At 45.9% G+C, this 71,859-nt stretch overlaps 2 protein-coding genes across 2 annotated transcripts; both read right to left on the reverse strand.

Moving 5' to 3' along the window:
• Positions 1-6,748: 6,748 nt before the first annotated feature.
• LOC147098439 (histone H2A type 2-C-like) lies at positions 6,749-7,194 on the reverse strand. Its single transcript, XM_085970117.1, has one exon. It carries the CDS (start codon positions 7,165-7,167, stop codon positions 6,778-6,780), a length of 390 nt encoding a protein of 129 aa, XP_085826243.1. The 5' UTR covers positions 7,168-7,194; the 3' UTR covers positions 6,749-6,777.
• Positions 7,195-34,603: 27,409 nt separating this feature from the next.
• LOC147098440 (histone H2A type 2-C-like) lies at positions 34,604-35,080 on the reverse strand. Its single transcript, XM_085970066.1, has one exon. The coding sequence runs from the start codon at positions 35,047-35,049 to the stop codon at positions 34,660-34,662; it is 390 nt and encodes a 129-aa protein (XP_085826192.1). The 5' UTR covers positions 35,050-35,080; the 3' UTR covers positions 34,604-34,659.
• Positions 35,081-71,859: the final 36,779 nt, after the last annotated feature.

A 71,859-nucleotide genomic window follows, 5' to 3' on the forward strand; every position in this document is an offset into this window, starting at 1 on the left:
TGAATGTGGTTTTGACCTGTCCCTGACAACTTCTGATATGCGAGTGTGGTTTTGTCCTGTACCTGCCAGATTTTGAAATGTGAGGGAGGATTTGTCCTGTAAATATCAGTTTCTGATATATGATTGGGGTTTTGTTCTGTATCTGACAGTTTCTGATATGTGGGTGAGATTTAGTAATGTAGCTGCCATTATCTTGTATGTGAGTGGGATTTTGTACTGTACCTGTCCATTTCTGATATGGGAGTGGGGTTTTTTTCCTGTACCAGTCAGTTTCTGGTATGTGCATGGGTTTTTGTCCAGTACCTGTCAGTTTCTGGTATGTGAGTGAATTTTCCACTGTACCTGTCAGTTTCTGGTATGTGAGGGGGATTTTGTCCTGTACCTGTCAGTTTCTGGTATGTGAGTGAATTTTCCACTGTACCTGTCAGTTTTTGTTATGTGAGGGGGATTTTGTCCTGTACCTGTCAGTTTTTGTTATGTGAGGGGGATTTTGTCCTGTACCAGTCAGTTTCTGGTATGTGAGTGAGGTTTTGTCCTGTGTCTGTCAGTTTCTGGTATGTGAGTGGAATTTTGTCCTGTACCCATCAGCTTCTCATTGGGTGTTATCTGTACCTGTCAGTTTCTGTCTGCACCTGTCTGTATCTGCTATGTGAGCTTCAGTTTCTGTCTATCTGTCTGTGTCTGGTATGGGAGTGTGGATTTTACTCAGTAACTGTCTATCTCTGGTAGTTAAGTGTGGGTCTTCATCTGTATCTGTCAGTCAATCTCAGTTGCAGTAAGTGATTGTGATTCAATCTCAATCTGTCATTCTGTGAGTGATAATGTACTTACTGTGTGTGAGAAGGAGCTGCCTGCACTGATCCTCCTGTTCCATGTGGAGGAAAGATCACATTTATTCTGGCTCAGTGAAGTATTTTGCTCCGAGAATTATAATATGAGAACAGAATTAGTTATACAATATGGACAGTTGTGGGTAGAATATAAAAATAAATTAATAATTAGTGTGTTTGTTTATGATAACAAAGTAAAGTATCTGGGGAGAGGAAACTGCGATACAAATTGTGTCGTGGTCTGATCTCACTGCAATACAGTGGGACTCCGATTCTCCGCAGCAGGTGTGTAGAATGGTTCTATAGTAAGTTATCAGCATCCAGACACAAACCAACCCCAGCATTTGACCATGAATGGGACGACCCTATTGCCACAGTCCAGGTTTATATCTCCCAGTCCCATTGGATTACCTATCAAATTCCGCAAGGCTTCCTGGAATATAACCACAGGTACCTGGTCTGTACAAGCAATTGTTTTCAGTCTATGGACAGAAAACAGCGAGTTGTGGTAAATGGCTGTTATTCAGAGAGAAGGATGGTAGACAGTAGTGTTCACCAACTGTCAGTGCTGCAACCACTGCATTCTTTATTATATTTATAAATGACCTGGAAATTGGAATACAAAGTAGAATATCTAAATTTGCAATTCACACCTTATGTGGGGGTGTGCAATAGAGTGAGGATGATACCAATCGACTGCAACAGGACATAGAAAGATTGGCAGAATGGACAGACAAGTAGCAGATGCAATTTAAACAGAGAAGTGTGAGGTGATGCATTTTGGCAGAGGAAACAGGGAGAGGCAATATACACGTATTGGCACAATTGTAAAGAATGTGCAGGGACAGAGGGACCTGGGAGTTAATGGGCATAGGTCCCTGAAGGTGGCAGGACATATTGAGATAGTGGTTAGCAAAGGATATGGGATCTTGGGTTTCATAAATAGAGGTATTGAGTACAAATGTAGAGAAGTTATGCTGAATCATTATAAAGCTCTGGTTAGGCCACAACTGCAGAATTGCATCCAGTTCTGGTCACCACACTTTAGGAAGGATGTGAAGGCCTTTGAGAGGGTGCAGAGGAGATTTATCAAAAAGTTCTGCGGATTGGGGATCTTAGCTACAAGCAAAGGTTGGAGATGCTGGATTTCTTTCATTAGAGCAAAGGAGGTTGAGGGGTGATTTGATAGAGGTGTACAGGATTATGACAGGTTTGGATCGGCTAGACGGGGAAAGGCTGTTCCCACTAGTTGATGGTACCAGGACTAGGGGACACAGATTTGAGGTTTTGGGCAAGAGATGGGGCGGGGGCGGTGGTGTGAGGAAAAACATTTTTACGCAGCGAGTGTTGAGGACCTGGAACTCGCTGCCGATGGAAGTGGTGGAAGCGGACACACTCAATGTTTTCAAGGGGAGACTGGATAGGCACTTGAGGGAAATAAACTTGCAGGGCTACGGGGATAGAGCAGGGGAATGGGACTGACTGGATTGCTCTGCAGAGAGATGGCACAGACTCAATGGGCCGAATGGCTTCCTTCTGTGCCGTTATGACTCTATGATTATGGCTCTATCATTCCATTGAAACCGAGTTGAGGGCCTGTGTAATTAACAGAATGTCTCAGAGCACGGATCCTGATGTACCTGATGTAGCGACTATGTATCTGCCAATCACCAGCAACAGGGTTCTGGAGAACTCAATGCACCGAAACAAAATAACTGATTTTTGAAATGTGTTCTTTCACACTTCTCACCTGCTGCCTGCAATAGATGCACTTTGTGAAACTCCTCACATCCTCACTCTCAGGCTCCGATCCACTGTTCAATAACAACAGACACGGTGAAATTCGAACTGAATCAGGAACATTCACTGCTGATTTGGAGAAAGCAGCAATGATTTGAAAGTGCGAGGTGATTTACTTTCTATGTTACCTTACACTGTACACACACAGCCTGAGAATGGCCTCTCCCTTCCCCCACTCACTCCATGTTAAGGAACTAGTTCCTGTTCCAATCTGTCTCTTACAGACAATCCCCGGCTTCCAACTCTCCGACACCTCCTCCTACCTCCACCTGGACCATGACCCTACTGCCGAACATCAAACCACTGTCACTGACCTCATCTCCTCTGGAGATCTTCCCCCCGCTGCCACCAACCTCATAGTTCCCCAACCCCGCACAGCCCGCTTCTACCTCCTTCCCAAGATCCACAAACAGGACTGCCCTGGTAGACACATCATTTCAGCCTGTTCTTGCCCCACGGAACTTATCTCTTCCTATCTCGACTCTATCTTTTCTCCCCTTGTCCAGTCTCTTCCCACCTACATTCACGACTCTTCGGACGCCCTCTGCCACTTTAACAGTTTCCAGTTTCCTGGCCCCAACCGCTTCCTTTTCACCATGGACATACAATCCCTCTACACCTCCATCCCCCACCAGGATGGCCGGAGGGCGCTCCACTTCTTCCTTGAACAGAGGCCCCTCCAGTCCCCATCCACCACCACCCTCCTCCGCCTGGCTGAACTTGTTCTCACATTGAACAACTTCTCCTTTAACTCCACACATTTCCTCCAAATCAAAGGTGTTGCCATGGGTACCCGCATGGGTCCTAGCTATGCCTGCCTTTTCGTGGGATATGTCAAACAATCTTTGTTCCAGTCCGACTCAGCTCCCCTCCCTTAGCTCTTTTTCCGATACATTGATGACTGTATCGGTGCCGTTTTCTGCTCTCGCCCCAAACTAGACAATTCATTCACTTTGCCTCCAATTTCCACCCTTCCTCACCTTCACATGGTCCATTTCTGACTCTTCCCTTCCCTTCCTCGACTTCTCCGTCTCCATCTCTGGGGATAGGTTATCGACCAATATTCACTACAAGCCCACTGACTCCCACAGCTACCTGGGCTACACTTCCTCCCACCCCGCCTCCTGTAAGGACTCCATTCCATTCTCCCAGTTTCTCCATCTCTGCCGTATCTGCTCCGACGATGCCACCTTCCACACCAGTGCTTCCGACATGTCTTCCTTTTTCCGCAGATGATACTAAGATGGGAGGGAAAGTAGTGAGTGAGGAGGACATAAAAAACCTGCAAGGGGACATCGACAGGCTAAGTAAGTGGGCAGAGATTTGGCAGATGGAATACAATACTGGAAAGTGTGAGGTTATGCACTTCGGCAGGAAAAATCGTAGAGCAAGTTATTATCTTAATGGCAAGAAACTGGAAAGTACTGAAGTACAAAGGGATTTGGGGGTCCTGGTGCACGAAACTCAAAAGGTTAGTATGCAGGTGCAGCAAGTGATTAAGAAGGCCAATGGAATGTTGGCTTTCATTGCTAGGGGGATAGAATATAAAAATAGGGAGGTATTGCTTCAGTTGTACAAGGTATTGGTGAGACCGCACCTGGAATACTGCGTACAGTTTTGGTGTCCATACTTAAGAAAGGACATACTTGCTCTCGAGTCAGTACAAAGAAGGTTCACTCGGTTAATCCCGGGGATGAGGGGATGGACATATGAGGAGAGGTTGAGTAGATTGGGACTCTACTCATTGGAGTTCAGAAGAATGAGAGGCGATCTTATTGAAACATATAAGATTGTGAAGGGGTTGGATCGGGTGGATGCGGGGAAGATGTTCCCGATGATGGGTGAAACTAGAAGTGGGGGCATAGTCTTAGAATAAGGGGCTGCTCTTTCAAAACTGAGATGAGGAGGGACTACTTCACTCAGAGGGTGGTAGGTCCATGGAATATGCTGCCCCAAAAAGCTGTAGAAGCTACATCATTACATAAATTTAAAACAGAAATAGACAGTTTCCTAGAAGTAAAGGGAATTAAGGGTTACGGGGAGCGGGCAGGAATTTGGACATGAGTCTAGGTTCAGATCGGTCATGGCCCTGTGGGTAGCGGAGCGGGCCCAGGGGCCGTGTAGCCTGATCCTGCTCCTATTTCGTGTGTCTAATTCTGTTAGATTCAGGAGATGGTTCTGTGATAGTGGATTGGCTGTTAGGATCAGATCAGCCATGATCTTATTGAATGGCGGAGCAGGCTCGAGGGGCCAATTGGCCTACTCCTGCTCCTATTTCTTATCTTATGATCTTATCAGCATCCAGACACAACCCAAACCCAGCACTGGACCATGAATGGGACATCCGATTGGCACACTCCAGCTTTATATCTCTCACTCCCACGGGAGCAGGTGTACAATGGTGGATCGCTTCCTGGAATAATTCCATAGGTAGCTGGGCTGCACATCTATTTTTTCCAGTATATTGAAAACGAGTTGAGGGCCTGAATAGTTAACAGAGTGTCTCAGAGCCTGGATGCTGATGTATCTGAGGGAGCCACAATGTATCTCTCGATCACCAGCAACACGGTTCTGGAGAACTCAAAAGCAAATAACCGATTTTTGAAATGTGTTCTTTCACACTTCTCACCTGCTGCCTGCAATCGATGGACGTTGTGAATCTCCGCACATCCTCACTGTCAGGCTGTGTTTCCTTGTTCACTGAACAATAACAAAAGACACGGTGAGATTGGAACTGAATCAGGAACATTCACTGCTGATTTGGAGAAAGCAGCAATGATTTGAAAGTGCGAGGTGATTTACTTTCTATGTTACCTTACACTGTACACACACACAGCCCGAGAATGGCCTCTCCCTTCCCCCACTCACTCCATGTTCCGGAACTAGTTCCTGTTCCAATCTGTCTCTTACAGACAATCCCCGGCTTCCGATGAACTTGCCCCGACTCAAAGCCCATCTGTGGACACAGTCCCAATGCGATGTGTTGCTGTGAGGAGGCTGCTGTTTGCTCCCTTACTCGGGCCCGTGATATCTCCGCTCCCTGATGTGTTCAGCGATCATCAGCCGAGCCCAGAGGAAACGGCCCCCGCTGGCAGAGCTGGGGAGCTCGCATGGGCCCTTCCTGTCGCTTTAAACACTGTGCGGGGAGAGGGGGAGCAGCAGGCAAATATTTCAATGCTGAAGCCTGAAAGCTGGAGGCGGAGTTGAAGCTCAGAGGACGCTGTCTCTGCTCTGCCTGTCACTCTGATTCTGTCTCCTCCCAGCCTCCCCGGGCAGCACCTGACTCACGGCGGTCTGGATGTGTGGACACAATCCGCACTCTCCAAACTATTAGACGTCTTTGTCATCTACTGGCTGAAAGCGAGCAATGATTCAGCAGAAACCATTTTGATTTCGACAGATACCTCAGCACTGTGTTTATGTTCCGCTTAAAACCATTGCCAAGTAGTTTATTGGTCAAGCTGAAAACTCCAAACAACCATTAAAAGCAGATGCCCGCACTCACCCGATTTTAGTGTGAACATTGTGGTTGATCATTGAGTGTGGGATAGACACTTCCTCTGTCACTCTGGTACTATGTGGCAAGGTGAGATTCACTGCTGAATATGGGACAGATACTGTATCTGTCACTCTCTTGCATAGTGTGTTCGTGCGGGATTGACAAATGTGCATATGATAGACAACGCATCTGTCACTCTCTGCATTGTCAATGGCAAATTGGCTGTTGAAAAACGACAGATACTGTATCTGACACTGTCTAGTACAATGTGACTTTTTAAATTGTCTGGTGAGGCTAAACTAGATACTTTATCTGTCACTCTCTGGTACTGTCTCATTGTGGGATTGACAGGTGAGTATAGGAAATGCACTACCACTCACTCACAAGTGAGGGAATATTCGTTCATACAGGATACCAATTGTATGTTACTCTGTATCTGTGTGGCAGCGTTTGATTGTCAGGTGAGTGGGGGGTAGATAACTTAATGGGCGAATCTGTGAATTTCAAAGCAGAATTAAAGATTTAACATGTTAATTTAGATCTGAGGTAATTGTGACCCATAGAACAGAACAGTAACCAGCCCTTTCAAAGATAATGTGGGTGGCTCTGAAAAGAGCCTTTGGGTTATTAGATTGAATCTTGTGCGCTTTACTTGCTCTTGGAGCTGGCGGTGCTGGTTTTCTTGGGCAGCAGCACCGCCTGGATATTAGGCAGCACCCCGCCCTGAGCGATGGTCACCTTTCCCAACAACTTGTTGAGCTCCTCGTCGTTGCGGATGGCCAGCTGCAGGTGTCTGGGGATGATGCGGGTCTTCTTGTTGTCGCGGGCCGCGTTGCCGGCCAGCTCCAGGATTTCAGCGGTCAGATACTCGAGCACAGCAGCCATGTACACCGGGGCTCCGGCACCCACACGCTGAGCGTAGTTGCCCTTTCGCAGGTGCCTGTGAACACGGCCCACAGGGAACTGCAGTCCGGCCCGGGATGAGCGAGACTTGGCTTTGGCCCGAGTTTTACCGCTGGTTTTTCCTCTTCCAGACATTTCCACAATCAATACGGTAATAGAAAGAATGAAAATCTCCTCCCACATCTGCCCTTCTTATACCTTCTGGAGGAATGCAGATAGCGAACTTCTGATTGGTCGCTCTGTGATGAATTTCATTGGTGCTTTGCGGTGACCAATCATAGTCTGCTTTTCCCGCCAATGAAAAGTGAGTGGAAATAACTGTTCTCAACAGTCAGACCGCCAACGATTTTTTAATTTCAAAAAGCCCGCCAATATTTTCCTAACGAGCGAATTAAGTTAATAAATTCACCATTAGCCAAATAATTCCGAAAATTTTTTTTCTTCCTTTTGTCTTATTCCATCTCTCCCTTGCAAATTCCAGGCTGCTACAATCAGGATTAATTCCGCGTTCAATTTGAAACTGCAACGGGCGGGAATCAATTTCCATTGACTTTGAAACGGGACACATTCCAGCTCAATCTTTGTAAAAGCGAGGTTTCACAGATTATCGATCGATCATTTGCACAGGCACTGCGGCGGGAGTGAAACCAGATCTGGGAGTCCTGCTGTAAGAAGGGAAGAGGGACAGAGGGTTTAAACTGTCCCCCGTTCTGGTCTCTAAGAAACCCCATTCTGGGTTTTTGCAATGCAGTAATTCTCGGGTTAATACAAGGATTGACCACAAATGGCATTGAAAAAAATGAAAATGTGTTTGCAGAGATTGAGGTGACTGAAATCCGAGTCTCATCTCGAAAACAAGCCTTTAATTCGTCGGAAGACGCTGCAAGTGAACGGGTCTAAGATCAAAGGGAAAGAGCGATCAGGGACCGTGTTTGTAGTTCTTATCAGCCGAGCACATAGGAAACGGCCTCCGCTGGCCGAGCTGGGGGAGCGGTGCTCGCAGGGGCCCTTCCCGTCCGTTTCAAAAGTCTGGGGGAGGGGAGGCGTAGCTTGAATTGTAGCGCATGCTCAGACTTCTTTCTTATAACACTTAAATCAGCAAAAATCTGATTGTTTCACAAATCGCTTTTATCATTCATTAAATGGGCCACATGGAGACGCTGTTAATTATCATCCGAATTACTGATAAACCGAGTGTGTGACCCGGACACTGGAGTGGGAGTTCCTGAACAGGTTCACACATTCCGTCAGTTGAGATTTTATTTTCACCCACAGGGTGGTGGGGGTCTGGAACTGTTTTGCCTGAAAGGGTGGGAGAGGCAGAAACCCTCATCGCATTTTAAAAAGTACTTGGATATGACCATAAGTGCCGTAAACTGCAAGGCTACGGACCAAGAGCTGTAAAGTGGGATTTGGCTGGATAGATTGTTTATGGCCGACACAGACACGATGGGCCGAATGGCCTCCTTCTGTGCCGTAACTTTCTATACTATACATCGTAGAGACAGAGAGCTAGAGTAGACACACTCACATACCAAACCCTAAGAAATACGCAATATCTGTCACATCCCAGAAAGTGACAGATAACGAGTAAAATCAACACCCACATAAATCCCAGGCCAGAAACTGACAGGTGCAGAAGTGCCGCCACCGACAAGTCTACGGCCGGCAGAGACGAATCGCCTCCTTCTGTGCCGTAAATATCTACGATTCTATGAGTAAAGGGCATTAGGCCCATCGAGCTTATATGCTGATTTAAATCACCTCCACAGCTAAATTTGATTTGTTACATAGATCTACAGCGATCACAATGTAAATCCACAATCTATCTCCGCTCCCAGGTCACTCCTCTGTGAGGTGGTGGGTGGCTCTTAAAAGAGCCTTTGTGTTGTGTTTGGTGTAAAGTGTCGAGATGTTCAGCCGCCGAATCCATAGAGAGTGCGGCCCTGCCGTTTCAGAGCGTAAACCACATCCATTGCCGTGACCGTCTTGCGCTTGGCGTGCTCAGTGTAGGTGACAGCATCCCTGATCACATTCTCCAGGAAAACCTTCAGCACCCCGCGGGTCTCCTCATAGATCAGACCCGAGATCCGCTTGACACCGCCACGACGAGCCAGGCGGCGGATAGCTGGTTTGGTGATGCCCTGGATGTTGTCACGGAGCACTTTACGGTGGCGCTTGGCTCCGCCTTTGCCTAGTCCTTTGCCTCCTTTACCTCGCCCAGTCATGATGATTCTTCACTCGCTGAAATCTTCACTTAATGAAAATTATTACCGTACAACTTTATTTATGCAGCCTGAGCGGACCTGGCTGAGAAAGGCAGACTGTACGTGAGGCGGAAGGGCGGGGTGAAAGAGAGAGAGGAGAGAGCGGGAAGAAAGAAGACAGATTCAGAGTGAGAGAGAGAAAGGACTCTGAGCTTCCAGCAACCTCTCCACGTTGACGTTACAATCCCCTGTAAAATCTTCACAAAAACTAAATACACTTTCAGAGAAATCCTGATAATCAAGGATTTCTAGAAAAGCAATAAACGGAATATATAATTAAAAATCAATTAAGTGGGCACGCTGCACTTCAAATCGATTACTGAATCATAGAATCGTTACATCACAGTAGGAGGCAATTCGGCCCATCGAGCCCGTGCCGGCTCTCTGCAAGAACACTTCAGCTAATCCCACTCCCCCGCACCCCTGCATTTTTTTCCCTACCGGTACTTATCCAATTCGCTGTTGAACGCTACGATTGAGTCTGCCTCCACCTCCCTCTCAGTCAGTTCATGCCAGACCCTGACCACTCGCTTTCCATAAAAGCAGTAGGCGGACAATATAATTTAAATTCATTAAAGGAGGCACTCTGCACTTCAGATCTATTACAAAATCATTACAGCACATTGACGGCCATTCGGCCTTCCTCAAATCCGTGTCTCATTCCAAAAGCAAGCTTTTAATTCTTCGGCACGTTCTGGAAAGAGTTATACAGTCTGAGTGCAAAGGGAAATAGCGACCACGGATCGTGTTTGTAGTTTGTTGGACAGGGAATTCAACAGAGACGCTAAGGTCGATCCGGTCAGTGAAACGGTTTATGAGAATACAAAATTCAATCTAAAGCTGAAAATTCAAACGTTGTCAAACACACTTGTTCAGGAAGTAATTACAGTAAATTGTGTCTAAATGGAGATGCGTTTGTGTAGCTCTTTCAGAGAGATTATGGGTGGCTCTTAAAAGAGCCGTTGTGTTTTGGGTTTGTTCTTTCAGGACAGCGTGCAATTTTACTTGGAGCTGGTGTATTTGGTCACCGCCTTTGTCCCTTCCGACATGGCGTGCTTGGCCAGCTCCCCGGGCAGCAGCAGGCGCACCGCGGTCTGGATCTCCCGGGAGCTGATGGTGTGCCGCTTGTTGTAATGGGCCAGGCGGGAAACCTCACCCGCGATGCGCTCGAAAATATCGTTCACAAACGAGTTCATGATGCCCATGGCCTTGGAGGAGATACCGGTGTCGGGGTGAACCTGCTTCATCACTTTGTAGATGTAGATGTAGTAACTCTCCTTAATAACAACAGAAGATGCTGGAAAAACTCAGGTCAGGCAACATCCGTGGAGAGAAATTTGAGTTGACGTTTCGGGTTTGACCCTTCTTCCTTCCTCGACCTTCTGCGCTTCTTGCCACCCTTCGCTGCCGGTTTAGTGAAGGTTTTCTTGGCGCCCTTCTTGGCCATTGTTTTCTTTCATCAACCATTCCCAAACTCGATTTCAAACACAAAATAACATAATCCCACTCCGGGCCCGGCTTAAATAGGCTGCCCCCACCGCCCTATGCTAATGAGGGATGGGTGAAGGACATGGTTGTGATTGGCTGCTGAAGAGTGATGTTTGTTTTCCATTTGTCCGATCGCAGCCCTGCCTTCGATCTAGTTCCTTTTCTCTCCAGTTTTGAAGAAGGGTCAAACCCGAAACGTCAACTCAAATTTCTCTCCACGGATGTTGCCTGACTTGCTGAGTTTTTCCAGCATTTTCTGTTGTTATTTCGGATTTCCAACATCTGCAGTATTTTGCTATCGTACTTTTGTTTTCCATTGTTCTGCATCTCTCTGATTGGCTGCTTTATGTATCCAATCAGATTGAATCTCTGTCACAAGCACGCCCCCTGCAGTCAGAAAGGTCATTGCAAGCGCAGAGGAATCATCATCTTCCCATTCTTCATTTCCCAGATCATTAAAGAGGCCCCAAGCACTTCTGCTGCACGGGTCTGCAATTTAAATGTCCAACCTGTGCTCTATATTCAAGCCTTGCGGGGTGGTCTGCGCCACTTTAGTTCAGTAATGCCAGTCCCTAGTACTGTGTGTGTGTGTGTGTGAATAGTTCTGTCTCAGTCTCTGGTTATTTATGTACCTGTTGGAATCATTCTCAATCTCAGTCTCTGTTACATGTGTCAGTGTGGGATTCCATCTGTATCCGTCAGACTCTGGTACCGTGTGTCAGTGTTGGGATTCATTCGGAATCTTTCATTCTCTGGTAGTGTACGTGTGTGTGATATTAATTCAGTATCTGTCTGTCACTGGGATGTGTGAGTCTGAGATTCATTCTGTAACTGTTAGTCTCTGGTACTGTATGTTAGTGTCAGATTAGTTCTGAATCAGTCCGCCTCTCGCACTATATTTCAGCAAAGGATTCTGCATGAATATGCTACACACTCGGTTTATGAAAGTGGAATTCGTACTGCACCAATCAGTCTCTGGTACTTGATGTTAGTTTGAGATTCTTTCCATCTCTGCTAGTATCTGGTACTGTATGTGAGTGTGGGACTGAATCTATCTGTAAATCAACTATACTGCATGTGACTGTGTACTCATTCTGTATCTGCCAAGCCCTCTGATTCTCTGTGTTACTATAAGATTCATTCTCTGTCTATCAGTCTCTGTTCTGTATGTGCGTGTTAGAGTAATTATATATCACTGGGACGGTGTGCGAGTATGAAATTCATTCTGCATCTGTCAGTCTCTGGTGCTGATTGTGAGTGTCGGAGTTATTCTGTATCTGTCAGTCTCTGGTGCTGTACATTAGTTTTGAATTAGCTCTGAATCAGTCTGTCTCTCGTACTGTATTTCAGCAAAGGTTTCTGCATGAATATGCTACTCACTCGGTTTATGAAAGTAGGATTTGTACTGCATCTATCAGTCTCTGGTACTTGATGTTAGTTTGAGATTCTTTCCATCTCTGCTAGTATCTGGTACTGTATGTGAGTGTGGGAATGAACCTCTCTGCAAATTAATTGTACTGCCTGTGATTGTGTACTCATTCTGTATCTGCCAGGCCCTCTGATGCTCTGTGTTACTGTGAGACTCCATCTCTGTCTGTCAGTCTCTGCTCTATATGTCAATGTTAGTGTAGTTATATATCTGTCAATCTCTGGTACTGTATGTGAGAGTGCGATTCATTCTGCACCAATCATTATTTAATTTGGGGTTAACTTTGTCTCTTTCATTTGCTGGTACTGTGTACGAGTGTGTATTAATCCTGGGTCTGTCACCGTCTGATACGCTGTGTCAGTGTGAGATTAATTCTCTTTCTCTGACAATCTCTAATAATGTATGTGAGACTGAGATTTATTCTATATCTGTTAGTTCCTGCTATGGCATGTGAGTTTAGGATTTATTCTGTACCTTTCAGTCTCTGATACTGTATGTGTGAGTTAGATTAATGTTGTCTCTGTCACTATTTGGTACTGTTTCAGAGTGTGAGATTCATTCTGTGTATCTGTCATCTCTGATACTGCATGTGTCAGTTTAATTCTGTCTCTCACTATCTTGTAATGTAAGTGAGTGTGAGATTAATTCTGTGTATCTGACCATCTCTGATACAGTATGTGAGCATGAGATTTATCTGTACCTGTCAGTCTCTGATAATCTGTGTCAGTGTGGATTGATTCTGAATTAGTCAGTGTCAAATACTCTATGTGACAGTGAGGTACATTCTGTGTCTGTCAGTCTCTGGTATTATGTTTGAGAGTGAGATTCATTCTGTATCATTCAGTCTTTAATACTCTGTATCAGATTGGGATTCATTTTGTCCCTATCATTTTCTGGTACTGTATATGAGTGTGGGATTCATTATGTGCCTGTCTGTCTCTGATTCTCTGAGTTAGTGTGTGATTCATTTTCTCTTTGTCAGTCTATGATTCTGTATGTGAGAGTTAGATTAATTCAGTATCTGTCAGTCTCTGGTGTTGTATGAAAGTGTGGGATTCATTCTGTATATGTCAGTCCCTGATACTGCGTGCGAGAGTTAAATAAATTCTGTATCTGTCAGTCTCTGGTACTGTGTGTGAGTGTGGGAGTCATACTGCTGGGCTCAGCACTAGGTCCCTTGCTTTTTGTGGTATATATCAACGATCCTGTCTTGAATATAGGGGGTATGATTAAGAAGTATGCAGTTGATACTAAAATCGGCTGTGTGGTTGATACTGAAGAAGGAAGCTGTAGACTGCAGGAAGACATCAATAAATTGGTCAGGTGGGCAGAACCGTGGCAAATGGAATTCAATCCGGAGAAGTGTGAGGTAATGCATTTGGGGAGGGGTAAAAAGGAAAGGGAATACACATTAAATGGTAGGACACTGAGCAGTGTAGAGAAACAAAGGGACCTTGGAATGCATGTCTGCAGATCCCTGAAGGTAGCAGGCCAAGTATATAAGGTGGTTAAGAAGGCATAAGAAATGGTTGCCTTTATTAGCCGTGGCATAGAACACAAGAGCAGGGGGGTTATGCTTCAACTGTATAAAACACTAGTTAGGCCTCAGCTAGAGTACTGCGTGCAATTCTGGTCACCACATTACAGGAAAGATGTGATTGCACTAGAGAGGGTGCAGAGCAGATGTACAAGGATCTTGCCAGGAGTAGAGAATCTTAGCTGTGTGGATAGACTGGATAGGCTTGGTCTGTTTTCCTTGGAACAGAGGACGTTGAGGGGAGTCCTTATTGAGGTGTGTAAAATTATGAGGTACATAGATAAAGTGGGTAGAAAGGACCTATTTCCCTTAGCAGTGGGGTCAAAAACCAGGCGCACAGATTTCAAGTATTTAGGGGAAGGTTTAGACGGGATTTGAGGGGAAATTTCTTCACCCAGAGGGTTATTGTGGTCTGGAACTCACTGCCTGAAAGGGTGGTAGAGGCAGGAACCCTAACCACATTTAAAAAGTACTTGGATGTGCAATTGGGATACTCTAACCTGCAGGGCTACGGACCAAAAGCTGGGAAGTGGGATTAGGCGGGATAGCTCTTTGTTGGCCAGCGCGGACACAATGGGCCAAAATGGCCTCCTTCCGTGCTGTAAATTTCTATGATTCTATGTATGTGTCATTCTCTGATACTGTATGTATGAGTGGGATTTATGTTATATATGTTAGTCTCTTGTGGTCTGTCTTGGAATTAGATTAATTCTGTGTCTTTCAGTCTCTAGTACTTTGTGTGAGAGTGAGAATAATTCTGTATATGTGTCTCTGAAACTCTTGTCATTGTGTGATTGATTCTGTATTTGTCAGTGTCTGGTACTGTATGTGACAGTGAGGCGCATTCTCTGTTAGCCTCTGGATTTTGTGTGAGAGTGAGATTCATTCTGTAGCAATCAGTCTTTAATAATCGGTGTCAGTGAGGGATTCATTGTGTCTCTATCACTTTCTGGTTCTGCATGTGTGTGTGGGATTCATTCTGATTCTGTCATCCTCCGATACTTTGTGTCAGTGTTTGAAACAACCTATACCTGTCAGTCCCTGGTACGTAAATGTGGGTTTTACCCTGTGCCTGTCAGTTTCTACTTTGTGAATTTTAGATTTTACTCTACAAGTCAGTCTCTGACATGTGAGTGTGGGTTTTATTCTGCATCTTTCAATTTCCGTTCTGTGAGAATGTATTTTACTCTGTTTCTGTCAGTCTTTGGTTTGTGAATGTGGGTTTTAGTCTGTCTGTCTGTCTATGATATTTGAATGCATTTTTTATTCTCTATCTATCAGTGTCTGAAATGTTATTCTGGGTTTTCTGCTATAACTGGCTGTTTCTGATTTGTGATTGTGAGTTTTACTGCATCAATCAGTCTCTGGTTTGTGAATGTGGGTTCAAATCTATACCCATCGATATCTGGTATGCTAGTACTGGTTTTATTCAGTACCAGTCAGTTTCTGATACATGAGTGTGGGTTTTCCTTTCTACCTGTCAATTTCCACCCTGGAAGAAAGGGTTCACTCTGAATCTGAAAGTCTCTGGTATGTGAGTGTGAGTTTCACTCTGTATCTGACAGTCTCTGGTATGTGAGTGTGAGTTTCCCCCTGTACCTGTCACTCTCTGGGATGTGAGTGTGAGTTTCACTCTGTATCTGTCAGTCTCTTTTAAATGTGCATTGAATTTAGCTAAAGCTGTCAACCTGGTATATGAATGTGGGATTTCTCCTAGCAATATCCGTCTCTAGGATGTGTGTGTGGATTATCCTCTAACTCGGTTTCCAGTATATTGATGTACTGTTTTGTCTGTCAGTTTCTGGTGTGATTCTGTAATTTACTATGTAGCTGTCTGTCTCTGCTTTGAGAATGTCTGCTTTATTATGTTGCTGTCAGTTTTTGCTACTGTTTGTGAGTGTGGGATTGATTCTGTATCTGTTAGACTGGTAATATATGTGAGTTTGAGAATTATTATGTAATTGACAGTCTATTGTACTGTACTATTCTTGCTCTGTGTGTATGTTGGATTGCATTCATTCTACACCTGTGTAAGCTAATGCTAGTTTGTGATCATAAGTGGCTGTCTCAGGATTTGGTTCAGTCCATTATCTCCGATTCTCTGGTCTTGTATGGTAGTTGTTGGGTTTGATAGTCCAAGTACTGCCAGCAGCGAGCATTGACTCCATATCAGTGTCTATCTGTTCGTGTGTGTGAGTAAGGTAGTGAAAATGGATCTGCCAATCATTGCAATGTGTTTGGGCTTTGAAATAACATCTTATTCTGCTGCTGCAAGTGACATAGAAACACAGAAGATAGGAGCAGGATTAGGCCATTCAGCCCCTCGAGCCTGCTCCGCCATTCAATGTGATCATGGCTGATCATCCAAATTCAGTACCCTGTCCCTGCTTTCTCCCCATATCCCTTGATCCCCTTAGCCTTAAGAAATATATCTAACTCCTTCTTGAATATATTTAATGAATTTGCCTCAACTGTCTTCTGTGGTAGTGAATTCCACAGGTTCACCACTCTCTGGGTGAAGAAGTTCCTCCTCAACTCAGTCCTAAATGGCTTACCCCTGGTTCTGGACGCCCCTGCCATCGGGAACATCCTTCCTGCATCTATTCTGTCTAGTCCTGTTAGAATTTTATAAGTTTCAATGAGATCCCCTCTCATTCATCTAAATTCTAGCGAATATAAGCCTAATCGACCCAATCTCTCCTCATACGTCATTCCTGCCAACCCAGGTATCAGTCTGGTGAATCTTCACTGCACTCCCTCCATGGCAAGAACATCCTTCCTCAGATAAGGCCATCCTTCCTCAGATAAGGACAACATTCCTTAGGTAACGACTGTGAGATTCATAATATAACTCTGGAAATTCGGATCAAAGTGGGACTGTTCCTGCTGCCTGTGATAATAGGACTGAGGCCAGTTCTGTGTCTCTGCGCTCTGTGAGTGATAATGTACTTACTCTGTGTGAGAAGGAGCTGCCTGCACTGTTCCTTGCAGTGGAGGAAAGATCCTATTCATGCGGGCGCATTGAAGTATTTTGCTATGAGAATAATAATACGAGATTAATATTAGTTATAAGATAACGACAGGTTCCAGGAGAATATAAAAATAGAGTTATAATTAATGTGTTTGTTTGCAATAAGGTAAATTATCTGGCGAGGGGAAACCGCGATACAAACAGTGCCATTGTCTGCCCTCACTGCAGCACAACGGCACTCAGATTCTCCACACCAGGTGTGTAGGACGGTTCTACAGTAAGTTATCAGCATCCAGACACAACCCAAACCCAGCACTGGACCAGGAATTGGACCACCCCATTGCACAGTCCAGGGTTTCATTCCCCATTCCAATGGGGCTACCTATAAAATTCAGAATGGCTTCCTGGAATATAACCACAGGTACCTGGGCTGTACAAAGAATTGTTTTCAGTCTATTGAAACCGAGTTGAGGGCCTGTGCAGTTAACAGAATCTCTCAGTGCCCGGATCCTGATGTATCTGAGAGAGCTGCAATGTATCTCTCGATCACCAGCAGCACTGTTCTGGAGAACTCAAAGCATCGAAAGTAATAACCGATTTTTGAAATGTGATCTTTCTCCTGCTGCCTGCAATAGATGCACTTTGTGAAACTGCTCACATCCTCACTGTCAGGCTGTGTTTCCACTGTTCACTGTCCTAGAACAACAGACACGGTGAGATTGGAACTGAATCAGGAATATTCACTGCTTATTTGAGGAAAGAAAGCAGCAATGATTTGAATGAGCGAGGTGATTTGCTTTCTATGTTACCTTACTCTGTGCACACACAGCCCGAGAATGGCCTCTCCCTTCCCCCACTCACTCCATGTTCCGGAACTGCTTCATGCTGCACTCTGCCTCCTTCAAAGAGCCAACGACGGCCGCTCCACTTACCCCGACTCAAAGCCCATCTGCGGACACAGTCCCAATGCGATGTGCTGCTGTGAGGAGGCTGCTGTTTGCTCCCTTACTCGGGCCCGTGATATCTCCGCTCCCTGATGTGTTCAGCGATTATCAGCCGAGCACAGAGGAAACGGCCCCCGCTGGCAGAGCTGGGGGAGGGGAGCTCGCATGGGCCTTTCCTGTCGGTTTAAACACTGTGCGGGGAGAGGGGGAGGAGCAGGCAAGTGTTTCAATGCTGAAGCCTGAAAGCTGGGGGCGGAGCTGAAGCTCAGAGGACGTTGTCTCTGCTCTGCCTGTCACTCTGATCCTGTCTCCTCACAGCCTCTCTCACACTCTGCTTTTCCGGGTTGGCTTCATAAATACATCAGGACGGCGAGAGTTTATCATTCAGTTTATAATCCTGTGAGGAATCGTCATGTCTGGAACAGGTAAAGGAGGCAAAGGACTGGGAAAAGGCGGAGCCAAGCGCCACCGTAAAGTGCTTCGTGACAACATCCAGGGCACAAAACAAAGGCTCCTCTTAGAACCCCACACCGCCTCACAGAGAGAGCAGCGCCCCAGGACCGGGAGCGGGGATATATTGGGGTGAGGAGTAGCTTCAGAATTATAAGGATTATGGGGTTACAAGTGACTCTTTGGGCCGGACCCTGTATTCTCCCCTCACAGTGAAAAGCTCTTTTAGTCTTCCTGGGTGTCCATGCGCTCAGTGTTCTGTTTCCATTCAGCTTTTATATATCAGACAGATGGTGTGACGGGGAACCAGAGCTTTCCACCTCACAATAGGTTAAACCGAGCTGCTGTGACAAGAGGCCAACTTGTGAGATTATTCTCCTTCTGAAGTTTGCTTCCTGCACAGATACTGTCGGGGATTGTGGAATTCAAGGGTTTAAGTGAAGTCATTGGATGGACTGTAATGTCTCCAGTTCTAACTCTCGGAGCCCGCTGCAACCTGAGGCTACTTCGGATTGGTCGCTTGATTGGAATCTCATTACCTTAACAAAACTAACTATTGGCCTCAATGGAAGAATTTATAAATTAATCTTGAAACAATCCGCTAAATTCAAAAAAATAAATACTTTTTTTTATAATTAATAAATTCGACAGAGACAGATTTTAAAATGCGGCAGTTTCCCTATTTGTCTGATAATGTCATCACCAGATTGATAGGACGTTAGCCGGAATGAATAAACTGACAATCAGTGTATTAAACAGGCGGCTCCTTCAGAGAGGATGTGGGTAGCTCTTAAACGAGCCGTTGTGGGTTTTTTTGTCAGTAAATTGTGGAGTTTTACTTGGAGCTGGCGTTCTTGGCCACCCCGGGCTTTGCCAGCTCCCCGGACAGCACCAGACTCACGGCGGTCTGGATGTGTGGACACAATCCGCACTCTCCAAACTATTAGAGGTTGGTGCCATCTCCTGGCCGACAGCGAGTGCTGCAACAAGAGACAATGATTCAGCAGAAACCATTTTGATTTCGACAGACACCTCAGTACCCTGTTTATGTTCCGCTTAAAACCATTGCCAAGTAGTTTATTGGTCCAGCTGAAAACTCCAAACAACCATTAAATGCTGGAAAAGCTCAGCAGGCCAGGCAGCATCCGTGCAAACATAGAAGATAGGAGCAGGATTAGGCCATTCGGCCCTTCGAGCCTGCTCCGCCATTCAACGAGATCATGGCTGATCATCCAAATTCAGTACCCTGTCCCTGCCTTCTCCCCATATCCCTTGATCCCTTTAGCATCAAGAAATATATCCAACTCTTTCTTGAATATATTTAATGAACTGGCCTCCACTGCCCTCTGTGGTAGAGAATTCCACAGGTTCACCACTCTCTGGGTGAAGAAATTCCTCCTCATTTCAGTCCTAAATGGCTTACCCCTTATCCTTAGACTATGACCCCTGGTTCTGGACTCCCCGGCCATCAGAAACATCCTTTCTGCATCTAGTCTGTCCAGACCTGACAGAATTTTATAGGTTTCGATGAGATCCCCTCTCAATCTTCTAAACTCCAGTGAGTATAAGCCCAATTGACACAATCTCTCCTCGTACGTCATTCCTGCCATCCCAGGTATCAGCCTGGTGAATCTTCACTGCACTCCCTCCATGGCAAGAACGTCCTTCCTCAGGTAAGGTGACCAAAACTGCACACAATACTCAAGGTGCGGTCTCACCAAGGCCCTGTACAACTGCAGCAAGACATCCTTGTTCTTGTACTCGAACCCTCTTGCTACGAAGGCCAACATACCATTTGCCTTCTTAACCGCCTGCTGCACCTGCATGCTTACCTTCAGCGACTGGTGCACAAGAACACCCAGGTCTCTTTGCACTTCCCCTTCTCCCAATCTATTGCCATTCAAATAATAATCTGCCTTCCTGATTTTGCCACCAAAGTGGATAACCTCACATTATAGTGCATTTGCCATGTTTCTGCCCAATCACCCAACCTGTCCAAATCGTACTGGAGTTTCATGACATCCTCCTCACAGCATACCCTCCCACCCAGCTTTGTGTCGTCTGCAAATTTGGAGATATTACATCCAATTCCCTCGAGAGAAATTAGAGTCAACGTTTCGGGTCAAAACCCTTTATCAAGACTAAAGAGGTACAGGGAATTAAATAGATTAAGATGCCGGGCTGGGAGACAACAAAAGAGAAGAGACATTAAGAGGTATTCAAAACGAGATGAGATGGTGATAGGACTAGTGGAGACAAAAGACAGCTCTAGATTAGGTGTGAAATGCGCTGGCAGAATGGGAGACAGCTGCCATCCGCAGTATTTTGCTATCGAACCATTAAATGCAGATGGACGCGCTCACCCGATTCTAGTGTGAACAGTGTGGTTGATCATTGAGTGTGGGATAGACACTTCCTCTGTCAATCTGGTACTATGTGCCAATGTGGGATTCACTGCTGAATATGGGATAGATACTGTACCTGTCATTCTCTGGTACTGTGCGTCAGTGTGGGATTGACAAAAGTGCCTATGATAGACAACGCCTCTCTCACCCTCTGTATTGTCAGTGGCAGATTGGCTGTTGAAAAACGATACTGTATCTGACACTATCTAGTAGTGTGACATTTTTAAATTGTCTGCTGAGGCTACACTAGATACTTTATCTGTCACTTTCTGGTACTGTCAGTATGGGATTGACAGGTGAGTATAGGAAAAGCACTACCACTCACTCACTGGTACTGCATGTGAGTGAGGGAGTATTCGTTCATACAGGATAGCAATTGTATCTGTCACTATGTGGAAGCACTTGATTGTCAGGTGAGTGTTGGATAGATAACTTAATGGGCAAAACTGTGGCAAATGAATTTCAAAGTAGATTTTAAGATTTAACATGTTAAATCAGTCTGGTATAATTGTGACCCATAGAACAGAACAGTAACCAACCCTTTCAAAGATAATGTGGGTGGCTCTGAAAAGAGCCTTTGGGTTATTAGATTGAATCTTGTGCGCTTTACTTGCTCTTGGAGCTGGCAGTGCTGGTTTTCTTGGGCAGCAGCACCGCCTGGATATTAGGCAGCACCCCGCCCTGAGCGATGGTCACCTTTCCCAGCAACTTGTTGAGCTCCTCGTCGTTGCGGATGGCCAGCTGCAGGTGTCTGGGGATGATGCGGGTCTTCTTGTTGTCCCGGGCCGCGTTGCCGGCCAGCTCCAGAATTTCAGCGGTCAGATACTCGAGCACAGCAGCCATGTAGACCGGGGCTCCGGCACCCACACGCTGAGCGTAGTTGCCCTTTCGCAGGTGCCTGTGAACACGGCCCACAGGAAACTGCAGTCCGGCCCGGGATGAGCGAGACTTGGCTTTGGCCCTAGCTTTACCGCTGGTTTTTCCTCTTCCAGACATTTCCACAATGAACACAGTCAGAGAAAGAATGAAAACCTCCTCCCACATCTGCCCATCTTATACCTTCTGGAGGAATGCAGACAGCGTACTAGTGATTGGTCGCTCTGTGGTGAATTTCATTGGTGTTTTCCGGTGACCAATCACAGTCTGTTTTTCCCACCAATGAAAAGAGGTCGGAAATAACTGCCTCAACAGTCAGACCGCCAACGATTTTTTAAATCTCAAAAGCCCCGCCAATAATTTTTAAATTGAGGATTATGTTAATAAATTCACCATTAGCCAAAGATTTCCAAGCACGTTTTATTCCCGTTTGTCTTATTCCATATTTCCCTTGCACATTCCGGGCTGTGACAATCAGCCTGTTCAATTTCAGAATGTAACTGGCGGGAATCAATCCCCACTGGTTCTGTAAGCGGACAGATTCCAGCTCAATCTTTGTAAAAGTGAGGTTTCAATAATTGTCGATGGATCCTTTGCACAGGCGGGAGTGAAAACAAAACCGGGAGCCCTGTGAAAAGAGAAGAGGGACAGTGTTCAGTCTGCCCCCTGTTCCGGTCTCTGTTAGAACTCCCATTCTGGGCTGTTACACTGCAAGAAGTCTCGGGTTAATAAACCCCCAACAGTTATTTTTAAAACCGGAAAATGCCTTGAGAGAGAACGATGTGACTGGAATCTGAGTCTTACCCGTAGAACAAGCTCTTAATTCGTCGGCAGGCGCTGTAAATGAACGGGTCTGAGAACAAAGGGAAACAAAGAAACATAGAAGATAGGAGCAGGGGGTAGGCCATTCGGCCCCTCGAGCCTGTTCTGCCATTTAATGAGATCATGGCTGATCATCCAAATTCAGTACCCTGTCCCTGCTTTCTCCCCATATCCCTTGATCCCTTTAACCTTAAGAAATATATCTAACTCCTTCTTGATTATATTAAATGAATTGGCCTCAACTGCCTCCTGTGGTAGAGAATTCCACAGGTTCACCACTCTCTGGGTGAAGAAATTCCTCCTCATCTCAGTCCTAAATGGCTTACCCCTTATCCTTAGATTGTGACCCCTGGTTCTAGACTCCCCCACCATCAGGAACATCCTTCCTGCATCTAGTCTGTCTAGTCCTGTTAGAATTTTATAAGTTCCAATGAGATGCCCTCTCATTCTTCTAAACTCTAGCGAGTATAAACCTAATCGACCCAATCTCTCTTTATAAGTCATTCCTGCCATCCCAGGTATCAATCTGCTGAATCTCCACTGCACTCTCTCCATGGCAAGAACATCCTTCCTCAGATAAGGCGACCAAAACTGCACACAATACTCAAGGTGTGGTCTCACCAAGGCTCCGTACAACTGCAGCAAGACATCCTTGCTCATGTACTCGAATCTTCTCGCTATGGGGCGGGGCCAGGGAGGAGCATTAGTGGTTCCCCCTAGTGGAACATTCCAGACATTACAAGTGCAAGTACAAATATCAGAACACAGTTATTTCATCACACTCCTCTACACGAATCCTCTCGCTATGAAGGCCAACATACCATTTGCCTTCTTAACCGCCTGCTGCACCTGCATGCTTACCTTCAGCGACTGGTGCACAATGACCCCCAGGTCACGTTGCACTTCCCCTTCTCCCAATCTATTGCCATTCAGATAATAATCTGCCTTCCTGTTTTTGATACCAAAATGGATAACCTCGCATTTATCCACATTATACTGCATTTGCCATGCATCTGCCCAATCACCCAACCTGTCCAAATCATACTGGAGTTTCACTGCATCCTCCTCACAGCACACGCACCCACCCAGCTTTGTATCATCTGCAAACTTGGAGATATTACATCTAGTTCCCTCGTCTAGATCATTTATATATATTGTGAATAGCTGGGGTCCTAGTACCGATCCCTGCAGTACCCCACTAGTCACTGCCTGCCACTCGGAAAAGGACTCGTTTATTCCAACTCTTTGCTTCCTGTCTGCAAACCAGTTCTCTATCCAAGACAGTACCTTACCCCCAATCCCATGTCACAGAAATCACAGAATCACAGAAACCCCACAGTGCAGATAGAGGCCATTTCGGCCCATCGAGCCTGCACCGACACATATCCCACCCGATCCCCGTAACCCCTACACCAACACATATCCCACCCTATCCCCGTAACCCCACGTATTTAATCCCCCTAACACTAAGGGTCAATTTATCATAGCCAATCAACCTAACCCGCACATCTTTGGACTGTGGGAGGAAACCGGAGCACCCGGAGGAAACCCACGCAAACACGGGGAGAATGTGCAAACTCCACACAGACAGTCACCCGAGGCCGGATTCGAACCCGGGTCCCTGGCGCTGTGAGGGCTTTAACTATGCACGCTAATCTCTTATGTGGGATCTTATCGAAAGCCTTCTGAAAGTCCAAATACACCACATCCACTGGTTCTCATTTATCTATTCTAGCAGTTACATCCTCAAGAAATTCCAGTAGATTAGTCAAGCACGATTTACCTTTTGTAAATCCATGTTGACTTTGTCCGATCCTGTCACTGTTTTCCATGTGCTCTGCTATTACATCTTTTATAATGGATTCTAGCATTTCCCCACTACCGATGTCAGGCTTAACGGTCTGTAATTCCCCCTTTTCTCTCTACCACCTTTTTTAAATAGTGGGGTTACATTAGCTATCTTCCAATCCATGGGAACTGTTCCAGATCCTATAGAATTTTGGAAGATGTGCAGCAATGCATCTACTATAAACTGCGATAGGGTGACCTAAACTGTGTTAACAGGAGCCTGGTTGCGATGCCTCGAATCGAACTTCAATGAACTCGCGAGGGAGGTCAGCGAGCCACACCACGATACAATCATCGCCCTAATTTTAAAATGTTAGACGCTGTATTTACATATCATTCGCCATAGGTCTTTGGAGCTTTAGTCAGGACGTGTAAAACACTTTGCAATCATCGTAGACTGAACGGAAACAAGATGTTCAGGTTATTTCTCTCCAGTTTAAAATAGTTACTGAGGAATGGTTTTCCTGTTGCACCACTGGCTGGCGGCCAGGAGATGGCACCAAACTCCAATAGTTTGGAGAGTGCGGATTGTGTCCACACATCCAGACCGCCGTGAGCCTGGTGCTGCCCGGGAGCTGGCCAAGCACGGGGTGTCGGAAGGTAAAATAGCAAATAAATTTCACAACGCACTGTAAAAGCACAAAACAAAGCAACGGCTCTTTTCAGAGGAAGTCGCAGCATTAATATAGTCGAATTATTCATTCGGGATATCGCCCTTTTATAGAATCACAGAACGATTCCGCACATTAGCAGGCCGAGAGGAGACTTGATTGATGTGTATATGAAGGGCCTACATAGAGTGGACAGGAAAGACCTATTTCCCTTAGCAGAGAGATCAATCACCAGGGGGTAAAGATTTAAAAGAATTGGTAGAAGAAGTAGAGGAGAGTTGAGCAGAACTTTTTTCACCCATAGGTTGTTGGGGGTCTGGAACGTTCTGCCTGAAAGTGAGGTAGAGGCAGAAACCCTCATCATATTTAAAAACTATATGTTACGCCCTTGAAGTGTCATAAACTGAAAAGCTAAGGACCAAGATCTGGAAAGTGGGATTCGGCAGCATAGATATTTTTTGTGCTGAATCCTTCTGTAACGTAAATGTCTACGATTCTGTGAATAAAGATCATTCAGCCCATCGTGCCTATGTTGATTTAAAACATCCACACACCAGAATATAGAACTTGGAGTAAAATATAGATCTACACCGATCACAATGTAAATCAACTGTCTACCCTCGCTCCCAGGTCACTGCTCTCTCTGTGAGGTGGTGGGTGGCTCTTAAAAGAGCCTTTGTGTTGTGTTTGGTGGAAAGGGTCGAGTTGTTCAGCCGCCGAATCCATAGAGAGTGCAGCCCTGCCGTTTCAGAGCGTACACCACATCCATGGCATTGACCGTCTTGCGCTTGGCGTGCTCAGTGTAGGTGATCGCTATCCCTGATCACATTCTCCAGGAAAACCTTCAGCACCCCGCGGGTATGTGTGTGGGGCTTTGTCCTGTACCTGTCATTCTCTGGTATGTTCGTGGTGTTTTTTTCCTGCACCTGTCAGTTTCTGATATATGATTGGGTTTTCTTCCTGGACCTGTCAGTTTCTGATATGTCAGTGGGGTTTTGTCCTCTACCTGTCAGTTTCTGTTATGTGAGTGTGGATGTGCATTTGCCTGTCAGTTTCTGTTATGTGAGTGCGGTTTTGTCCTGTACCTGTCAGTTTCTGATATGTGAGTGGGGTTTTGTACTATAGCTGTCAGTTTCTGATCTGTGAGTGCGGTTTTGTCCTGTACCTGTCAGTTTCTGGCATATGAGTTGGGATTTCTCATGTACCTATCAGTCTCTGGTATGTGAATGGGGTTATATCCTGTACCTGTCAGTTTCTGGTATTTGAGAGGGCTTTTGTCCTGTACCTCTCAGTTTCTGATATGTGAGTGGGTCTTTGTCCAGTAAATGTCAGTATCTGATATATGAGTCGGGTTTTGTCCTCTCCCTGTCTGTTTCTGGTTTGTGAGTGGGGTTTTGTCCAGTACCTGTCAGTTTCTTTATGTTTGTGTTTTTTTTTCCTGTAGCTGTCAGTTTCTGGTACCTGAATGGGGTTTTGTTCTGTACCTATCAGTTCTTTGTAAGTGAATGGGGCTTTATCCTGTACCTGGCAGTTTCTTTGTGTTAGTGTTCATTTTTCCTATAGCAGTCAGATTCTGATAGGTGAGTGGGATTTTGTCCTTTACTTGTCAGTTTCTGATCTGTGATTTGGGTTTTGTCCTGTACCTGTCTGTTTCTGGTATGTTAGTGGGCTTTTGTCCTGTACCTGTCAGCTTCTGTCATGTGAGTGGTGTTTTGTACAATAGCTGTCATTTTCTGATCTGTGAGTGGGGTTTTGTCCTGTACCTGTCAGTTTCTGTTATGTGAGTGTGGATATGCATTTGCCTGTCAGTTTCAGTTATGTGAATTAGGTTTTTTCCTGTTCCTGTCAGTTTCTGGTATATGAATTGGGTTATATCCTGTACCTATCAGTCTCTGGTATGTGAGTGGGGTTATATCCTGTACCTGTCAGTTTTGGTCATGCGAGTGGGGTTATCTCCTGTACCTCTCAGTTTCTGACATATGAGTCGGTCTTTGTCCTGTAAATGTCAGCATCTGATATGTGAGTCAGGTTTTGTCCTGTACCTGTCTTTCTGGTTTGAGAGTGGGGTTTTGTACTGTGCCAGTCAGTTTCAGGTCTGTGAGTGGGTTTTGTGCTGTATCTCTCAGTTTCTGATATGTGAGTGTGGTTGTTGTCCTGTACCTGTCAGCTTCTGGTACATGAGTGGGGTTTTGTACTGTACCTGTCAGCTTCTGGTACGTGAGTGGGGTTTTGTCCTGTACCTGTCAGTTTCTGGTATGTGAGTGGGTTTTGTCCTGTACCTGTCAGTTTCTGGTATGTGAGTGGGTTTTGTCCTGTACCTGTCAGTTTCTGGTACGTGAGTGGGGTTTTGTCCTGTACCTGTCAGTTTCTGGTATGTGAGTGGGTTTTGTCCTGTACCTGTCAGCTTCTGGTATGTGAGTGGGTTTTGTCCTGTACCTGTCAGTTTCTGGTATGTGAGTGGGTTTTGTCCTGTACCTGTCAGTTTCTGGTATGTGAGTGGGTTTTGTCCTGTACCTGTCAGTTTCTGGTATGTGAGTGGGGTTTTGTCCTGTACCTGTCAGTTTCTGGTACGTGAGTGGGGTTTTGTCCTGTACCTGTCAGTTTCTGGTATGTGAGTGGGTTTTGTCCTGTACCTGTCAGCTTCTGATATGTGAGTGGGTTTTGTTCTGTACCTGTCAGTTTCTGGTACGTGAGTGGGGTTTTGTCCTGTACCTGTCAGTTTCTGGTATGTGAGTGGGTTTTGTCCTGTACCTGTCAGTTTCTGGTATGTGAGTGGGGTTTTGTCCTGTACCTGTCAGCTTCTGGTATGTGAGTGGGGTTTTGTCCTGTACCTGTCAGTTTCTGGTATGTGAGTGGGTTTTGTTCTGTACCTGTCAGTTTCTGGTATGTGAGTGGGGTTTTGTCCTGTACCTGTCAGTTTCTGGTATGTGAGTGGGTTTTGTTCTGTACCTGTCAGTTTCTGGTATGTGAGTGGGTTTTGTCCTGTACCTGTCAGTTTCTGGTATGTGAGTGGGGTTTTGTCCTGTACCTGTCAGCTTCTGGTATGTGAGTGGGGTTTTGTCCTGTACCTGTCAGTTTCTGGTATGTGAGTGGGTTTTGTCCTGTACCTGTCAGTTTCTGGTATGTGAGTGGGTTTTGTCCTGTACCTGTCAGTTTCTGGTATGTGAGTGGGGTTTTGTCCTGTACCTGTCAGTTTCTGGTATGTGAGTGAGGTTTTGTCCTGTACCTGTCAGTTTCTGGTACGTGAGTGGGGTTTTGTCCTGTACCTGTCAGTTTCTGGTATGTGAGTGGGTTTTGTCCTGTACCTGTCAGTTTCTGGTATGTGAGTGGGTTTTGTCCTGTACCTGTCAGTTTCTGGTACGTGAGTGGGGTTTTGTCCTGTACCTGTCAGTTTCTGGTATGTGAGTGGGTTTTGTCCTGTACCTGTCAGCTTCTGGTATGTGAGTGGGGTTTTGTCCTGTACCTGTCAGTTTCTGGTATGTGAGTGGGTTTTGTCCTGTACCTGTCAGCTTCTGGTACGTGAGTGGGGTTTTGTCCTGTATATGGCAGTTTCTTTATGTTATTGTTCTTTTTTCCTGTACCTGTCAATTTCTGATATGGGATTGGGGTTTTTTTCCTGTACCAGTCAGTTTCTGGTATGTGCATGGGTTTTTGTCCAGTACCTGTCAGTTTCTGGTATGTGAGTGAATTTTCCACTGTACCTGTCAGTTTTTGTTATGTGAGCGGGATTTTGTCCTGTACCTGTCAGTTTTTGTTATGTGAGGGGGATTTTGTCCTGTACCCATCAGCTTCTCATTGGGTGTTATCTGTACCTGTCAGTTTCTGTCTGTACCTGTCTGTATCTGCTATGTGAGCTTCAGTTTCTGTCTATCTGTCTGTGTCTAGTATGGGAGTGTGGATTTTACTCAGTAACTGTCCATCTCTGGTAGTTGAGTGTGGGTCTTCATCTGTATCTGTCAGTCAATCTCAGTTACAGTAAGTGATTGTGATTCAATCTCAATCTGTCATTCTGTGAGTGATAATGTACTTACTGTGTGTGAGAAGGAGCTGCCTGCACTGATCCTCCTGTTCCATGTGGAGGAAAGATCACATTTATTCTGGCTCAGTGAAGTATTTTGCTCCGAGAATTATAATATGAGAACAGAATTAGTTATACAATATGGACAGTTGTGGGTAGAATATAAAAATAAATTAATAATTAATGTGTTTGTTTATGATAACAAAGTAAAGTATCTGGGGAGAGGAAACTGCGATACAAATTGTGTCGTGGTCTGATCTCACTGCAATACAGTGGGACTCCGATTCTCCACAGCAGGTGTGTAGAATGGTTCTATAGTAAGTTATCAGCATCCAGACACAAACCAACCCCAGCATTTGACCATGAATGGGACGACCCTATTGCCACAGTCCAGGTTTATATCTCCCAGTCCCATTGGATTACCTATCAAATTCCGCAAGGCTTCCTGGAATATAACCACAGGTACCTGGTCTGTACAAGCAATTGTTTTCAGTCTATGGACAGAAAACAGCGAGTTGTGGTAAATGGCTGTTATTCAGAGAGAAGGATGGTAGACAGTAGTGTTCACCAACTGTCAGTGCTGCGGCCACTGCATTCTTTATATTTATAAATGACCTGGAAATTGGAATACAAAGTAGAATTTCTAAATTTGCAATTCACACCTCATGTGGGGGTGTGCCATAGAGTGAGGATGATACCAATCGACTGCAACAGGACATAGAAAGATTGGCAGAATTGACAGACAAGTGGCAGATGGAATTTAAACAGAGAAGAGTGAGGTGATGCATTTTGGCAGAGGAAACAGGGAGAGGCAATATACAAGTATTGGCACAATTGTAAAGAATGTGCAGGGACAGAGGGACCTGGGAGTTAATGGGCATAGGTCCCTGAAGGTGGCAGGACATATTGAGATAGTGGTTAGCAAAGGATATGGGATCTTGGGTTTCATAAATAGAGGTAATGAGTACAAATGTAGAGAAGTTATGCTGAATCATTATAAAGCGCTGGTTAGGCCACAACTGGAGAATTGCGTCCAGTTCTGGTCACCACACTTTAGGAAGGATGTGAAGCCCTTGAGAGGGTGCAGAGGAGATTTATCAAAAAGTTCTGTGGGTTGGGGATCTTAGCTACAAGCAAAGGTTGGAGATGCTGGATTTCTTTCATTAGAGCAAAGGAGGTTGAGGGGTGATTTGATAGAGGTGTACAAGATTATAACAGGTTTGGATCGGCTAGACGGGGAAAGGCTGTTCCCACTAGTTGATGGTACCAGGACTAGGGGACACAGATTTGAGGTTTTGGGCAAGAGATGGGGCGGGGGCGGGGGTGTGAGGAAAAACATTTTTACGCAGCGAGTGTTGAGGACCTGGAACTCGCTGCTGACGGAAGTGGTGGAAGCGGAGACACTCAATGTTTTCAAGGGGAGACTGGATAGGCACTTGAGGGAAATAAACTTGCAGGGCTACGGGGATAGAGCGGCGGAATGGGACTGACTGGATTGCTCTGCAGAGAGATGGCACAGACTCGATGGGCCGAATGGCTTCCTTCTGTGCCGTTATGAATCTATGATTATGGCTCTATCATTCCATTGAAACCGAGTTGAGGGCCTTTGTAATTAACAGAATGTCTCAGAGCACGGATCCTGATGTACCTGAAGGAGCTACTATGTATCTCCCAATCACCAGCAACACGGTTCTGGAGAACTCAACGCACCGAAACAAAATAACCGATTTTTGAAATGTGTTATTTCACACTTCTCACCTGCTGCCTGCAATAGATGCACTTTGTGAAATTCCTCACATCCTCACTCTCAGGCTCCGATCCACTGTTCAATAACAACAGACACGGTGAAATTCGAACTGAATCAGGAACATTCACTGCTGATTTGGAGAAAGCAGCAATGATTTGAAAGTGCGAGGTGATTTACTTTCTATGTTACCTTATACTGTACACACACAGCCCGAGAATGGCCTCTCCCTTCCCCCACTCACTCCATGTTAAGGAACTAGTTCCTGTTCCAATCTGTCTCTTACAGACAATTCCCGGCTTCCAACTCTCCGACACCTCCTCCTACCTCCACGTGGACCATGACCCTACTGCCGAACATCAAACCACTGTCACTGACCTCATCTCCTCTGGAGATCTTCCCCCCGCTGCCACCAACCTCATAGTTCCCCAACCCCGCACAGCCCGCTTCTACCTCCTCCCCAAGATCCACAAACAGGACTGCCCTGGTAGACACATCATTTCAGCCTGTTCTTGCCCCACGGAACTTATCTCTTCCTATCTCGACTCTATCTTTTCTCCCCTTGTCCAGTCTCTTCCCACCTACATTCACGACTCTTCGGACGCCCTCTGCCACTTTAACAGTTTCCAGTTTCCTGGCCCCAACCGCTTCCTTTTCACCATGGACGTCCAATCCCTCTACACCTCCATCCCCCACCAGGATGGCCGGAGGGCGCTCCACTTCTTCCTTGAACAGAGGCCCCTCCAGTCCCCATCCACCACCACCCTCCTCCGCCTGGCTGAACTTGTTCTCACATTGAACAACTTCTCCTTTAACTCCACACATTTCCTCCAAATCAAAGGTGTTGCCATGGGTACCCGCATGGGTCCTAGCTATGCCTGCCTTTTCGTGGGATATGTCAAACAATCTTTGTTCCAGTCCGACTCAGCTCCCCTCCCTTAGCTCTTTTTCCGATACATTGATGACTGTATCGGTGCCGTTTTCTGCTCTCGCCCCAAACTAGACAATTTCATTCACTTTGCCTCCAATTTCCACCCTTCCTCACCTTCACATGGTCCATCTCTGACTCTTCCCTTCCCTTCCTCGACTTCTCCGTCTCCATCTCTGGGGATAGGTTATCGACCAATATTCACTACAAGCCCACTGACTCCCACAGCTACCTGGGCTACACTTCCTCCCACCCCGCCTCCTGTAAGGACTCCATTCCATTCTCCCAGTTTCTCCATCTCTGCCGTATCTGCTCCGACGATGCCACCTTCCACACCAGTGCTTCCGACATGTCTTCCTTTTTCCGCAGATGATACTAAGATGGGAGGGAAAGTAGTGAGTGAGGAGGACATAAAAAACCTGCAAGGGGACATCGACAGGCTAAGTAAGTGGGCAGAGATTTGGCAGATGGAATACAATACTGGAAAGTGTGAGGTTATGCACTTCGGCAGGAATAATCGTAGAGCAAGTTATTATCTTAATGGCAAGAAACTGGAAAGTACTGTAGTACAAAGGGATCTGGGGGTCCTGGTGCACGAAACTCAAAAGGTTAGTATGCAGGTGCAGCAAGTGATTAAGAAGGCCAATGGAATGTTGGCTTTCATTGCTAGGGGGATAGAATATAAAAATAGGGAGGTATTGCTTCAGTTGTACAAGGTATTGGTGAGACTGCACCTGGAATACTGCGTACAGTTTTGGTGTCCATACTTAAGAAAGGACATACTTGCTCTCGAGTCAGTACAAAGAAGGTTCACTCGGTTAATCCCGGGGATGAGGGGATGGACATATGAGGAGAGGTTGAGTAGATTGGGACTCTACTCATTGGAGTTCAGAAGAATGAGAGGCGATCTTATTGAAACATATAAGATTGTGAAGGGGTTGGATCGGGTGGATGCGGGGAAGATGTTCCCGATGATGGGTGAAACTAGAACTAGGGGGCATAGTCTTAGAATAAGGGGCTGCTCTTTCAAAACTGAGATGAGGAGGGACTACTTCACTCAGAGGGTGGTAGGTCCATGGAATATGCTGCCCCAAAAAGCTGTAGAAGCTACATCATTACATAAATTTAAAACAGAAATAGACAGTTTCCTAGAAGTAAAGGGAATTAAGGGTTACGGGGAGCGGGCAGGAATTTGGACATGAGTCTAGGTTCGGATCGGTCATGGCCCTGTGGGTAGCGGAGCGGGCCCAGGGGCCGTGTAACCTGATCCTGCTCCTATTTCGTGTGTCTAATTCTGTTAGATTCAGGAGATGGTTCTGTGATAGTGGATTGGCTGTTAGGATCAGATCAGCCATGATCTTATTGAATGGCGGAGCAGGCTCGAGGGGCCAATTGGCCTACTCCTGCTCCTATTTCTTATCTTATGATCTTATCAGCATCCAGACACAACCCAAACCCAGCACTGGACCATGAATGGGACATCCGATTGGCACACTCCAGCTTTATATCTCCCACTCCCACGGGAGCAGGTGTACAATGGTGGATCGCTTCCTGGAATAATTCCATAGGTAGCTGGGCTGCACATCTATTTTTTCCAGTATATTGAAAACGAGTTGAGGGCCTGAATAGTTAACAGAGTGTCTCAGAGCCTGGATGCTGATGTATCTGAGGGAGCCACAATGTATCTCTCGATCACCAGCAACACGGTTCTGGAGAACTCAAAAGCAAATAACCGATTTTTGAAATGTGTTCTTTCACACTTCTCACCTGCTGCCTGCAATCGATGCACGTTGTGAATCTCCGCACATCCTCACTGTCAGGCTGTGTTTCCTTGTTCACTGAACAATAACAACAGACACGGTGAGATTGGTACTGAATCAGGAACATTCACTGCTGATTTGGAGAAAGCAGCAATGATTTGAAAGTGCGAGGTGATTTACTTTCTATGTTACCTTACACTGTACACACACAGCCCGAGAATGGCCTCTCCCTTCCCCCACTCACTCCATGTTCCGGAACTAGTTCCTGTTCCAATCTGTCTCTTACAGACAATCCCCGGCTTCCGATGAACTTGCCCCGACTCAAAGCCCATCTGTGGACACAGTCCCAATGCGATGTGTTGCTGTGAGGAGGCTGCTGTTTGCTCCCTTACTCGGGCCCGTGATATCTCCGCTCCCTGATGTGTTCAGCGATCATCAGCCGAGCCCAGAGGAAACGGCCCCCGCTGGCAGAGCTGGGGGAGGGGAGCTCGCATGGGCCCTTCCTGTCGCTTTAAACACTGTGCGGGGAGAGGGGGAGGAGCAGGCAAATATTTCAATGCTGAAGCCTGAAAGCTGGAGGCGGAGTTGAAGCTCAGAGGACGCTGTCTCTGCTCTGCCTGTCACTCTGATTCTGTCTCCTCCCAGCCTCCCCGGGCAGCACCTGACTCACGGCGGTCTGGATGTGTGGACACAATCCGCACTCTCCAAACTATTAGACGTCTTTGTCATCTACTGGCTGAAAGCGAGCAATGATTCAGCAGAAACCATTTTGATTTCGACAGATACCTCAGCACTGTGTTTATGTTCCGCTTAAAACCATTGCCAAGTAGTTTATTGGTCAAGCTGAAAACTCCAAACAACCATTAAAAGCAGATGCCCGCACTCACCCGATTTTAGTGTGAACATTGTGGTTGATCATTGAGTGTGGGATAGACACTTCCTCTGTCACTCTGGTACTATGTGGCAAGGTGAGATTCACTGCTGAATATGGGACAGATACTGTATCTGTCACTCTCTTGCACAGTGTGTTCGTGCGGGATTGACAAATGTGCATATGATAGACAACGCATCTGTCACTCTTTGCATTGTCAATGGCAAATTGGCTGTTGAAAAACGACAGGTACTGTATCTGACACTGTCTAGTACAATATGACTTTTTAAATTGTCTGGTGAGGCTAAACTAGATACTTTATCTGTCACTCTCTGGTACTGTCTCATTGTGGGATTGACAGGTGAGTATAGGAAATGCACTACCACTCACTCACAAGTGACAGAATATTCGTTCATACAGGATACCAATTGTATGTTACTCTGTATCTGTGTGGCAGCATTTGATTGTCAAGTGAGTGGGGGGTAGATAACTTAATGGGCGAATCTGTGAATTTCAAAGCAGAATTAAAGATTTAACATGTTAATTTAGATCTGAGGTAATTGTGACCCATAGAACAGAACAGTAACCAGCCCTTTCAAAGATAATGTGGGTGGCTCTGAAAAGAGCCTTTGGGTTATTTGATTGAATCTTGTTCGGTTTACTTGCTCTTGGAGCTGGCGGTGCTGGTTTTCTTGGGCAGCAGCACCGCCTGGATATTAGGCAGCACCCCGCCCTGAGCGATGGTCACCTTTCCCAGCAACTTGTTGAGCTCCTCGTCGTTGCGGATGGCCAGCTGCAGGTGTCTGGGGATGATGCGGGTCTTCTTGTTGTCGCGGGCAGCGTTGCCGGCCAGCTCCAGGATTTCAGCGGTCAGATACTCGAGCACAGCAGCCATGTACACCGGGGCTCCGGCACCCACACGCTGAGCGTAGTTGCCCTTTCGCAGGTGCCTGTGAACACGGCCCACAGGGAACTGCAGTCCGGCCCGGGATGAGCGAGACTTGGCTTTGGCCCGAGTTTTACCGCTGGTTTTTCCTCTTCCAGACATTTCCACAATCAATACGGTAATAGAAAGAATGAAAATCTCCTCCCACATCTGCCCTTCTTATACCTTCTGGAGGAATGCAGATAGCGAACTTCTGATTGGTCAGTCTGTGATGAATTTCATTGGTGCTTTGCGGTGACCAATCATAGTCTGCTTTTCCCGCCAATGAAAAGTGAGTGGAAATAACTGTTCTCAACAGTCAGACCGCCAACGATTTTTTAATTTCAAAAAGCCCGCCAATATTTTCCTAACGAGCGAATTAAGTTAATAAATTCACCATTAGCCAAATAATTCCGAAAATTTTTTTTCTTCCTTTTGTCTTATTCCATCTCTCCCTTGCAAATTCCAGGCTGTTACAATCAGGATTAATTCCGCGTTCAATTTGAAACTGCAACGGGCGGGAATCAATTTCCATTGACTTTGAAACGGGACACATTCCAGCTCAATCTTTGTAAAAGCGAGGTTTCACAGATTATCGATCGATCATTTGCACAGGCACTGCGGCGGGAGTGAAACCAGATCTGGGAGTCCTGCTGTAAGAAGGGAAGAGGGACAGAGGGTTTAAACTGTCCCCCGTTCTGGTCTCTAAGAAACCCCATTCTGGGTTTTTGCAATGCAGTAATTCTCGGGTTAATACAAGGATTGACCACAAATGGCATTGAAAAAAATGAAAATGTGTTTGCAGAGATTGAGGTGACTGAAATCCGAGTCTCATCTCGAAAACAAGCCTTTAATTCGTCGGAAGACGCTGCAAGTGAACGGGTCTAAGATCAAAGGGAAAGAGCGATCAGGGACCGTGTTTGTAGTTCTTATCAGCCGAGCACATAGGAAACGGCCTCCGCTGGCCGAGCTGGGGGAGCGGTGCTCGCAGGGGCCCTTCCCGTCCGTTTCAAAAGTCTGGGGGAGGGGGAGGCGTAGCTTGAATTGTAGCGCATGCTCAGACTTCTTTCTTATAACACTTAAATCGGCAAAAATCTGATTGTTTCACAAATCGCTTTTATCGTTCATTAAATGGGCCACATGGAGACGCTGTTAATTATCATCCGAATTACTGATAAACCGAGTGTGTGACCCGGACACTGGAGTGGGAGTTCCTGAACAGGTTCACACATTCCGTCAGTTGAGATTTTATTTTCACCCACAGGGTGGTGGGGGTCTGGAACTGTTTTGCCTGAAAGGGTGGGAGAGGCAGAAACCCTCATCGCATTTTAAAAAGTACTTGGATATGACCATAAGTGCCGTAAACTGCAAGGCTACGGACCAAGAGCTGCAAAGTGGGTTTTGGCTGGATAGATTGTTTATGGCCGACACAGACACGATGGGCCGAATGGCCTCCTTCTGTGCCGTAACTTTCTATACTATACATCGTAGAGACAGAGAGCTAGAGTAGACACACTCACATACCAAACCCTAAGAAATACGCAATATCTGTCACATCCCAGAAAGTGACAGATAACGAGTAAAATCAACACCCACATAAATCCCAGGCCAGAAACTGACAGGTGCAGAAGTGCCGCCACCGACAAGTCTACGGCCGGCAGAGACGAATCGCCTCCTTCTGTGCCGTAAATGTCTACGATTCTATGAGTAAAGGGCATTAGGCCCATCGAGCTTATATGCTGATATAAATCACCTCCACAGCTAAATTTGATTTGTTACATAGATCTACAGCGATCACAATGTAAATCCACAATCTATCTCCGCTCCCAGGTCACTCCTCTGTGAGGTGGTGGGTGGCTCTTAAAAGAGCCTTTGTGTTGTGTTTGGTGTAGAGTCGAGATGTTCAGCCGCCGAATCCATAGAGAGTGCGGCCCTGCCGTTTCAGAGCGTAAACCACATCCATTGCCGTGACCGTCTTGCGCTTGGCGTGCTCAGTGTAGGTGACAGCATCCCTGATCACATTTTCCAGGAAAACCTTCAGCACCCCGCGGGTCTCCTCGTAGATCAGACCCGAGATCCGCTTGACACCGCCACGACGAGCCAGGCGGCGGATAGCTGGTTTGGTGATGCCCTGGATGTTGTCACGGAGCACTTTACGGTGGCGCTTGGCTCCGCCTTTGCCTAGTCCTTTGCCTCCTTTACCTCGCCCAGTCATGATGATTCTTCACTCGCTGAAATCTTCACTTAATGAAAATTATTACCGTACAACTTTATTTATGCAGCCTGAGCGGACCTGGCTGAGAAAGGCAGACTGTACGTGAGGCGGAAGGGCGGGGTGAAAGAGAGAGAGGAGAGAGCGGGAAGGATAAAGACAGATTCAGAGTGAGAGAGAGAAAGGACTCTGAGCTTCCAGCAACCTCTCCACGTTGACGTTACAATCCCCTGTAAAATCTTCACAAAAACTAAATACACTTTCAGAGAAATCCTGATAATCAAGGATTTCTAGAAAAGCAATAAACGGAATATATAATTAAAAATCAATTAAGTGGGCACGCTGCACTTCAAATCGATTACTGAATCATAGAATCGTTACATCACAGTAGGAGGCAATTCGGCCCATCGAGCCCGTGCCGGCTCTCTGCAAGAACACTTCAGCTAATCCCACTCCCCCGCACCCCTGCATTTTTTTCCCTACCGGTACTTATCCAATTCGCTGTTGAACGCTACGATTGAGTCTGCCTCCACCTCCCTCTCAGTCAGTTCATGCCAGACCCTGACCACTCGCTTTCCATAAAAGCAGTAGGCGGACAATATAATTTAAATTCATTAAAGGAGGCACTCTGCACTTCAGATCTATTACAAAATCATTACAGCACATTGACGGCCATTCGGCCTTCCTCAAATCCGTGTCTCATTCCAAAAGCAAGCTTTTAATTCTTCGGCACGTTCTGGAAAGAGTTATACAGTCTGAGTGCAAAGGGAAATAGCGACCACGGATCGTGTTTGTAGTTTGTTGGACAGGGAATTCAACAGAGACGCTAAGGTCGATCCGGTCAGTGAAACGGTTTATGAGAATACAAAATTCAATCTAAAGCTGAAAATTCAAACGTTGTCAAACACACTTGTTCAGGAAGTAATTACAGTAAATTGTGTCTAAATGGAGATGCGTTTGTGTAGCTCTTTCAGAGAGATTGTGGGTGGCTCTTAAAAGAGCCGTTGTGTTTTGGGTTTATTCTTTCAGGACAGCGTGCAATTTTACTTGGAGCTGGTGTATTTGGTCACCGCCTTTGTCCCTTCCGACACGGCGTGCTTGGCCAGCTCCCCGGGCAGCAGCAGGCGCACCGCGGTCTGGATCTCCCGGGAACTGATGGTGTGCCGCTTGTTGTAATGGGCCAGGCGGGAAACCTCACCCGCGATGCGCTCGAAAATATTCATGATGCCCATGGCCTTGGAGGAGATACCGGTGTCGGGGTGAACCTGCTTCATCACTTTGTAGATGTAGATGTAGTAACTCTCCTTAATAACAACAGAAGATGCTGGAAAAACTCAGCAGGTCAGGCAACATCCGTGGAGAGAAATTTGAGTTGATGTTTCGGGTTTGACCCTTCTTCCTTCCTCGACCTTCTGCGCTTCTTGCAACCCTTCGCTGCCGGTTTAGTGACGGTTTTCTTGGCGCCCTCGATTTCAGACACAAAATAACAGAGGCCCGACCAGTCCCCATCCACCACGACCCTCCTCCGCCTGGCTGAACTTGTTCTCACATTGAACAACTTCTCCTTTAACTCCACTCATTTCCTCCAAATCAAAGGTGTTGCCATGGGTACCCACATGGGTCCTAGCTATGCCTGCCTTTTCGTGGGCTATGTGGAACAATCTTTGTTCCAGTCCTACTCGGGTCCCCTCCCTCACCTCTTTTTCCGGTACATTGATGACTGTATCGGTGCCGTTTCCTGCTCTCGCCCCGAACTTGACAATTTCATTCACTTTGCCTCCAATTTCCACCCTTCCCTCACCTTCACATGGTCCATCTCTGACTCTTCCCTTCCCTTCCTCGACTTCTCCGTCTCCATCTCTGGGGATAGGTTATCGACCAATATTTACTACAAGCCCACTGACTCCCACAGCTACCTGGACTACACTTCCTCCCACCCCGCTTCCTGTAAGGACTCTATTCCATTCTCCCAGTTTCTCCGCCTCCGCCGTATCTGCTCCGACGATGCCACCTTCCACACCAGTGCTTCAGACATGTCTTCCTTTTTCCGCAACCGAGGATTCCCCTCTACCGTGGTTGACACTGCCCTCGACCGTGTCAGTTCTATCTCCCGCACCTCTGCCCTCACCCCTGCCCCTCCCTCCCGGAACCACGATAGGGTTCCCCTTGTCCTCACCTTTCACCCCACCAGCCTCCACATTCAACGGATCATCCTCCGGCATTTCCGCTACCTCCAAAGTGATCCCACCACCAAACGTATCTTCCCCTCCCCTTTCAGCATTCTGCAGGGACCGCTCTCTCCGAGACACCCTAGTCCACTCCTCTATCACCCCAAACAGCCCTTCCCCTTCGCCTGGCACCTTCCCGTGCAAGCGGAGGAGATGTAACACCTGCCCCTATACCTCCCCCCTCCCCACTGTCCAGGGCCCCAAACACCCCTTCCAGGTGAAACAGCGATTTACTTGTACTTCTCGCAATCTAGTATACTGTATTCGCTGCTCACGATGCGGTCTCCTCTACATTGGGGAGACCAAACGCAGATTGGGTGACCGCTTTGCGGAACACCTCCGTTCAGTCCGTAAGGGTGACCCCGAGCTTCCGGTCGCCTGTCATTTCCATTCACCGCTCCATTCCCACTCGGACCTCACCGTCCTTGGCCTCTTGTACTGTTCCACGGAAGCTCAACGTAAACTCGAGGAACAGCACCTCATCTTCCGATTAGGCAGTCTGCAGCCTTCCGGTCTCAATATCGAGTTCAACAATTTCAGATCATAACCTCGGCCCCTATTTCATTTTCACTTATATTTTTCCACTCCTTTCCTTTCCCCCCCCCCCTTTCCTTTTGTTTCTCTCTCACACCTGGCAGCTATCTTTTGCCCTGCCAGTACACTTTACACCTAATCACAGCCTATTACCATCTCGTCTAGCTTCTAATCTCTTTTACTTCTTTTGGTTCTTTTATTCTTTTGTCCGATCGCAGCCCTGCCTTCGATCTAGTTCCTTTTCTCTCCAGTTTTGAAGAAGGGTCAAACCCGAAACGTCGGCTCAAATTTCTCTCCACGGATGTTGCCTGACTTGCTGAGTTTTTCCAGCATTTTCTGTTGTTATTTTACAAAATAACATAATCCCACTCCGGGCCCGGCTTAAATAGGCTGCCCCCACCGCCCTATGCTAATGAGGGATGGGTGAAGGACATGGTTGTGATTGGCTGCTGAAGAGTGATGTTTGTTTTCCATTGTTCTGCATCTCTCTGATTGGCTGCTTTATGTATCCAATCAGATTGAATCTCTGTCACAAGCACGCCCCCTGCAGTCAGAAAGGTCATTGCAAGCGCAGAGGAATCATCATCTTCCCATTCTCCATTTCCCAGATCATTAAAGAGGCCCCAAGCACTTCTGCTGCACGGGTCTGCAATTTAAATGTCCAACCTGTGCTCTATATTCAAGCCTTGCGGGGTGGTCTGCGCCACTTTAGTTCAGTAATGCCAGTCCCTAGTACTGTGTGTGTGTGTGTGTGAATAGTTCTGTCTCAGTCTCTGGTTATTTATGTAACTGTTGGAATCATTCTCAATCTCAGTCTCTGTTACATGTGTCAGTGTGGGATTCCATCTGTATCCGTCAGACTCTGGTACCGTGTGTCAGTGTTGGGATTCATTCTGAATCTTTCATTCTCTGGTAGTGTACGTGTGTGTGATATTAATTCAGTATCTGTCTGTCACTGGGATGTGTGAGTCTGAGATTCATTCTGTAACTGTTAGTCTCTGGTACTGTATGTTAGTGTCAGATTAGTTCTGAATCAGTCCGCCTCTCGCACTATATTTCAGCAAAGGATTCTGCATGAATATGCTATACACTCGGTTTATGAAAGTGGAATTCGTACTGCACCAATCAGTCTCTGGTACTTCATGTTAGTTTGAGATTCTTTCCATCTCTGCTAGTATCTGGTACTGTATGTGAGTGTGGGACTGAATCTATCTGTAAATCAACTATACTGCATGTGACTGTGTACTCATTCTGTATCTGCCAAGCCCTCTGATTCTCTGTGTTACTATAAGATTCATTCTCTGTCTATCAGTCTCTGTTCTGTATGTGCGTGTTAGAGTAATTATATATCACTGGGACGGTGTGCGAGTATGAAATTCATTCTGCATCTGTCAGTCTCTGGTGCTGATTGTGAGTGTCGGAGTTATTCTGTATCTGTCAGTCTCTGGTGCTGTACATTAGTTTTGAATTAGCTCTGAATCAGTCTGTCTCTCGTACTGTATTTCAGCAAAGGTTTCTGCATGAATATGCTACTCACTCGGTTTATGAAAGTAGGATTTGTACTGCATCTATCAGTCTCTGGTACTTGATGTTAGTTTGAGATTCTTTCCATCTCTGCTAGTATCTGGTACTGTATGTGAGTGTGGGAATGAACCTCTCTGCAAATTAATTGTACTGCCTGTGATTGTGTACTCATTCTGTATCTGCCAGGCCCTCTGATGCTCTGTGTTACTGTGAGACTCCATCTCTGTCTGTCAGTCTCTGCTCTATATGTCAATGTTAGTGTAGTTATATATCTGTCAATCTCTGGTACTGTATGTGAGAGTGAGATTCATTCTGCACCAATCATTATTTAATTTGGGCTTAACTTTGTCTCTTTCATTTGCTGGTACTGTGTACGAGTGTGTATTAATCCTGGGTCTGTCACCGTCTGATACGCTGTGTCAGTGTGAGATTAATTCTCTTTCTCTGACAATCTCTAATAATGTATGTGAGACTGAGATTTATTCTATATCTGTTAGTTCCTGCTATGGCATGTGAGTTTAGGATTTATTCTGTACCTTTCAGTCTCTGATACTGTATGTGTGAGTTAGATTAATGTTGTCTCTGTCACTATTTGGTACTGTTTCAGAGTGTGAGATTCATTCTGTGTATCTGTCATCTCTGATACTGCATGTGTCAGTTTAATTCTGTCTCTCACTATCTTGTAATGTAAGTGAGTGTGAGATTAATTCTGTGTATCTGACCATCTCTGATACAGTATGTGAGCATGAGATTTATCTGTACCTGTCAGTCTCTGATAATCTGTGTCAGTGTGGATTGATTCTGAATTAGTCAGTGTCAAATACTCTATGTGACAGTGAGGTACATTCTGTGTCTGTCAGTCTCTGGTATTATGTTTGAGAGTGAGATTCATTCTGTATCATTCAGTCTTTAATACTCTGTATCAGATTGGGATTCATTTTGTCCCTATCATTTTCTGGTACTGTATATGAGTGTGGGATTCATTATGTGCCTGTCTGTCTCTGATTCTCTGAGTTAGTGTGTGATTCATTTTCTCTTTGTCAGTCTATGATTCTGTATGTGAGAGTTAGATTAATTCAGTATCTGTCAGTCTCTGGTGTTGTATGAAAGTGTGGGATTCATTCTGTATATGTCAGTCCCTGATACTGTGTGTGGTAAACCACTGTAGTTCACTGTGTTCACTGTTGTTGTTGTTGTCGTTCACTCTTGTTTCACTGTTGTGCCTGACTATGCCTCAGCTGACTCCGCCCCTGGGCTACCGAGTATAAGAGCGGCCGCATGGCAGCTCCTGGCATTCGGTCGTCCACTAGAGGCATAGTCCTGATCTGTCTGAAGTGCAATTCAGTAGTTAATAAAAGCCTGTTGTTCTGAACTCTGCCTAGCCTTTTATTAGAATTGATAGCGCATCAATTTTATTAACTACTGAAAAAAAAACGATGCTGCAGATTCTTAAGATCAAGTGCCTGGAACTCGACCCGCAAGAACCGGACTCGACTGCTAAGTTCTCGCACTGGCTGCACTGTTTTGAGTCCTTTCTGACTGCATCCGGCGAGACCGTCGCCGCCGATGCCGACAAGCTCAGGGTGCTGAACTCTAAAGTAAACCACCGAGCTTTTGCCCTTATCCGGGACGCTACGAGCTACCAGGGGGCTATCGACATCTTGAAGGAGCAATACGCACGCCCGGTCAACTATGTTTACGCAAGACATCTCCTGGGGTCTCGCAAACAACAGCCCGGGGAACCCACAGAAGCATACATACGGGCGCTGAAGGAACTCGGCCGAGCCTGCGAATGCAAGCAAGTAACAGCCACGGAACATACGGAGGAGCTCATCCGGGACGCCCTCGTGGCGGGTCTCAGGTCCACTCACACACGGCAGCGACTGCTGGAAAGTAGCGAGCTCGACCTGAAGAAGGCGATTTCACTCACCCTCTCGTTGGACGTAGCCCACCGGAACATGGAGGCCTACTCCCCGGACCGCGCGGCCGCCTCATGGATGCCGCAGCCGCCGCCACCTTGGGACGCGGCGCCGCCACGGGCCCTGGCCTCAACTGCTGCAGCGATGTCCCGCCCGAGCCAGAAATGTTATTTCTGTGGCCAAACCAAACACCCCAGGGCGCGCTGCCCGGCGAAAAACGCGGTCTGCTCTGCCTGCGGTAAGAAGGGACACTACGCTGGCGTCTGCAGAAGCCAGAAGACCCCTACCTCCAGCAGCGCCGCGTGCGATTCGTGGGAGCGGCCATCTTGCCTCCCTCCAGCCTCGTGGGGATCGGGATCGTCATGGGCGCCGCCATTTTGTCCTTCCTCTCCGACGCCGCCATCTTGTCTGCGATTCTGCCAACGGGCCCCCGACTCACCCACCGCCGCCTCACCGGGGTTCTACAGCGACGCTACCGACTCCACAGCGGCCTCCATCACGCTGGATCAATCCAGACCCCATCAGCTAGCCAGGTCCACGATGGACATCCAGGTAAATGGCCGCGCCACAACTTGCCTTTTTGATTCCGGGAGCACGGAGAGCTTCATACACCCTGATACAGTACGGCGCTATTCTCTCTCGGTCCGGCCAACGCGCCATCGGATCTCCATGGCCTCGAAATCCCACTCAGCAGACGTCGGCGGCTACTGCATAGTGACCCTCTCGGTGAAGGGCTCCGTATATAAAAATGTAAAGCTCTTCGTCCTGCCACATCTCTGCGCTGCCGTTCTACTGGGGTTGGACTTTCATTGTCACTTTAAGAGTGTCACCTTGACATACGGTGGACCTTTTCCCCCACTCACTGTCTGCAACCAGCAGTTTTTAAATTGCCCGCCACGCCCCACCTGTAGTCTCTCCACCCTCAAAATCACACCCCCCCCCCCCCTGTTCGCCAACCTCACCCGCGACTGCAAGCCTATCGCCACAAAGAGCAGGCGATACAGCACCGGGGACAGATCCTTCATAAGATCTGAGGTGACGCGGCTCCTGAAAGAGGGGATTATTGAGGATAGTACCAGCCCCTGGCGAGCCCAGGTGGTAGTCGTTAAGACTGGCAACAAGCAGCGCCTAGTCATCGACTACAGCCAGACTATCAACAAGTACACCCAGTTGGACGCATACCCCCTCCCCCGCATAGCCGACATGGTTAATAAGATAGCGCAATACCGCGTTTTCTCGACCATTGACCTCAAGGCAGCATACCACCAAATCCCTATCCGCCCTGAGGACCGCCAGTACACAGCTTTCGAGGCAAACGGCCGCCTTTTTCACTTCCTCAGGGTTCTTTTTGGCGTCACCAACGGTGTCTCCGTCTTCCAGAGGGAGATGGACCGGATGGTCGACGAGAATGCGTTACAGGCCACGTTTCCCTACCTAGACAACGTGACCATCTGCGGCCATGACCTGCAGGACCATGACGCCAATCTTGATAAGTTCCTCCGCACGGCCCAACTCCTAAACCTCACGTACAACAAGGAAAAGTGCATATTCCGCACAGCCCGCCTCGCTATCCTTGGTTGCGTGGTGAAACACGGAGTCATCAGTCCTGACCCTGACCGGATGCGCCCGTTGATGGAACTTCCCCTGCCCCACTGTCTCAAGGCCCTCAAAAGGTGCCTGGGCTTCTTTTCCTATTACGCCCAGTGGGTCCCTCATTATGCGGACAAAGCCCGTCCACTTATCAAGTCCACTTCCTTCCCCCTGACGGCGGAGGCCCACTTAGCCTTTCACCGTATAAAAGATGACATTGCCAAGGCCACCATGCACTCGGTAGACGAGTCCCTCCCCTTCCAGGTGGAGAGCGATGCATCCGACTTCGCCCTGGCCGCTACCCTTAACCAGGCGGGAAGACCCGTGGCCTTCTTTTCACGAACCCTCCAGGGCTCCGAACTCAGACACTCCTCTGTGGAAAAGGAGGCCCAAGCCAGTGTGGAGGCGGTGCGCCACTGGCGGCACTACCTGGCTGGAAAACGATTTACCCTGCTTACTGACCAGCGTTCAGTTGCTTTCATGTTCAACAACAAGCAGAGGGGTAAAATCAAAAATGACAAGATTTTGAGGTGGAGAATCGAACTTTCCACCTACAATTACGACATCTTGTACCGGCCAGGGAAACTCAACGAACCCTCAGACGCTCTATCGCGAGGCACATGCGCCACCGCGCAGATCGATAGACTACGGGGCCTCCACAACGACCTCTGCCACCCGGGGGTCACCAGGTTCTTCCATTTCATTAAGGGCCGCAACCTGCCTTAATCCATCGAGGAGGTCAGGACCATGACCAGGAGCTGCCCAGTCTGTGCAGAGTGCAAGCCGCGCTTCTATACGCCTGACAGAGCAAACCTGATCAAGGCCACCCGCCCTTTTGAGCGCCTGAGTATCGACTTTAAAGGGCCCCTCCCCTCCTCTGACCGCAATGTGTACTTCCTCAACATAGTTGATGAGTACTCCCGTTTCCCTTTTGCCATCCCCTGCCCGGACACGACCACCGCTACGGTCATTAAATGCCTGCACAACCTCTTTGCTCTGTTCGGTTTTCCCAGCTATATTCATAGCGACCGGGGCTCGTCCTTCATGAGCGACGAACTCCATCAGTACCTGCTCATGAGAGGTATTGCCTCAAGCCGGACCACCAGCTACAACCCCCGGGGGAACGGACAGGTTGAAAGAGAGAACGCGACGGTCTGGAAGGCGGCCCTCCTAGCCTTAAAATCTAGGGGCCTTCCGACCTCCCGTTGGCAGGATGTCCTACCCGATGCGCTCCACTCCATCCGGTCACTGCTGTGTACAGCCACCAACGCAACCCCCCATGAGCGAATGTTTGTTTTTCCCCGGAGGTCCACATCCGGTAACTCACTACCACACTGGCTGACGTCCCCAGGGCCCGTCCTGCTGAGGAAGCATGTAAGGTCCCACAAAACGGCTCCCCTGGTAGAGAAGGTTCACCTCCTCCATGCCAACCCCCAGTACGCCTACGTGGCATACCCGGACGGGCGGGAGGACACAGTCTCCATTAGAGATCTGGCACCCTCGGGGTCCACTGACCCGCCACCATTGCCCCCCACCACGACCCCCTCCGACACGGCCCAAAATTCAGTAGACCCAATTCTCACCCCTGTCCATTCCACCCCAGTAGACGGCATGCCGCGCCCCCAGGACCAGCCGGAGCCCACTCGCCCACCCAAAACCAAAGGGGACGATACGCCGGTGCTGGACCCCGCTCAAGACGCGTCGTGGGAAGCTGTACCATCGCAACCGTCGCCACGAAGATCTCGACGGCAAACGAGGCCGCCCGACAGACTCGCCTACTCGAACTTTTGATACACTTCACCCCGCCGGACTTAATTTTAAATGAGGGGTGAATGTGGTAAACCACTGTAGTTCACTGTGTTCACTGTTGTTGTTGTTGTTGTTGTCGTTCACTCTTGTTTCACTGTTGTGCCTGACTATGCCTCAGCTGACTCCGCCCCTGGGCTACCGAGTATAAGAGCGGCCGCATGGCAGCTCCTGGCATTCGGTCGTCCACTAGAGGCATAGTCCTGATCTGTCTGAAGTGCAATTCAGTAGTTAATAAAAGCCTGTTGTTCTGAACTCTGCCTAGCCTTTTATTAGAATTGATAGCGCATCACTGTGTGTGAGAGTTAAATAAATTCTGTATCGGTCAGTCTCTGGTACTGTGTGTGAGTGTGGGAGTCATACTGCTGGGCTCAGCACTAGGTCCCTTGCTTTTTGTGGTATATATCAACGATCTTGTCTTGAATATAGGGGGTATGATTAAGAAGTATGCAGTTGATACTAAAATCGGCTGTGTGGTTGATACTGAAGAAAGAAGCTGTAGACTGCAGGAAGACATCAATAAATTGGTCAGGTGGGCAGAACCGTGGCAAATGGAATTCAATCCGGAGAAGTGTGAGGTAATGCATTTGGGGAGGGGTAAAAAGGAAAGGGAATACACATTAAATGGTAGGACACTGAGCAGTGTAGAGAAACAAAGGGACCTTGGAATGCATGTCTGCAGATCCCTGAAGGTAGCAGGCCAAGTATATAAGGTGGTTAAGAAGGCAGAAGAAATGGTTGCCTTTATTAGCCGTGGCATAGAACACAAGAGCAGGGGGGTTATGCTTCAACTGTATAAAACACTAGTTAGGCCTCAGCTAGAGTACTGCGTGCAATTCTGGTCACCACATTACAGGAAAGATGTGATTGCACTACAGAGGGTACAGAGGAGATTTACAAGGATCTTGCCAGGAGTAGAGCATCTTAGCTATGTGGATAGACTGGATAAGCTTGGTCTGTTTTCCTTGGAACAGAGGACGTTGAGGGGAGTCCTTATTGAGGTGTGTAAAATTATGAGGTGCACAGATAAAGTGGATAGAAAGGACCTATTTCCCTTAGCAGTGGGGTCAAAAACCAGGTGCACAGATTTCAAGTATTTAGGGGAAGGTTTAGACAGGATTTGAGGGGAAATTTCTTCACCCAGAGGGTTATTGTGGTCTGGAACTCACTGCCTGAAAGGGTGGTAGAGGCAGGAACCCGAACCACATTTAAAAAGTACTTGGATGTGCACTTGGGATACTCTAACCTGCAGGGCTACGGACCAAGAGCTGGGAAGTGGGATTAGGTTGATAGCTCTTTGTTGGCCAGCGCGGACACAATGGGCCAAAATGGCCTCCTTCCGTGCTGTAAATTTCTATGATTCTATGTATGTGTCATTCTCTGATACTGTATCTATGAGTGGGATTTATGCTATATATGTTAGTCTCTTGTGGTCTGTCTTGGATTTAGATTAATTCTGTGTCTTTCAGTCTCTAGTACTTTATGTGAGAGTGAGAATAATTCTGTATATCTGTCTCTGAAACTCTTGTCATTGTGTGATTGATTCTGTATTTGTCAGTGTCTAGTACTGTATGTGACAGTGAGGCGCATTCTCTGTTAGCCTCTGGATTTTGTGTCAGAGTGAGATTCATTCTGTAGCAATCAGTCTTTAATAATCGGTGTCAGTGAGGGATTCATTGTGTCTCTATCACTTTCTGGTTCTGCATGTGTGTGTGGGATTCATTCTGATTCTGTCATCCTCCGATACTTTGTGTCAGTGTTTGAATCAACCTATACCTGTCAGTCCCTGGTACGTGAGTGTGGGTTTTACACTGTGCCTGTCAGTTTCTGCTGTGTGAATTTTAGGTTTTACTCTACCAGTCAGTCTCTGATATGTGAGTGTGGGTTTTATTCTGCATCTTTCAATTTCCGTTCTGTGAGAATGGATTTTACTCTGTTTCTGTCAGTCTCTGGTTTGTGAATGTGGGTTCTAATCTGAACCCATCGATATCTGGTATGCTAGTACTGGTATTATTCAGTACCAGTCAGTTTCTGATACATGAATGTGGGTTTTCCTTTCTACCTGTCAATTTCCACACTGGAAGAAAGGGTTCACTCTGAATCTGAAAGTTTCTGGTTTGTGAGTGTGGGTTTTCATCTTTATCTGTCAGTCTCTGCTATGTGAGTGTCTTTTTCACTATCTTCTTTTTCTGCTATGCAAAGGTGTGTTTTTTTATGTATCTGTCAGCTTCTGGTATGTGAGTGTGGGTTTCTTCTGTATCAGTCGGTCACAGGTGAGTGAGTGTGAGATTATTCTGTCTCTGTCAGTTTCTGGTATCTGAGTGTGTGATTTTCATTGTACCTGTCAGTGTCTGGTTCATGAGGATCAGATTTATTCTGTACATTTTGGTTTCTTGTATGTGCCACTGGGTTCTATTATGTACTTTTTAGTTTTTGTTGTATGTGTGGATTTCAATCAGTACCTGTTAGTTTCTGGGATGTGAGTGTGAGTTTTACTCTGTATCTATTCGTCTCTGGTATGTGAATGTGGGACTTACTTAGTATCTCAGTCTTTGGTGTATGAGTGAGCACTTTATTCTGTATCTGTCTGTCTCTGGGATGTGAGTGTGGGTTTTTCTTTGTACCAGTCAGAGTATGGTATGTAAATCTGGGCTTTATTTTGTACCTGTGTTTTCTGGTATGTGTGATTGTGTGGTATTATATATCTGTCAGTTTCTTTTATATGATTGAGGATTTTACTCTTTCCCTGACCGTCTCTGGTATGTAAATGTGGGTTTACTTCTGTCAATATTCAGAGGGATTTGAGTGTCCTTTTACACGAATCACAGAATGTTGTCATGCAGGCAAAATAATCAATTAGGAAGGTAATGTGCGTTAGCATTTATTGCAAAGGGATTGCAGTAAAGCGTAAGTATGTGTTGCTGCAATTATATAGGCCTTTGGTTATCTCATTACTGGAGTACTTTGCACATTTTGGACTCCTTATCTAAGGCACGATATATATGCTTTACAGGTGGTGCATCAAATGTTCAAGAGATTGATTCCTGGGATGAGAGGGCTGTCCTATGAGGAGAGATTGAGTATAATGGGCTGATATTCTCTGGAGTTTAGAAGAATGAGAGGTGATTTCATCGAAACATTTCAAATTCTTAGCGGGCTTGACAGGGGTAGAGGCTGCAAGGCTGTTTCCCCTGGCAGGAGAGTCTAGAATTAGGGTTCATAGTCTCATGATAAGGCGTCGGAAAATTAGGACTTGTTGATGATAAATGTATCCACTCAGAGTATCGTGAATCTTTGGAATTCTCTACTGCATGGGGCTGTGGATGCTCAGTCGATGAGTGTATTCAAGACTGAGATCATAGATTTTTGGGCACTAAGGGAATCAAGGGATATAGGGATAGGGTGGGATATTGGAGTTGTGGTCGAAGTTCAGCCATGATCTTATTGAATGTCAGAGCAGGCTTGAGGGGTTTTATAATCTATTCCTGCTACTAATTCTTATTTTCTTATACCTGACAGTCTCTTGGATGCGAGTGTGGATTTTATTCTGTATCTGACAGTCTCTGGTATGTGAGTGTGAGTTTCACTCTGTGTCTGACAGTCTCTGGTGTGTGAATGTGAGTTTCACTCTGTATCCGACAGTCTCTGGTATGTGAGTGTAAGTTTCACTCTGTATCTGACAGTTTCTGTTGTGTGAGTGTGAGTTTCACTCTGTATCTGACAGTCTCTGGTATGTGAGTGTGGGTTTCACTCTTTATCTGACAGTCTCAGGTATGAGTGTGAGTTTCGCTCTGTATCTGACAGTCTCTGGTATGTGAGTGTGAGTTTCACTCTGTATCTGACAGTCTCTGGTATGTGAGTGTGAGTATCGCTCTGTATCTGACAGTCTCTGGTATGAGTGTGAGTTTCACTCTGTATCTGACAGTCTCTGGTATGTGAGTGTGAGTTTCACTCTGTATCTGACAGTCTCTGGTATGTGAGTGTGAGTTTCATTCTGTATCTGACAGTCTCTGGTATGCGAGTGTGAGTTTCACTCTGTATCTTAGTCTCTGGTATGTGAGTGTGAGTATCACTCTGTATCTGACAGTCTCTGGTATGTGAGTGTGAGTATCACTCTGTATCTGACAGTCTCTGGTATGTGAGTGTGAGTTTCACTCTGTATCTTAGTCTCTGGTATGTGAATGTGAGTTTCACTCTGTATCTGACAGTCTCTGGTATGTGAGTGTGAGTTTCACTCTGTATCTGACAGTCTCTGGTATGTGAGTGTGAGTTTCACTCTATCTGACAGTCTCTGGTATGTGAGTGTGAGTTTCACTCTGTATCTGACAGTCTCTGGTATGGGAGTGAGAGTTTCACTCTGTATCTGACAGTCTCTGGTATGTGAGTGTAAGTTTCACTCTGAATCTGACAGTCTCTGGTATGGGAGTGTGAGTTTCACTCTGTATCTGACAGTCTCTGGCATGTGAGTGTGAGTTTCATTCTGTATCTGACAGTCTCTGGTATGCGAGTGTGAGTTTCACCCTGTATCTTAGTCTCTGGTATGTGAGTGTGAGTATCACTCTGTATCTGACAGTCTCTGGTATGTGTGTGTGAGTATCACTCTGTATCTGACAGTCTCTGGTATGTGAGTGTGAGTTTCACTCTGTATCTGACAGTCTCTGGTATGTGAGTGTGAGTTTCACTCTGTATCTTATAGTCTCTGGTATGTGAGTTTCACTCTGTATCTGACAGTCTCTGGTATGTGAGTGTGAGTTTCACTCTGTATCTGACAGTCTCTGGTATGGGTGTGTGAGTTTCACTCTGTATCTGACAGTCTCTGGTATGTGAGTGTGAGTTTCACTCTGTATCTGACAGTCTCTGGTATGTGAGTGTGAGTTTCACTCTCTATCTGACAGTCTCTGGTATGTGAGTGTAAGTTTCACTCTCTATCTGACAGTCTCTGGTATGTGAGTGTAAGTTTCACTCTGAATCTGACAGTCTCTGGTATGTGAGTGTGAGTATCACTCTGTATCTGACAGTCTCTGGTATGTGAGTGTAAGTTTCACTCTGAATCTGACAGTCTCTGGTATGGTAGTGTGAGTATCACTCTGTATCTGACACTCTCTGGCATGTGAGTGTGAGTTTCATTCTGTATCTGACAGTCTCTGGTATGCGAGTGTGAGTTTCACCCTGTATCTTAGTCTCTGGTATGTGAGTGTGATTATCACTCTGTATCTGACAGTCTCTGGTATGTGTGTGTGAGTATCACTCTGTATCTGACAGCCTCTGGTATGTGAGTGTGAGTTTCACTCTGTATCTGGCAGTCTCTGGTATGTGAGTGTGAGTTTCACTCTGTATCTTATAGTCTCTGCTTTGTGAGTTTCACTCTGTATCTGACAGTCTCTGGTATGTGAGTGTGAGTTTCACTCTGTATCTGACAGTCTCTGGTATGTGAGTGTGAGTTTCACTCTATCTGACAGTCTCTGGTATGTGAGTATGAGTTTCACTCTGTATTTGACAGTCTCTGGTGTGGGTGTGTGAGTTTCACTCTGTATCTGACAGTCTCTGGTATGTGAGTGTGAGTTTCACTCTGTATCTGACAGTCTTTGGTATGTGAGTGTGAGTTTCACTCTGTATCTGACAGTCTCTGGTATGTGAGTGTGGGTTTCACTCTGTATCTGACAGTCTCTGTTATGTGAGTGTGAGTTTCACTCTGTTTCAGACAGTCTCTGGTATGTGAGTGTGAGTTTCACTCTGTATCTTACAGTCTCTGGTATGTCAGTGTGAGTTTCACTCTGTATCTGACAGTCTCTGGTATGTGAGTTTCACTCTGTATCTGACAGTCTCTGGTATGTGAGTGTGAGTTTCACTCTGTATCTGACAGTCTCTGGTATGTGAGTGTGAGTTTCACTCTGTATCTGACAGTCTCTGGTATGTGGGTGTGAGTTTCACTCTGTATCTGACAGTCTCTGGTATGTGAGTGTGAGTATCACTCTGTATCTGACAGTCTCTGGTATGTGAGTGTGAGTTTCACTCTATATCTGACAGTCTCTGGTATGTGAGTGTAAGTTTCACTCTGAATCTGACAGTCTCTGGTTTGGGAGTGTGTGTTTCACTCTGTATCAGACAGTCTCTGGTATGTGAGTGTCAGTTTCATTCTGTATCTGACAGTCTCTGGTATGTGAGTGTGAGTTTCAATCTGTATCTGACAGTCTCTGGTATGTGAGTGTGAGTTTCACTCTGTATCTGACAGTCTCTGGTATGTGAGTGTGAGTTTCACTCTGTATCTTATAGTCTCTGGTATGTGAGTTTCACTCTGTATCTGACAGTCTCTGGTATGTGAGTGTGAGTTTCACTCTGTATCTGACAGTCTCTGGTATGGGTGTGTGAGTTTCACTCTGTATCTGACAGTCTCTGGTATGTGAGTGTGAGTTTCACTCTGTATCTGACAGTCTCTGGTATGTGAGTGTGAGTTTCACTCTCTATCTGACAGTCTCTGGTATGTGAGTGTAAGTTTCACTCTCTATCTGACAGTCTCTGGTATGTGAGTGTAAGTTTCACTCTGAATCTGACAGTCTCTGGTATGTGAGTGTGAGTATCACTCTGTATCTGACAGTCTCTGGTATGTGAGTGTAAGTTTCACTCTGAATCTGACAGTCTCTGGTATGGTAGTGTGAGTATCACTCTGTATCTGACACTCTCTGGCATGTGAGTGTGAGTTTCATTCTGTATCTGACAGTCTCTGGTATGCGAGTGTGAGTTTCACCCTGTATCTTAGTCTCTGGTATGTGAGTGTGATTATCACTCTGTATCTGACAGTCTCTGGTATGTGTGTGTGAGTATCACTCTGTATCTGACAGCCTCTGGTATGTGAGTGTGAGTTTCACTCTGTATCTGGCAGTCTCTGGTATGTGAGTGTGAGTTTCACTCTGTATCTTATAGTCTCTGCTTTGTGAGTTTCACTCTGTATCTGACAGTCTCTGGTATGTGAGTGTGAGTTTCACTCTGTATCTGACAGTCTCTGGTATGTGAGTGTGAGTTTCACTCTATCTGACAGTCTCTGGTATGTGAGTATGAGTTTCACTCTGTATCTGACAGTCTCTGGTGTGGGTGTGTGAGTTTCACTCTGTATCTGACAGTCTCTGGTATGTGAGTGTGAGTTTCACTCTGTATCTGACAGTCTTTGGTATGTGAGTGTGAGTTTCACTCTGTATCTGACAGTCTCTGGTATGTGAGTGTGGGTTTCACTCTGTATCTGACAGTCTCTGTTATGTGAGTGTGAGTTTCACTCTGTTTCAGACAGTCTCTGGTATGTGAGTGTGAGTTTCACTCTGTATCTTACAGTCTCTGGTATGTCAGTGTGAGTTTCACTCTGTATCTGACAGTCTCTGGTATGTGAGTTTCACTCTGTATCTGACAGTCTCTGGTATGTGAGTGTGAGTTTCACTCTGTATCTGACAGTCTCTGGTATGTGAGTGTGAGTTTCACTCTGTATCTGACAGTCTCTGGTATGTGGGTGTGAGTTTCACTCTGTATCTGACAGTCTCTGGTATGTGAGTGTGAGTATCACTCTGTATCTGACAGTCTCTGGTATGTGAGTGTGAGTTTCACTCTATATCTGACAGTCTCTGGTATGTGAGTGTAAGTTTCACTCTGAATCTGACAGTCTCTGGTTTGGGAGTGTGTGTTTCACTCTGTATCAGACAGTCTCTGGTATGTGAGTGTCAGTTTCATTCTGTATCTGACAGTCTCTGGTATGTGAGTGTGAGTTTCAATCTGTATCTGACAGTCTCTGGTATGTGAGTGTGAGTTTCACTCTGTATCTGACAGTCTCTGGTATGTGAGTGTGAGTTCCACTCTGTATCTGACAGTCTCTGCTATGGGAGTGAGTTTCACTCTGTATCTGACAGTCTCTGGTATGTGAGTGTGAGTTTCAATCTGTATCTGACAGTCTCTGGTATGTGAGTGTCGGTTTCACTCTGTATCTGACAGTCTCTGGTATGTGAGTGTGGGTTTCACTCTGTATCTGACAGTCTCTGCTATGTGAGTGTGAGTTTCATTCTGTATCTGACAGTCTCTAGTATGTGAGTGTGACTTTCACTCTGTATCTGACAGTCTCTGGTATGTGAGTGTGAGTTTCACTCTGTATCTGACAGTCTCTGGTATGTGAGTGTGAGTTTCACTCTGTATCTGACAGTCTCTGGTATATGAGTGTGTGTTTCACTCTGTATCTGACAGTCTCTGGTATGTGAGTGTGGGTTTCACTCTGTATCTGACAGTCTCTGGTATCTGAGTGTGAGTTTCACTCTGTATCTTACAGTTTCTGGTATGTGAGTGTGAGTTTCACTCTGTATCTGACAGTCTCTGGTATGTGAGTGTGAGTTTCACTCTGTATCTGACAGTCTCTGGTATGTGAGTGTGGGTTTCACTCTGTATCTGACAGTCTCTGGTATGTGAGTGTGGGTTTCACTCTGTATCTGACAGTCTCTGCTATGTGAGTGTGAGTTTCATTCTGTATCTGACAGTCTCTGGTACGTGAGTGTGACTTTCACTCTGTATCTGACAGTCTCTGGTATGTGAGTGTGAGTATCACTCTGTATCTGACAGTCTCTGGTATGTGAGTGTGAGTATCACTCTGTATCTGACAGTCTCTGGTATGTAAGTGTGAGTTTCACTCTGTATCTGACAGTCTCTGGTACGTGAGTGTGAGTTTCACTCTGTATCTGACAGTCTCTGGTATGTGAGTGTGAGTTTCACTCTATCTGACAGCCTCTGGTATGTGAGTGTGAGTTTCACTGTATCTGACAGTCTCTGGTATGGGAGTGTGAGTTTCACTCTGTATCTGACAGTCTCTGGTATGTGAGTGTGAGTTTCACTCTGTATCTGACAGTCTTTGGTATGTGAGTGTGAGTTCCACTCTGTATCTGACAGTCTCTGGTATGTGAGTGTGCGTTTCACTCTGTATCTGACAGTCTCTGGTATGTTAGTGTGAGTTTCACTCTGTTTCTGACAGTCTCTATTATGTGAGTGTGAGTTTCACTCTGTATCTTACAGTCTCTGGTATGTGAGTGTGAGTTTCACTCTGTATCTGACAGTCTCTGGTATGTGAGTGTAAGTTTCACTCTGAATCTGACAGTCTCTGGTATGGGAGTGTGAGTTTCACTCTGTATCTGACAGTCTCTGGTATGTGGGTGTGAGTATCACTCTGTATCTGACAGTCTCAGGTATGTGAGTGTAAGTTTCACTCTGAATCTGACAGTCTCTGGTTTGGGAGTGTGAGTTTCACTCTGTATCTGACAGTCTCTGGTATGTGAGTGTGTGTTTCACTCTGTATCAGACAGTCTCTGGTATGTGAGTGTGAGTTTCGTTCTGTATCTGACAGTCTCTGGTATGTGAGTGTGAGTTTCAATCTGTATCTGACAGTCTCTGGTATGTGAGTGTGAGTTTCACTCTGTATCTGACAGTCTCTGGTATGTGAGTGTGAGTTACACTCTGTATCTGACAGTCTCTGCTATGGGAGTGAGTTTCACTCTGTATCTGACAGTCTCTGGTATGTGAGTGTGAGTTTCATTCTGTATCTGACAGTCTCTGGTATGCGAGTGAGAGTTTCACTCTGTATCTTAGTCTCTGGTATGTGAGTGTGAGTATCACTCTGTATCTGACAGTCTCTGGTATGTGAGTGTGAGTATCACTCTGTATCTGACAGTCTCTGGTATGTGAGTGTGAGTTTCACTCTGTATCTGACAGTCTCTGGTCTGTGAGTGTGAGTTTCACTCTGTACCTTACAGTCTCTGGTATGTCAGTGTGAGTTTCACTCTGTATGTGACAGTCTCTGGTATGTGAGTTTCACTCTGTATCTGACAGTCTCTGGTATGTGAGTGTGAGTTTCACTCTGTATCTGACAGTTTCTGGTATGTGAGTGTAAGTTTCACTCTGAATCTGACAGTCTCTGGTATGTGAGTGTGAGTATCACTCTGTATCTGACAGTCTCTGGTATGTGAGTGTGAGTTTCACTCTGTATCTGACAGTCTCTGGTATGTGAGTGTAAGTTTCACTCTGAATCTGACAGTCTCTGGTATGGGAGTGTGAGTTTCACTCTGTATCTGACAGTCTCTGGCATGTGAGTGTGAGTTTCACTCTGTATCTGACAGTCTCTGGCATGTGAGTGTGAGTTTCATTCTGTATCTGACAGTCTCTGGCATGTGAGTGTGAGTATCACTCTGTATCTGACAGTCTCTGGCATGTGTGTGTGAGTATCACTCTGTATCTGACAGTCTCTGGTATGTGAGTGTGAGTTTCACTCTGTATCTGACAGTCTCTGGTATGTGAGTGTGAGTTTCACTCTGTATCTTATAGTCTCTGGTATGTGAGTTTCACTCTGTATCTTAGTCTCTGGTATGTGAGTGTGAGTTTCACTCTGTATCTGACAGTCTCTGGTATGTGAGTGTGAGTTTCACTCTATCTGACAGTCTCTGGTATGTTAGTGTGAGTTTCACTCTGTATCTGACAGTCTCTGGTATGGGTGTGTGAATTTCACTCTGTATCTGACAGTCTCTGGTATGTGAGTGTGAGTTTCACTCTGTATCTGACAGTCTTTGGTATGTGAGTGTGAGTTTCACTCTGTATCTGACAGTCTCTGGTATGTGAGTGTGGGTTTCACTCTGTATCTGACAGTCTCTGGTATGTGAGTGTGAGTTTCACTCTGTTTCTGACAGTCTCTGGTATGTGAGTGTGAGTTTCACTCTGTATCTTACAGTCTCTGGTATGTCAATGTGAGTTTCACTCTGTATCTGACAGTCTCTGGTATGTGAGTGTGAGTTTCACTCTGTATCTGCCAGTCTCTGGTATGTGAGTGAGAGTTTCACTCTGTATCTGACAGTCTCTGGTATGTGAGTGTAAGTTTCACTCTGAATCTGACAGTCTCTGGTATGGGAGTGTGAGTTTCACGCTGTATCTGACAGTCTCTGGCATGTGAGTGTGAGTTTCATTCTGTATCTGACAGTCTCTGGTATGCGAGTGTGAGTTTCACCCTGTATCTTAGTCTCTGGTATGTGAGTGTGATTATCACTCTGTATCTGACAGTCTCTGGTATGTGTGTGTGAGTATCACTCTGTATCTGACAGCCTCTGGTATGTGAGTGTGAGTTTCACTCTGTATCTGGCAGTCTCTGGTATGTGAGTGTGAGTTTCACTCTGTATCTTATAGTCTCTGCTTTGTGAGTTTCACTCTGTATCTGACAGTCTCTGGTATGTGAGTGTGAGTTTCACTCTGTATCTGACAGTCTCTGGTATGTGAGTGTGAGTTTCACTCTATCTGACAGTCTCTGGTATGTGAGTATGAGTTTCACTCTGTATCTGACAGTCTCTGGTGTGGGTGTGTGAGTTTCACTCTGTATCTGACAGTCTCTGGTATGTGAGTGTGAGTTTCACTCTGTATCTGACAGTCTTTGGTATGTGAGTGTGAGTTTCACTCTGTATCTGACAGTCTCTGGTATGTGAGTGTGGGTTTCACTCTGTATCTGACAGTCTCTGTTATGTGAGTGTGAGTTTCACTCTGTTTCAGACAGTCTCTGGTATGTGAGTGTGAGTTTCACTCTGTATCTTACAGTCTCTGGTATGTCAGTGTGAGTTTCACTCTGTATCTGACAGTCTCTGGTATGTGAGTTTCACTCTGTATCTGACAGTCTCTGGTATGTGAGTGTGAGTTTCACTCTGTATCTGACAGTCTCTGGTATGTGAGTGTGAGTTTCACTCTGTATCTGACAGTCTCTGGTATGTGGGTGTGAGTTTCACTCTGTATCTGACAGTCTCTGGTATGTGAGTGTGAGTATCACTCTGTATCTGACAGTCTCTGGTATGTGAGTGTGAGTTTCACTCTATATCTGACAGTCTCTGGTATGTCAGTGTGAGTTTCACTCTGTATCTGACAGTCTCTGGTATGTGAGTTTCACACTGTATCTGACAGTCTCTGGTATGTGAGTTTCACTCTGTATCTGACAGTCTCTGGTATGTGAGTGTGAGTTTCACTCTGTATCTGACAGTCTCTGGTATGTGAGTGTGAGTTTCACTCTGTATCTGACAGTCTCTGGTATGTGAGTGTGAGTTTCACTCTGTACCTTACAGTCTCTGGTATGTCAGTGTGAGTTTCACTCTGTATCTGACAGTCTCTGGTATGTGAGTTTCACACTGTATCTGACAGTCTCTGGTATGTGAGTGTGAGTTTCACTCTGTATCTGACAGTCTCTGGTATGTGAGTGTGAGTTTCACTCTCTATCTGACAGTCTCTGGTATGTGAGTGTAAGTTTCACTCTGAATCTGACAGTCTCTGGTATGTGAGTGTGAGTATCACTCTGTATCTGACAGTCTCTGGTATGTGAGTGTGAGTTTCACTCTGTATCTGACAGTCTCTGGTATGTGAGTGTGAGTTTCACTCTATCTGACAGTCTCTGGTATGGGTGTGTGAATTTCACTCTGTATCTGACAGTCTCTGGTATGTGAGTGTGAGTTTCACTCTGTATCTGACAGTCTTTGGTATGTGAGTGTGAGTTTCACTCTGTATCTGACAGTCTCTGGTATGTGAGTGTGGGTTTCACTCTGTATCTGACAGTCTCTGGTATGTGAGTGTGAGTTTCACTCTGTTTCTGACAGTCTCTGGTATGTGAGTGTGAGTTTCACACTGTATCTTACAGTCTCTGGTATGTCAATGTGAGTTTCACTCTGTATCTGACAGTCTCTGGTATGTGAGTGTGAGTTTCACTCTGTATCTGACAGTCTCTGGTATGTGAGTGTGAGTTTCACTCTATCTGACAGTCTCTGGTATGTGAGTGTGAGTTTCACTCTGTATCTGACAGTCTCTGGTATGGGAGTGAGAGTTTCACTCTGTATCTGACAGTCTCTGGTATGTGAGTGTAAGTTTCACTCTGAATCTGACAGTCTCTGGTATGGGAGTGTGAGTTTCACTCTGTATCTGACAGTCTCTGGCATGTGAGTGTGAGTTTCATTCTGTATCTGACAGTCTCTGGTATGCGAGTGTGAGTTTCACCCTGTATCTTAGTCTCTGGTATGTGAGTGTGAGTATCACTCTGTATCTGACAGTCTCTGGTATGTGTGTGTGAGTATCACTCTGTATCTGACAGCCTCTGGTATGTGAGTGTGAGTTTCACTCTGTATCTGGCAGTCTCTGGTATGTGAGTGTGAGTTTCACTCTGTATCTTATAGTCTCTGCTTTGTGAGTTTCACTCTGTATCTGACAGTCTCTGGTATGTGAGTGTGAGTTTCACTCTGTATCTGACAGTCTCTGGTATGTGAGTGTGAGTTTCACTCTATCTGACAGTCTCTGGTATGTTAGTGTGAGTTTCACTCTGTATCTGACAGTCTCTGGTATGGGTGTGTGAATTTCACTCTGTATCTGACAGTCTCTGGTATGTGAGTGTGAGTTTCACTCTGTATCTGACAGTCTTTGGTATGTGAGTGTGAGTTTCACTCTGTATCTGACAGTCTCTGGTATGTGAGTGTGGGTTTCACTCTGTATCTGACAGTCTCTGGTATGTGAGTGTGAGTTTCACTCTGTTTCTGACAGTCTCTGGTATGTGAGTGTGAGTTTCACTCTGTATCTTACAGTCTCTGGTATGTCAATGTGAGTTTCACTCTGTATCTGACAGTCTCTGGTATGTGAGTGTGAGTTTCACTCTGTATCTGACAGTCTCTGGTATGTGAGTGTGAGTTTCACTCTATCTGACAGTCTCTGGTATGTGAGTGTGAGTTTCACTCTGTATCTGACAGTCTCTGGTATGGGAGTGAGAGTTTCACTCTGTATCTGACAGTCTCTGGTATGTGAGTGTAAGTTTCACTCTGAATCTGACAGTCTCTGGTATGGGAGTGTGAGTTTCACTCTGTATCTGACAGTCTCTGGCATGTGAGTGTGAGTTTCATTCTGTATCTGACAGTCTCTGGTATGCGAGTGTGAGTTTCACCCTGTATCTTAGTCTCTGGTATGTGAGTGTGAGTATCACTCTGTATCTGACAGTCTCTGGTATGTGTGTGTGAGTATCACTCTGTATCTGACAGTCTCTGGTATGTGTGTGTGAGTATCACTCTGTATCTGACAGTCTCTGGTATGTGAGTGTGAGTTTCACTCTGTATCTGACAGTCTCTGGTATGTGAGTGTGAGTTTCACTCTGTATCTGACAGTCTCTGGTATGTGAGTGTGAGTTTCACTCTGTATCTGACAGTCTCTGGTATGTGAGTGTGAGTTTCACTCTGTATCTTATAGTCTCTGGTATGTGAGTTTCACTCTGTATCTTAGTCTCTGGTATGTGAGTGTGAGTTTCACTCTGTATCTGACAGTCTCTGGTATGGGTGTGTGAGTTTCACTCTGTATCTGACAGTCTCTGGTATGTGAGTGTGAGTTTCACTCTGTATCTGACAGTCTTTGGTATGTGAGTGTGAGTTTCACTCTGTATCTGACAGTCTCTGGTATCTGAGTGTGGGTTTCACTCTGTATCTGACAGTCTCTGGTATGTGAGTGTGAGTTTCACTCTGTACCTTACAGTCTCTGGTATGTCAGTGTGAGTTTCACTCTGTATCTGACAGTCTCTGGTATGTGAGTTTCACACTGTATCTGACAGTCTCTGGTATGTGAGTGTGAGTTTCACTCTGTATCTGACAGTCTCTGGTATGTGAGTGTGAGTTTCACTCTCTATCTGACAGTCTCTGGTATGTGAGTGTAAGTTTCACTCTGAATCTGACAGTCTCTGGTATGTGAGTGTGAGTATCACTCTGTATCTGACAGTCTCTGGTATGTGAGTGTGAGTTTCACTCTGTATCTGACAGTCTCTGGTATGTGAGTGTGAGTTTCACTCTATCTGACAGTCTCTGGTATGGGTGTGTGAATTTCACTCTGTATCTGACAGTCTCTGGTATGTGAGTGTGAGTTTCACTCTGTATCTGACAGTCTTTGGTATGTGAGTGTGAGTTTCACTCTGTATCTGACAGTCTCTGGTATGTGAGTGTGGGTTTCACTCTGTATCTGACAGTCTCTGGTATGTGAGTGTGAGTTTCACTCTGTTTCTGACAGTCTCTGGTATGTGAGTGTGAGTTTCACACTGTATCTTACAGTCTCTGGTATGTCAATGTGAGTTTCACTCTGTATCTGACAGTCTCTGGTATGTGAGTGTGAGTTTCACTCTGTATCTGACAGTCTCTGGTATGTGAGTGTGAGTTTCACTCTATCTGACAGTCTCTGGTATGTGAGTGTGAGTTTCACTCTGTATCTGACAGTCTCTGGTATGGGAGTGAGAGTTTCACTCTGTATCTGACAGTCTCTGGTATGTGAGTGTAAGTTTCACTCTGAATCTGACAGTCTCTGGTATGGGAGTGTGAGTTTCACTCTGTATCTGACAGTCTCTGGCATGTGAGTGTGAGTTTCATTCTGTATCTGACAGTCTCTGGTATGCGAGTGTGAGTTTCACCCTGTATCTTAGTCTCTGGTATGTGAGTGTGAGTATCACTCTGTATCTGACAGTCTCTGGTATGTGTGTGTGAGTATCACTGTGTATCTGACAGTCTCTGGTATGTGAGTGTGAGTTTCACTCTGTATCTGACAGTCTCTGGTACGTGAGTGTGAGTTTCACTCTGTATCTGACAGTCTCTGGTATGTGAGTGTGAGTATCACTCTGTATCTGACAGTCTCTGGTATGTGTGTGTGAGTATCACTCTGTATCTGACAGTCTCTGGTATGTGAGTGTGAGTTTCACTCTGTATCTGACAGTCTCTGGTATGTGAGTGTGAGTTTCACTCTGTATCTTATAGTCTCTGGTATGTGAGTTTCACTCTGTATCTTAGTCTCTGGTATGTGAGTGTGAGTTTCACTCTGTATCTGACAGTCTCTGGTATGGGTGTGTGAGTTTCACTCTGTATCTGACAGTCTCTGGTATGTGAGTGTGAGTTTCACTCTGTATCTGACAGTCTTTGGTATCTGAGTGTGAGTTTCACTCTGTATCTGACAGTCTCTGGTATCTGAGTGTGGGTTTCACTCTGTATCTGACAGTCTCTGGTATGTGAGTGTGAGTTTCACTCTGTACCTTACAGTCTCTGGTATGTCAGTGTGAGTTTCACTCTGTATCTGACAGTCTCTGGTATGTGAGTTTCACACTGTATCTGACAGTCTCTGGTATGTGAGTGTGAGTATCACTCTGTATCTGACAGTCTCTGGTATGTGAGTGTGAGTTTCACTCTGAATCTGACAGTCTCTGGTATGGGAGTGTGAGTATCACTCTGTATCTGACACTCTCTGGCATGTGAGTGTGAGTTTCATTCTGTATCTGACAGTCTCTGGTATGCGAGTGTGAGTTTCACCCTGTATCTTAGTCTCTGGTATGTGAGTGTGAGTATCACTCTGTTTCAGACAGTCTCTGGTATGTGAGTGTGAGTTTCACTCTGTATCTTACAGTCTCTGGTATGTCAGTGTGAGTTTCACTCTGTATCTGACAGTCTCTGGTATGTGAGTATCACTCTGTATCTGACAGCCTCTGGTATGTGAGTGTGAGTTTCACTCTGTATCTGGCAGTCTCTGGTATGTGAGTGTGAGTTTCACTCTGTATCTTATAGTCTCTGCTTTGTGAGTTTCACTCTGTATCTGACAGTCTCTGGTATGTGAGTGTGAGTTTCACTCTGTATCTGACAGCCTCTGGTATGTGAGTGTGAGTTTCACTCTATCTGACAGTCTCTGGTATGTGAGTATGAGTTTCACTCTGTATCTGACAGTCTCTGGTATGGGTGTGTGAGTTTCACTCTGTATCTGACAGTCTCTGGTATGTGAGTGTGAGTTTCACTCTGTATCTGACAGTCTTTGGTATGTGAGTGTGAGTTTCACTCTGTATCTGACAGTCTCTGGTATGTGAGTGTGGGTTTCACTCTGTATCTGACAGTCTCTGGTATGTGAGTGTGAGTTTCACTCTGTTTCAGACAGTCTCTGGTATGTGAGTGTGAGTTTCACTCTGTATCTTACAGTCTCTGGTATGTCAGTGTGAGTTTCACTCTGTATCTGACAGTCTCTGGTATGTGAGTTTCACTCTGTATCTGACAGTCTCTGGTATGTGAGTGTGAGTTTCACTCTGTATCTGACAGTCTCTGGTATGTGAGTGTGAGTTTCACTCTGTATCTGACAGTCTCTGGTATGTGGGTGTGAGTTTCACTCTGTATCTGACAGTCTCTGGTATGTGAGTGTGAGTATCACTCTGTATCTGACAGTCTCTGGTATGTGAGTGTGAGTTTCACTCTGTATCTTACAGTCTCTGGTATGTCAGTGTGAGTTTCACTCTGTATCTGACAGTCTCTGGTATGTGAGTTTCACTCTGTATCTGACAGTCTCTGGTATGTGAGTGTGAGTTTCACTCTGTATCTGACAGTCTCTGGTATGTGAGTGTGAGTTTCACTCTGTATCTGACAGTCTCTGGTATGTGGGTGTGAGTTTCACTCTGTATCTGACAGTCTCTGGTATGTGAGTGTGAGTATCACTCTGTATCTGACAGTCTCTGGTATGTGAGTGTGAGTTTCACTCTATATCTGACAGTCTCTGGTATGTGAGTGTAAGTTTCACTCTGAATCTGACAGTCTCTGGTTTGGGAGTGTGAGTTTCACTCTGTATCTGACAGTCTCTGGTATGTGAGTGTGTGTTTCACTCTGTATCAGACAGTCTCTGGTATGTGAGTGTCAGTTTCATTCTGTATCTGACAGTCTCTGGTATGTGAGTGTGAGTTTCAATCTGTATCTGACAGTCTCTGGTATGTGAGTGTGAGTTTCACTCTGTATCTGACAGTCTCTGGTATGTGAGTGTGAGTTCCACTCTGTATCTGACAGTCTCTGCTATGGGAGTGAGTTTCACTCTGTATCTGACAGTCTCTGGTATGTGAGTGTGAGTTTCACTCTGTATCTGACAGTCTCTGGTATGTGAGTGTGGGTTTCACTCTGTATCTGACAGTCTCTGCTATGTGAGTGTGAGTTTCATTCTGTATCTGACAGTCTCTAGTATGTGAGTGTGACTTTCACTCTGTATCTGACAGTCTCTGGTATGTGAGTGTGAGTTTCACTCTGTATCTGACAGTCTCTGGTATGTGAGTGTGAGTTTCACTCTGTATCTGACAGTCTCTGGTATATGAGTGTGTGTTTCACTCTGTATCTGACAGTCTCTGGTATGTGAGTGTGGGTTTCACTCTGTATCTGACAGTCTCTGGTATCTGAGTGTGAGTTTCACTCTGTATCTTACAGTTTCTGGCATGTGAGTGTGAGTTTCACTCTGTATCTGACAGTCTCTGGTATGTGAGTGTGAGTTTCACTCTGTATCTGACAGTCTCTGGTATGTGAGTGTGGGTTTCACTCTGTATCTGACAGTCTCTGGTATGTGAGTGTGGGTTTCACTCTGTATCTGACAGTCTCTGCTATGTGAGTGTGAGTTTCATTCTGTATCTGACAGTCTCTGGTACGTGAGTGTGACTTTCACTCTGTATCTGACAGTCTCTGGTATGTGAGTGTGAGTTTCACTCTGTATCTGACAGTCTCTGGTATGTGAGTGTGAGTATCACTCTGTATCTGACAGTCTCTGGTATGTGAGTGTGAGTATCACTCTGTATCTGACAGTCTCTGGTATGTAAGTGTGAGTTTCACTCTGTATCTGACAGTCTCTGGTACGTGAGTGTGAGTTTCACTCTGTATCTGACAGTCTCTGGTATGTGAGTGTGAGTTTCACTCTATCTGACAGCCTCTGGTATGTGAGTGTGAGTTTCACTGTATCTGACAGTCTCTGGTATAGGAGTGTGAGTTTCACTCTGTATCTGACAGTCTCTGGTATGTGAGTGTGAGTTTCATTCTGTATCTGACAGTCTTTGGTATGTGAGTGTGAGTTTCACTCTGTATCTGACAGTCTCTGGTATGTGAGTGTGCGTTTCACTCTGTATCTGACAGTCTCTGGTATGTTAGTGTGAGTTTCACTCTGTTTCTGACAGTCTCTATTATGTGAGTGTGAGTTTCACTCTGTATCTTACAGTCTCTGGTATGTGAGTGTGAGTTTCACTCTGTATCTGACAGTCTCTGGTATGTGAGTGTAAGTTTCACTCTGAATCTGACAGTCTCTGGTATGGGAGTGTGAGTTTCACTCTGTATCTGACAGTCTCTGGTATGTGGGTGTGAGTATCACTCTGTATCTGACAGTCTCAGGTATGAGTGTGAGTTTCAACCTGTATCTGACAGTCTCTGGTATGTGAGTGTGAGTTTCACTCTGTATCTGACAGTCTCTGGTATGTGAGTGTAAGTTTCACTCTGAATCTGACAGTCTCTGGTTTGGGAGTGTGAGTTTCACTCTGTATCTGACAGTCTCTGGTATGTGAGTGTGTGTTTCACTCTGTATCAGACAGTCTCTGGTATGTGAGTGTGAGTTTCATTCTGTATCTGACAGTCTCTGGTATGTGAGTGTGAGTTTCAATCTGTATCTGACAGTCTCTGGTATGTGAGTGTGAGTTTCACTCTGTATCTGACAGTCTCTGGTATGTGAGTGTGAGTTCCACTCTGTATCTGGCAGTCTCTGCTATGGGAGTGAGTTTCACTCTGTATCTGACAGTCTCTGGTATGTGAGTGTGAGTTTCATTCTGTATCTGACAGTCTCTGGTATGCGAGTGTGAGTTTCACTCTGTATCTTAGTCTCTGGTATGTGAGTGTGAGTATCACTCTGTATCTGACAGTCTCTGGTATGTGAGTGTGAGTATCACTCTGTATCTGACAGTCTCTGGTATGTGAGTGTGAGTTTCACTCTGTATCTGACAGTCTCTGGTCTGTGAGTGTGAGTTTCACTCTGTACCTTACAGTCTCTGGTATGTCAGTGTGAGTTTCACTCTGTATGTGACAGTCTCTGGTATGTGAGTTTCACTCTGTATCTGACAGTCTCTGGTATGTGAGTGTGAGTTTCACTCTGTATCTGACAGTTTCTGGTATGTGAGTGTAAGTTTCACTCTGAATCTGACAGTCTCTGGTATGTGAGTGTGAGTATCACTCTGTATCTGACAGTCTCTGGTATGTGAGTGTGAGTTTCACTCTGTATCTGACAGTCTCTGGTCTGTGAGTGTGAGTTTCACTCTGTACCTTACAGTCTCTGGTATGTCAGTGTGAGTTTCACTCTGTATGTGACAGTCTCTGGTATGTGAGTTTCACTCTGTATCTGACAGTCTCTGGTATGTGAGTGTGAGTTTCACTCTGTATCTGACAGTTTCTGGTATGTGAGTGTAAGTTTCACTCTGAATCTGACAGTCTCTGGTATGTGAGTGTGAGTATCACTCTGTATCTGACAGTCTCTGGTATGTGAGTGTGAGTATCACTCTGAATCTGACAGTCTCTGGTATGGGAGTGTGAGTTTCACTCTGTATCTGACAGTCTCTGGCATGTGAGTGTGAGTTTCACTCTATCTGACAGTCTCTGGCATGTGAGTGTGAGTTTCATTCTGTATCTGACAGTCTCTGGCATGTGAGTGTGAGTATCACTCTGTATCTGACAGCCTCTGGTGTGTGAGTGTAAGTTTCACTCTGAATCTGACAGTCTCTGGTATGGGAGTGTGAGTTTCACTCTGTATCTGACAGTCTCTGGTATGTGGGTGTGAGTATCACTCTGTATCTGACAGTCTCAGGTATGAGTGTGTGTTTCACTCTGTATCAGACAGTCTCTGGTATGTGAGTGTGAGTTTCATTCTGTATCTGACAGTCTCTGGTATGTGAGTGTGAGTTTCAACCTGTATCTGACAGTCTCTGGTATGTGAGTGTGAGTTTCACTCTGTATCTGACAGTCTCTGGTATGTGAGTGTGAGTTCCACTCTGTATCTGACAGTCTCTGCTATGGGAGTGTGTTTCACTCTGTATCTGACAGTCTCTGGTATGTGGGTGTGAGTATCACTCTGTATCTGACAGTCTCAGGTATGAGTGTGAGTTTCACTCTGTATCTGGCAGTCTCTGCTTTGGGAGTGTGAGTTTCACTCTGTATCTGACAGTCTCTGGTATGTGAGTGTGGGTTTCACTCTGTATCTGACAGTCTCTGGTATGTGAGTGTGAGTTTCACTCTGTATCTGACAGTCTCTGGTATGTGAGTGTGAGTTTCACTCTGTATCTGACAGTCTCTGGTATGTGAGTGTGGGTTTCACTCTGTATCTGACAGTCTCTGGTATGTGAGTGTGGGTTTCACACTGTATCTGACAGTCTCTGCTATGTGAGTGTGAGTTTCATTCTGTATCTGACAGTCTCTGGTATGTGAGTGTGACTTTCACTCTGTATCTGACAGTCTCTGTTATGTGAGTGTGAGTTTCACTCTGTATCTGACAGTCTCTGGTATGTGAGTGTGGATTTCACTCTGTATCTGACAGTCTCTGGTATCTGAGTGTGAGTTTCACTCTGTATCTTACAGTTTCTGGTGTGCGAGTGTGAGTTTCACTCTGTATCTGACAGTCTCTGGTATGTGAGTGTGAGTTTCACTCTGTATCTGACAGTCTCTGGTATGTGAGTGTGAGTTTCACTCTGTATCTTACAGTCTCTGGTATGTGAGTGTGGGTTTCACTCTGTATCTGACAGTCTCTGGTATGTGAGTGTGACTTTCACTCTGTATCTGACAGTCTCTGGTATGTGAGTGTGAGTTTCACTCTGTATCTGACAGTCTCTGGTATCTGTTATATGAGAAAGGGTTTTAATCAGTTACTGCCTGTTTCTGTTATGGAAGTGTGGAGTTTCTGCCAGTCTTTGCTTGTGGTTGTGGGTGACAGTCTCTGGGATGTGAGTGCAAGTTTCCCCCTGTACCTGTCTCTCTCTGGGATGCGAGTGTGTGTTTCACTCTGTATCTGTCAGTCTCTTTTAATTGTGTATTGATTTTGCCTGTAGCTGTCAACCTGGTATATGAATGTGGGATTTCGCCTCGCAATATCCGTCTCTGGGATGTGTGTGTGGATAATCCTCTAACTCAGTTTCCAGTATATTGATGTACTGTTTTGTCTGTCAGTTTCTGGTGTGATTCTGTAATTTACTATGTACCTGTCAGTCTCTGCTTTGAGAATGTCTGCTTTATTCTGTGGCTGTCAGTTTTTGCTACTGTTTGTGAGTGTGGGATTGATTCTGTATCTGTTAGACTGGTAAAATATGTGAGTTTGAGAATTATTATGTAATTGACAGTCTATTGTACTGTACTATTCTTGCTCTGTGTGAATGTTGGATTGCATTCATTCTCCACCTGTGTAAGCTAATGCTAGTTTGTGATCATAAGTGACTGTCTCAGGATTTGGTTCAGTCCATTATCTCCGATTCTCTGGTCTTGTATGGTAGTTGTTGGGTTTGATAATCCGTGTACTGCCAGCAGCGAGCATTGACTCCATATCAGTGTCTATCTGTTCGTGTGTGTGAGTACTGTCGTGAAAATGGATCTGCCTATCATTGCAATGTGTTTGGGCTTTGAAATAACATCTTATTCTGCTGCTGCAAGTGGCATAGAAACATACAAGATAGGAGCAGGATTAGGCCATTCAGCCCCTCGAGCCTGCTCCGCCATTCAATGCGATCATGGCTGATCATCCAAATTCAGTACCCTGTCCCTGCTTTCTCCCCATATCCCTTGATCCCCTTAGCCTTAAGAAATATATCTAACTCCTTCTTGAATATATTTAATGAATTGGCCTCACCTGTCTTCTGTGTTAGTGAATTCCACAGGTTCACCACTCTCTGGGTGAAGAAATTCCTCCTCATCTCAGTCCTAAATGGCTTACCCCTTATCCTTAGACTGTGACCCCTGGTTCTGGACTCCCCTGCCATCGGGAACATCCTTCCTGCATCTATTCTGTCTCGTCCCGTTAGAATTTTATAAGTTTCAATGGGATCCCCTCCCATTCATCTAAATTCTAGTGAATATAAGACTTATCGACCCAATCTCTCCTCATACATCATTCCTGCCAACCCAGGTATCAGTCTGGTGAATCTTCACTGCACTCCCTCCATGGCAAGAACATCCTTCCTCAGATAAGGACAACATTCCTCAGATAACGACTGTGAGATTCATAATGTAACTCTGCAAATTCGGATCAAAGTGGGACTGTTCCTGCTGCCTGTGATAATAGGACTGAGGCCAGTTCTGTGTCTCTGCGCTCTGTGAGTGATAATGTACTTACTCTATGTGAGAAGGAGCTGCCTGCACTGTTCCTTGCATTCCGGGTGGAGGATAGATCCTACTCATGCATTGGAGTATTTTGCTATGAGAATAAGAATACGAGATTAATATTAGTTATAAGATAACGACAGGTTCCAGGAGAATATAAAAATAGAGTTATAATTAATGTGTTTGTTTGCAATAAGGTAAATTATCTGGCGAGGGGAAACCACGATACAAACAGTGCCATTGTCTGACCTCACTGCAGCACAGCGGCACTCAGATTCTCCACACCAGGTGTGTTGGACGGTTCTACAGTAAGTTATCAGCATCCAGACACAACCCAAACCCAGCACTGGACCAGGAATTGGACCACCCCATTGCACAGTCCAGGGTTTCATTTCCCATTCCAATGGGGCTACCTATAAAATTCAGAATGGCTTCCTGGAATATAACCACAGGTACCTGGGCTGTACAAAGAATTGTTTTCAGTCTATTGAAACCGAGTTGAGGGCCTGTTCAGTTAACAGAATCTCTCAGTGCCCGGATCCTGATGTATCTGAGAGAGCTGCAATGTATCTCTCGATCACCAGCAGCACTGTTCTGGAGAACTCAAAGCATCGAAAGTAAATAACCGATTTTTGAAATGTGATCTTTCTCCTGCTGCCTGCAATAGATGCACTTTGTGAAACTGCTCACATCCTCACTGTCAGGCTGTGCTTCCACTGTTCACTGTCCTAGAACAACAGACACGGTGAGATTGGAACTGAATCAGGAATATTCACTGCTGATTTGAGGAAAGAAAGCAGCAATGATTTGAATGAGCGAGGTGATTTGCTTTCTATGTTACCTTACTCTGTGCACACACAGCCCGAGAATGGCCTCTCCCTTCCCCCACTCACTCCATGTTCCGGAACTGCTTCATGCTGCACTCTGCCTCCTTCAAAGAGCCAACGACGGCCGCTCCACTTACCCCGACTCAAAGCCCATCTGTGGACACAGTCCCAGTGAGATGTGCTGCTGTGAGGAGGCTGCTGTTTGCTCCCTTACTCGGGCCCGTGATATCTCCGCTCCCTGATGTGTTCAGCGATCATCAGCCGAGCACAGAGGAAACGGCCCCCGCTGGCAGAGCTGGGGGAGGGGAGCTCGCATGGGCCCTTCCTGTCGGTTTAAACACTGTGCGGGGAGAGGGGGAGGAGCAGGCAAGTGTTTCAATGCTGAAGCCTGAAAGCTGGAGGCGGAGCTGAAGCTCAGAGGACGCTGTCTCTGCTCTGCCTGTCACTCTGATTCTGTCTCCTCCCAGCCTCTCTCACACTCTGCTTTTCCGGGTTGGCTTCATAAATACATCAGGACGGCGAGAGTTTATCATTCAGTTTATGTTCCTGTGAGGAATCGTCATGTCTGGAAGAGGTAAAGGACTGGGAAAAGGCGGAGCCAAGCGTCACCGTAAAGTTCTTAGTGACAACTTCCAGGGCACAAAACAAAGGCTCCACTAAGAGCCACTCACCGCCTCACCGAGAGAGCAGCGCCCCAGGACCGGGAGCGGGGATATATTGGGGTGAGGAGTAGCTTCAGAATTATAAGGATTATTATGGGGTTACAAGTGACTCTTTGGGCCAGACCCTGTATTCTCCCCTCACAGTGAAAAGCTCTTTTAGTCTTCCTGGGTGTCCATGCGCTCAGTGTTCTGTTTCCATTCAGCTTTTATATATCAGACATGGTGTGACGGGGAACCGGAGCTTTCCACCTCACAATAGGTTAAACCGAGCTTCTATGACAAGAGGCCAATTTGTGAGATTATTCTCCTTCTGAAGTTTGCTTCCTGCACAGATACTGTCGGGGATTGTGAAATTCAAGGGTTCAAGTAAAGTACTTGGATGGACTGTAATGTCTCCAGTTCTAACTCTCGGAGCCCGCTGTAACCTGAGGCTACTTCGGATTGGTCGCTTGATTGGAATCTCATTACCTTAACAAAACTAACTATTGGC

This window comes from Somniosus microcephalus, chromosome 29 (genome assembly GCF_052327205.1).
Source record: "Somniosus microcephalus isolate GS21.2 chromosome 29, FLI_Smic_1.0, whole genome shotgun sequence".
Classification (NCBI taxonomy): domain Eukaryota; kingdom Metazoa; phylum Chordata; class Chondrichthyes; order Squaliformes; family Somniosidae; genus Somniosus; species Somniosus microcephalus.

Excerpts from the sequence above, each read along its gene's own strand:
- LOC147098439 (XM_085970117.1), bottom strand. The coding sequence starts at position 7,167 with ATGTCTGGAAGAGGAAAAACCAGCGGTAAAACTCGGGCCAAAGCCAAG.
- LOC147098440 (XM_085970066.1), bottom strand. The coding sequence starts at position 35,049 with ATGTCTGGAAGAGGAAAAACCAGCGGTAAAACTCGGGCCAAAGCCAAG.